The 53,808-nt window shown below is 53.6% G+C and overlaps 3 protein-coding genes across 3 annotated transcripts; 2 read left to right on the forward strand and 1 right to left on the reverse strand.

The window, feature by feature from the left end:
• Positions 1–17,408: 17,408 nt before the first annotated feature.
• TUBB4A (tubulin beta 4A class IVa) lies at positions 17,409–24,959 on the forward strand. Its single transcript, XM_030936402.1, has 4 exons — positions 17,409–17,693; positions 18,225–18,333; positions 18,451–18,561; positions 23,041–24,959. The coding sequence occupies exons 1-4, from the start codon at positions 17,637–17,639 to the stop codon at positions 24,096–24,098; spliced, it is 1,335 nt and encodes a 444-aa protein (XP_030792262.1). The 5' UTR covers positions 17,409–17,636; the 3' UTR covers positions 24,099–24,959.
• A 9,792-nt stretch (positions 24,960–34,751) lies between these two features.
• DENND1C (DENN domain containing 1C) lies at positions 34,752–50,655 on the forward strand. Its single transcript, XM_010367168.2, has 23 exons — positions 34,752–34,881; positions 36,412–36,476; positions 36,561–36,604; positions 36,746–36,795; positions 37,942–38,061; positions 38,149–38,218; positions 40,032–40,112; positions 40,207–40,272; positions 40,363–40,416; positions 40,530–40,640; positions 41,541–41,641; positions 41,727–41,772; positions 41,893–41,994; positions 42,079–42,204; positions 44,508–44,612; positions 45,996–46,086; positions 46,182–46,222; positions 47,128–47,199; positions 47,834–47,878; positions 48,911–49,018; positions 49,220–49,287; positions 49,425–49,632; positions 49,748–50,655. The coding sequence occupies exons 1-23, from the start codon at positions 34,865–34,867 to the stop codon at positions 50,360–50,362; spliced, it is 2,406 nt and encodes an 801-aa protein (XP_010365470.1). The 5' UTR covers positions 34,752–34,864; the 3' UTR covers positions 50,363–50,655.
• CRB3 (crumbs cell polarity complex component 3) lies at positions 50,646–53,606 on the reverse strand. The gene is made up of 5 exons (XM_010367167.2): positions 53,499–53,606; positions 53,079–53,254; positions 52,248–52,330; positions 51,255–51,398; positions 50,646–50,913 (listed from the first exon to the last, which is right to left on the reverse strand). Exons 2-5 carry the CDS (start codon positions 53,158–53,160, stop codon positions 50,842–50,844), a joined length of 381 nt encoding a protein of 126 aa, XP_010365469.1. The 5' UTR covers positions 53,161–53,254; positions 53,499–53,606; the 3' UTR covers positions 50,646–50,841.
• Between the last annotated feature and the right edge of the window lie 202 nt (positions 53,607–53,808).

Here is a 53,808-nt window from a genome sequence, read left to right on the forward strand (position 1 = left end):
CAGGAACATATGGTGCAAAATTGTTGAGGATGGAAATAACTGCAATGGTCATCAGAAGGAAAACTGCCAGACTATTACTCACAGATTCAGTTAAAAATTAAGCGGTAAACATGTCTGAGTCATCTCTTGATAGAGATCTCCAAGGGCTAAGAGAACAAGTCACTCAGATTTGGCCTCCTCTACGCTTTCAAAGATTAAGGTTTTTAGTGTGAAATGGGCCTTAACCATCAGGCTGAGTCTCTGTCCTGTTTGAACTTTAGGTTGAACATTTGGCTTGATTATTTTATGTAATTGCTTTTTTGGGCAGATCGTTTACAAAACCTTTAAAGGAGCCTGGGCAGCCGGGCACGGTGGTTCACACGTGTAATCCCAGCATTTTGGGAGGCCAAGCTGGGCAGATCACGAAGTCAACAGATCGAGACCATCCTGGCCAACGTAATGAAACCCCATCTCCACTAAAAATACAAAAATTAGCTAGGCGTGGTGTCGGGCGCCTGTAGTCCCAGCTACTCAGGAGGTTGCGGCAGGAGAATCGCTTGGACCTGAGAGGCGGAGGTTGCAGTGAGCCGAGATCATGCCACTGCCCTCAAGCCTGATAACAGAGTGAGACTCCATCGCAAAAAAAAAAAAAAAGAGGCTGGGCACGGTGGCTCATACCTGTAATCCCTGCACTTTGGGAAGTTGAGGCAGGTGGATCACTTGAGGTCAGGAGTTCGAGACTCGCCTGGTCAACATGGGGAAACCCCATCTCTACTAAAAATACAAAAATTAGCCAGGCATGGTGGTGCATGCATGTAATCCCAGCTACTCGGGAGGCTGAGGCAGGAGAATCACTTGAACCCAGGAGGTGGAGGTTGCAGTGAGCCGAGATCATCGTGCCACTGCACTCCAGCCTAGGTGAAAGAGTGAGACTCTGTCTCAGAAACAAAACAAAACAAAACAAAACAAACTTTAAAAGAATAAATAAGTGAGGAAAAAAAAAGAAACGAAAGCAAGGTGCAGGCTGCTATGTACCGAATGCATGCTTTGGGTTTCAGAGCAGAAATAGGTTGGTATAAAACATTTCGGCCAGGTGCAGTGGCTCACGCCTGTAATCCCAGCACTTTGGGAGGCCAAGGCAGGTAGATCATGAGGTCAGGAGATCGATACCATGCTGGCTAACATGGTGAAACCCCGTATCTACTAAAAATACAAAAAATTAGCTGGGCGTGGTGGCGGGTGCCTGTAGTCCCAGCTACTCGGGAGGCTGAGGCAGGAGAATGGTGTGAACCGGGGAGGCGGAGCTTGCAGTGAACCAAGATTGTGCCACTGCACTCCAGCCTGGGCGACAGAGCGAGACTCCATCTCAAAAAAAAAAAAAATTTTTTTCAGAAAGATATGCAAAAATTGAGGGTATTAGGGGTGAGAAGATGTGGACGTTTCATGGTATACGATTTTGCATGCTTGCATTTTCCATGGGGTAGTTTTGTTTGCTTTGTTTTATTCTTTTTGTTTTAACTTTAAGCACAGAATCGTGGCCAGCTTTCACACACGCAGAAAGAAACCAGTGGCCAGAGCCATTTGGAGGAAGGAAACTTTTAGCACTTAGTGACATCAAAGGCAGGAAATGGTGTTTCCCTGCTAAGGGCAGTGGAAGGGGGAGTCAGGGATGGGGAAGACCCAGGCAGACTTGGGGCAGACCCAAGGACCCCTTCAAAGAGTGTGAAGAGGCAGCTCACCGTGCTGGGAAGTCAACCAACTTCAGAAAGGGAATCCCAGCAGGGTAACCACCTGGAAAGGACTTTCCAACTCCCCTCCGGGAGGGGCACAATTAAACACACACAGACACCGAAACACAAAGGGCACCCCCATTCTGGACATATTCAATCACACAAACCAAGACAGACACACAGACACACCATGCAGACGTACACAAAATCACACACACACACACACACCTGGACACACAATCATAGATACACAACAACCATCAAAGCTAGCCACAGACCAGGTGCAGTGGCTCACACCTGTAATCCCAGCACCTTGGGATGACAAGGCAGGCAGATTACTTGAGGTCAGGAGTCTGAGACCAACCTGGGCAACATGGTGAAACCCCGTCTCCACTAAAAATACAAAAAAAAAAAAAAAAAAAGAAAAGAAAATTAGCCGGGCGTGGTGGTGAGCGCCTGTAGTCCCAGCTACTAAGGAGGCTGAGATGGGAGAATCACTTGAACCCGTGAGGTAGAGGTTGCAATGAGCCAAGATCGTGCCGCTGCACTCCAGCCTGGATGACAGAGTAAAGATACATATATTCGGGGCATATAACCAAACACAGCAAGACTAGAACACACCAACACAGACACACCATCACATGCATATCAAAACAGACATGAAGAAATACAACACACACATATACACAGTTACACACTGAGACAGACACCCAAAGACACAATCACAGATACACATGGCAGGCACCATGGCTAGCCATAGACATAACGCAAGAACACACGTTATGGGCATATACAATCACACACACAGAGGTCCAGGTCCAACCCTAAGACCATCCAAGGTCTGCCCCTCCTCCCAGAGGAGTCCCCAGGGACTACTCCTCAGAACACCCAAGCTCCACCCTCTACCCACAGAGGACCACCCAAGATCCACCTCCGCCAGGGAACCCAGGACTCACCCCTCAGATCACCTAAGATCCATCCTCCCAGAGGAAACTCGGGCCCTTCCGTCTGGGGGCCTCCCCCTCCCTCCCCTGAGGAACCACTCTGGGCCCCTTTTCTCCGCAGCGATACCCAGCTTGGGCGGCGGGCGCCCCCTGGTGGACCTGGAGCCCCAGTCCACGGCTGCACGGAGCCGGGACCCAAGAGCCAAAGAGCGCGGGGGGTTTCGGACTGGGTGTATTCACTGCAGAGCCTGGGAAGGAAAGAGCGTGGAGAAGCGGGAGCGGGGAGAGGGGCGGCCGGAACTGGATCGGGCAGGGCATTGAGCGCGGGAACAGAACTTCGGAAGCAGGAATGGGTTGGAGGCCGTGGAACCGAAGACCTCTCACACCCGCACCCCAGCCAGACCCTGCAGGTGCGGCTCCCGGACCGCGGAAGACCCCGGAGGCGCATTCCCAACTAGGCACAGCGAGGGCAGGGTCGGGGCGGCTGGAGTGCTGAGGGTGAGAGGTCTTCAGTCCCACGGCCGTCTCCTAGTCATGGCTCTCAGCCTGGAAGTGACCGTCAAGAAATCGCCCGAGACCGGGAATGCTCAGCGCTCAGCCTGGATGATCACCAGCACCAACGTGGCTTTGGCTCGCGGGTCCAAGAGAAAGATGTGCCCGCCCCTTCCACGACTGACCCCTGTCAGTTTCCCGAAACCCCACTCCGCTGTCATCCTCCTCCCACCTCCCTAGCTTCTCCCTAGACCCCGCCCGTGTACCCATCCTTTTGCCTCTCAGGCTCTGCCCACTCCTCAGTCCTTCCCACTTTCCTGTCATTCTCTCGAGGACCGCCCACTTCCCCAGCAATCAGACTCCCAGGCCCAGCCCACCCCTCACTTCCTCTACCCTACTGTCATTCTCCCTAGACTCCGCCCACTTCATCTGTCATTTGCCTCCCAGCCCTTGCTAACTCCTTAGTCCCCCCAACTTCCCTGTCATTCTCCCCAGGCCTCGCCCACTTCCCCTGCCGTCCGCTCCAGGCCCTCCCCACGCCACAGTTTCTCCCAACATTATCTCCAGGCCCCGCCCACTTCCCCTGTCATCAGCCTCCTAGGCCCTGCCCACTCCTCAGTCCCTCACACCTCCCTGTCATTCTCCCAGGCCCCGCCCATTTCCCCAATCATTAGTGGCCTGGGAATAGGGCCTGGAGACTCTTCTTGCCCCATTCCGTTTCCTGCTTTTTTGTTTGTTTGTTTGTTTTTTGGAGATGGAGTTTCGCTCTTGTCGTCCAGGCTGCAGTGCAATGGCGCGATCTCGGGTCACTGCAACCTCTGACTCCCGGTTCAAGTGATTCTCCTGCCTCAGCCTCTCGAATTGCTGGAATTACAGGCATGTGCCACCACGCCCATCTAATTTTTTTTGTATTATTAGTAAGTAGAGAGGGGTTTCACCATGTTGGTCAGGCTGGTCTCGAACTCCTGACCTCAGGTGATTCACTCACCTCGGCCTCCTAAAATTCTGGGATTACAGGCATGAGCCACCGCGCCTGGCACTTTTCTGCTTTTCTTAGTCCATACCACCCTCTCCTCAGGCTCGGCCCCTCTACCCCTTTGAGAGTCTGTTCCATCTCAAACCCTCGCCCCTTTTCTGGGTACCGCCTTTCCGGAGCCCTGCACCCTCTTCCCACTCCAGGTTTTCAAGCCATGCTCATCCCTCGCCAATTTCGCTGGGACTTGCAGCCGCCTGCGGGTCTCTGCCCCTTAATTCCTTTAGGCCTCACCCCTTACGTTCTGCCCTCCAAACATGCAGGCTCTGCCCTCACGCATAATCCCCATGTACATCCACCAAGACCCCACCCCAGACCTGCCACGCCCCTGGTGTGGGGTGGGAGCTGTGTCCTAAATCACTAACAGGAGCTATGGAGACCTCGGTTTCTCCACCCCACCCTTCCTCCATGAGGCCTAGTCTGAGTGGGCGAACCCATCCCAACGCCCTCTGCTCCCCCGAAGTGGATAAGGTCACCACATGGGGTCATGGGCCCACCCCAGCAGGAATCCTTTCTCAGCACCTGTGACCTGGGGACTCGAACAGGACGCCCCCCCAGCCACTCCACTGGAGCTCCTGCACCACCAAGATGTTGGATGCGGCTGGACACAGTGGCTCACGCCTGTAATCCCAGCACTTTGGGAGTCCGAGGAGGGTAGATCACCTGAGGTCAGGAGTTCCAGATCAGCCTGGCTAATGTGGTGAAACCTGTCTCTACTAAAATTACAAAAAGTTAGCTGGGCATGGTGGCACATGCCTGTAATCCCAGCTACTCAGGAGGCTGAGGCAGAAGGATCGCTTGAACCAGGGAGGCAGAGGATGCAGTGAGCGAAGATCGCGCCATTGCACTCCAGCCTGGGCAACAAAAGTGAAGCTCCATCTCAAAAAAAAAAAAAAAAAAAGGGCTGGGCGCAGTGGCTCACACCTGTAATCCCAGCATTTTGGGAGGCCGAGGCAGGCGGATCACCTGAGGTCAGGAGTTCAAGACTAGCCTGGCCAACATGGTGAAACCCCGTCGCTACTAAAAATGTAAAAAAACTAGCCAGACATGCCGGCCAGCACCTGTCATCCCAACTACTCTGGAGGCAGGCGAATTGCTTGAACCCAGGAAGTGGAGCTTGCAGTGAGCCAAGATGGTGCCACTGCATTCCAGCCTGGGCAACAGAGCAAGACTCTTGTCTCAAAAAAAAAAAAAAAGATGCTGGATGAGGGCACTTCTGACTTTTCTGTCTGATGCTTTGGGGAAGGCAGTCTTCCCTGGCTTGTGGACTGCTGTCGTGTGTATGTCCGTCCGTGTGTGTCCCTCTGTGGGGGGCGTCTGGGTCAATGTGTATTTGAGTGAATGACAGAAAAAACTCCCTACAGTGTGGCTTTTGTGTCCAAAGCACCCCTGTGTGTTGCGAGCTCCCTGGGTCTGTGTGCTGGCTCTTTTTTTTTTTTTTTTTTTTTTGAATTGTATATCCATGTCTGTCTGTAGGACTGTGCGGGTGCATTGCATATCTCTGTGTTATGTTTGATTGCATGTTTGTAGTATGTGCATACCCGAGTCTGTACTGTGTTTTTTGTTTTTTGGGGTTTTTTATGGAGACAGTCTTGCTCTGTCGCCCAGGCTGGAGTGCAACGGCACAATCTTGGCTCACTACAACCTCCGCTTCCTGGGTTTAAGTGATTCTCCTGCCTCAGTCTCCCAAGTAGCTGGGATTACAGGTGCACACCACCACCCCCGGCTAATTTTTGCATTTTTAGTAGAGACAGGGTTTCACCATGATGGCCAGGCAGGTCTTGAACTAACCTCAGGTGATCCATTCACCTCAGCCTCCCAAAGTGCTGGGATTACAGTCGTGAGCCACCGCGCCTGTCGTGTATTGTGTTTATAACCATGTATAATAGTCTGGCTATGTCTGTCCTGGGATCTGATTCTAGGGCTATGTATCTGTGTGTATCTCATTGTTTGTGTGTGTGTGTGTGTGTGTGTGTGTGTGTGTGTGTGTCTTTTTTTTTTTTGAGATGGAGTCTCGCTCTATCACCCAGGCTGGAGTGCAGTGGTGCAATCTCAGCTCACTGCAACCTCTGCCTACCGGGTTCAAGCAATTCTAGTGCCTCAGCCTCCCAAGTAGCTGGCATTACAGGCGCTCGCCACCACGCCTGGCTCAGTGTTTTGTATTATTAGTAGAGATGGAGTTTCACCTTGTTGGCCAGGCTGGTCTTGAACTCTTTTTTTTTTTTTTTTTTTTTTTTTTTTTTTTGAGACGGAGTCTCACTCTGTCGCCCAGGCTGGAGTGCAGTGGCCGGATCTCAGCTCACTGCAAGCTCCGCCTCCCGGGTTTATGCCATTCTCCTGCCTCAGCCTCCCGAGTAGCTGGGACTACAGGCGCCCGCCACCTTGCCCGGCTAGTTTTTTGTATTTTTTTTAGTAGAGACGGGGTTTCACGGTGTTAGCCAGGATGGTCTCGATCTCCCGACCTCGTGATCCGCCCGTCTCGGCCTCCCAAAGTGCTGGGATTACAGGCTTGGGCCACCGCGCCCGGCCTTGGTCTTGAACTCTTGAGCTCAAGTGATTCACCTGCCTCGGCCTCCCAAAGTGCTGGGATTACAGGCATAAGCCACTGCACCCAGTTGCTCTCTCTTAAAAAAAAAAAAAATTTTTTTTTAATGGAGTCTCGTTCAGGCTGGAGTGCAGTGGCACAATCTCGGCTCGCTGCAACCTCCGCCTCCTGAGTTTGAGTGATTCTCATGCCCCAGCCTCCAGAGTAGCGAGACCACAGACATGAGGCATGCACACTATCTAGGAGACTGAGGTGGGAGGATCACTTGAGCCGGGGAGTTGGAGTCTGCAGTCACCTATAATCCTGCCACTGCACTCCAGCCTGGGCAACAGAGCAAGAACTTAACTCAAGATAGATAGATAGGCCGGGCGCGGTGGCTCAAGCCTGTAATCCCAGCACTTTGGGAGGCCGAGGTGGGCGGATCACGAGGTCAGGAGATCGAGACCATCCTGGCTAACATGGTGAAACCCCGTCTCTACTAAAAAAAATACAAAAAACTAGCCGGGCGAGGTGGCGGGCGCCTGTAGTCCCAGCTACTCGGGAGGCTGAGACAGGAGAATGGCGTAAACCCGGGAGGCGGAGCTTGCAGTGAGCTGAGATCCGGCCACTGCGCTCCAGCCCGGGAGACAGAGCAAGACTCTGTCTCAAAAAAAAAAAAGAAAGATAGATAGATAAATACATTAATTAATTAATTCAAATAAAACTCCAGCCTGTTCATCCAGCTCGGCATGAATTAAACTCTTGTTGCAATGCTCCTGTCTTGATACATTCGTTCTATCTAGGCAGGGGGCAAAGTGAACCCACTGGGCAGTTAGAGAACCGCTGCACATCAGCCTAGGAGAGATGATTCATGTCCGTGTGAACCCCAAATATCAGAGACAGGTCTCAGTTAATTTAGTTTTTTATTTTTCCTTTTTTTTTTTTTTTTTTTTTTTTGAGACAGAGTCTCACTCTGTTGCCCAGGCTGGAGTGCAGTGATGCTATCTCAGCTCACTGCAACCTCCGCCTCTTGGATTCAAGCGATTCTCCTGCCTCAGCCTCCGGAGTAGCTGGGATTACAGGCACGTGCCACCACGCCCAGCTAATTTTTGTATTTTTAGTAGAGATGAGGTTTCGCCATGTTGGCCAGGATGGTCTCAAACTGCTGGCCTCAGGTGATCCACCCGCCTCGGGCTCCCAAAGTGCTGGGATTACAGGCGTGAGCCACCATGTCTGGCCCTTGTTTTTTGTTTTTTGAGATGGACTTTCCCTCTTATCGGCCAGGCTGGAGTGCAATGGTGTGATCTTCTCACTGCAACCTCCACCTGCCTCAAGTGATTCTCCTGCCTCAGCCTCCCAAGTTGCTGAGATTACAGGCATGTGCCACCAGGCCTGGCTAATTATCTATATTTTTAGTAGAGACAGACTTTCATCATGTTAGCCATGCTGGTCTTGAACTCTTGACCTCAGATGATTCAGCAGCCTCAGCCTCCCAAAATGCTGGGATTACAGGCATGAGCCACCGCGCCCAGCCAGAGGGGTGACTGAATAGAATGGGAGGCAGGTTTGCCCTAAGCAGTTCCCAGCTTGACTTTTTCCTTTAGTGATTTGGGAGCCCCAATATTGATTTTTCTTTCACAACCAGAACCTGCAGCCGAGCTTGCCGGCTTTCAAGGGCAAAACCTACATGATCATGGTTTAAGAGCAGCTGGGCACCTTCATCTCTGGTGACATGGCCAGCTCTCCCTGACCAGAATCTCCAAGATGACCCTGGAGAGCCTGCAGCCCCACTTTCTGACCATGTGCCTGCCAGATCCGGCCTCCTTAAACTGTGAGAGCAGCTGCACGCCAGCAACGGGCGCCCCAGACGAGGTCCTCACTGCCAGGCAACAGGGTGGGTAGGGAGAAGGAGTTCAGTAAGTGTCCCCTCCCCATCCCAGCCCCAGTCCTAGCTGATCTCAACCCTCCTCCCTCCCCATCTCCCAGGAAATCCTTCTATTTCTTTTTTTTCTTTTTTTTTTTTTTTTTTTCCTTTTGAGATGGAGTCTTGCTCTGTCTCTCAGGCTGGAGTGCAGTGGCGCAATCTTGGCTCACTGCAACTTCCCCTGCCTGGGTTCAGACTATTCTCCCACCTCAGCCTCCTGAGTAGCTGGGACTACAGGTGCCTGCCACCATGCCCAGCTAATTTTTTGCATTTTTAGTAGAGACGGGGGTTTCACTGTGTTGGCCAAGCTGGTCTCGAACTCCTGACCTCAGATGATCCACTCACCTCGCCCTCCCAAAGTGCTGGGATTACAGACATGAGCCACCACGCCTGGCTCAGGAAATCCTTCTGATTTACTTATTTAATTATTTTAAATTAGAGACAGAGTCTAACTTTGTTGCCCAGGCTGGTCTTGAACTCCTGGCCTCAAGCGATCTTCCCTGCTTGGCCTCTTAAAGTGCTGGGATTACCAGCGTGAGCCACTAGGAAATCCTTATATTCTGAACACGCCTTCTTCGGGATGTACTGCATTGTGTATCTGGTGGCGGGAGGCCCAGCAAGGCCGGAGAATGCTCCATTGTCCCCCTCCCCACCCCTTCTACCACCCCTACCCCTTCCACCACCCCCCACCCTATAACTGGTCCCAAGAGTGCCAGGCACGGCTTTCACAGAGCTTGTATGTGCCCCTGGAGTTGGGAGGGCTTCTCTTAAGACTCATTCAGCATCCCTGTCTCAGAACAGTAACCGCTCCAACCCTCTGTCTTCCGCTGCCTCTAGCTGGAGAGGGTCCATGCTGGCTGTGTCTATGCCCAGGGCTGGGCTCCACCCGGGCAGAGGAAAAGGAAATCAGACTCTACCATCTGGGTGGGGAGGTGAAAGGACGGGCCGGGTAGAGGGGGCAGCAAGGACCTTGGGAAAAGGGCCAGTGACCCACAGGCCAAGTACACAAAGACAGCATAGATTCCGATGCTGGAAGCTGACAGCACACATCGGAGCCAGCCGGGAACACCGGGCACCGTGGTGGGCAGACACATGACACGGAGAGGCCCAGGCCACGGAGCACGTGACAGTCACACGGCTGCCTCAACACCAGCAACATTTTCCTCCTGAAAGACAACTCACTGGACTGCCAGTCTTTTTTTTTGACACAGGGTCTCGCTCTGACACCCAGACTGGAGTGCAGTGGTGCAATCTCAGCTCACTGCAACCTCCGCCTCACAGGTTCAAGCAATTGTCCTGCCTCAGCCTTCCTAGTAGCTGGGATTACAGGCACCTGCCACCACACCCAGCTAATTCTTGTATTTTTAGTACAGACGGGATTTCACCATGTTGGTGAGGCTGGTCTCAAACTCCTGAGCTCAAACAATCCGCCTACCTTGGCCTCCCAAAGTGCTTGGATTACAGGCATAAGCCACTGTACCCCGCCTCTATATATATATTTTTTTTAATCAAATAACAGGCCAGGCACGGTGGCTCATGCCTGTAATCCCAGTAATTTGGGAGGCCAAGGTGGGTGGATCTCCTGAGGTCAGGAGTTTGAGACCAGCCTAGCCAACATGGCGAAACCCCGTCTCTACTAAAAATACAAAAATGAGCTGGATGTGGTAGTGTGCGCCTGTAATCCCAGCTACTTGGGAGGCTGAGGCAGGAGAATCACTTGAACCCAGAGGCAAAGGTTGCAGTGAGCCGAGATTGCACCACTGCACTCCAGCCTGGGCCAAAGAGCAAGACCCTACATCCAAAAAAAAAAAAAAAAATCAAATAACAAAGTAACTCTAACAGCCTGTGGCAATAAAGAGCAGGGTCGGCCGGGCGCGGTGGCTCAGGCCTGTAATCCCAGCACTTTGGGAGGCCGAGGCGGGCAGATCATGAGGTCAGGAGATCGAGACCATCCTGGCTAACACAGTGAAACCCCAACTCTACTAAAAACACAAAAAACTTAGCCAGGCATGGCAGCGGGCGCTTGTAGTCCCAGCTACTCAGGAGGCTGAGGTAGGAGAATGGCGTGAACCCAGAAGGCAGAGCTTTCAGTGAGCTGAGATTGCACCACTGCACTCCGGCCTGGGCGACAGAGCGAGACTCCGTCTCAAATAAATAAATAAATAAATAAATAAATAAATAAATAAATAAATAAATAAAAGCAGGGTCTTTGGACCTGGAATGCGGGGCTTTTTTGACTCTATTCCCAGCCTCAACAGTATGAGACACTCGGATGAGATACTCAACTTCCTTGGGCCTCCATTTTCTCATCTGTAGAATGGGCACACAAACAGCAACTACCTCCCTAGGTTGTGGTTTCATCAGCTAAAAATATAAACAAGCTGGCTGGGTGCCACGGCTCATGCTTGTAATCCCAGCACATTGGGAGACCAGCCTGGCCAACATGGCGAAGCCCCCTCTCTATTAAAAATACAAAAATTAGCGGGGTGTGGTGGGTCCTGGTAGTTCCAGCTACTCAGGAGGCTGAGGCAGGAGAACCACTTGAACCCGGGAGGTGGAGGTTGTGAGGAGCCGAGATCAGGCCACTGCACTCCAGCCTGGGTGACACAGTGAGACTCTGTCTCAAAAAGTTAATAAATAAGTAAAATATAAACAAGGCCAGGTGCAATGGCTCATGCCTGTAATCCCAGCACAGGGAGGCCGAGGCGGAGGTTGCGATGAGCTGAGATCAGTCCACTGCACTGCAGCCCGGGAGACAGAGTGAGACTCTACCTAAAAAAAAATTATACATACGCACACACATACACACACACACAAGCTGATACACAGCAAGCACTTGAAAACAAGATCTGGCCATAGATCTAGTCTGCACAGCACTATTATTATTAATAATAGGCAGAGTGGGCTCTCTCTGTCCCCTCAGGGTGTATGAGGAGCTGGGGTGTATGTCAACAATGTCTCGATGCACGCAGAGAGGATGGAAACTTTCCCCCAGCCCCAGATGACAGGCAGATCACACCAACTAGGAAGCAGGCCTTTTCCTGGTTTTGTGGACCTCAGAAAGAGAGATCAATGCTTTTTTTTTCTTTTTAGAGAGAGGGTCTCTCTGTCACCCAGGCTGGAGTGCAGTGGTGCAATCTTGGCTCACTGTAACCTCTGCCTTCTGGGTTCAAGTGATTCTCGTGCCTCAGCCTCCTGAGTAGCTGGGACTACAAGTGTGCGCACCATCACGCCCAGCTAATTTTTGTATTTTTAGTAAAGACAGGAGTTTCGCCATGTGGGCCAGGGCAGCCTTAAACTCCTGGTCTTCAGTGATCCACCCGCCTCAGTCTCCCAAAGTGCTGGGATTACAGGCATGAGCCACCACACCCAGCCCACATCACTGCTTTTAAAGCTGGAAGAATCTTCAAACTTTCAGATATTCATGAGCAAGATAAGAAGCATAGGGGCCGCAGCCGAGCGCGGTGGCTCACACTTGTAATCTCAGCACTTTGGGAGGCCGAGGCTAGTGGATCACCTGAGGTTGGGAGTTCGAAACCACCCCGACCAACATGGAGAAACCCCGTCTCTACTAAAAATACAAAATTAGCCAGGTGTGGTGGCACAAGCCTATAATCCCAGCTACTCAGGAAGGCTGAGGCAGGAGAATCGCTTGAACCCGTGAGGCAGAGGTTGCAGTGAGCTGGAGATCGCACCATTGCACTCCAGCCTGGGCAACAAGAGCGAAACTCCGTCTCAAAAAAATAAAAAATAAAAAAATTAAGTAGCATAGGGGCCGGGCGCGGTGGCTCACGCCTGTAATCCCAACACTTTGGGAGGCCGAGGCGAGTGGATCACCTGAGGTCAGGAGCTTGAGATCAGCCTGGCCAACATGGTGAAACCCTGTCCCTATTAATCATACAAAAACTTGCCGAGGTCCATGGCGCACACCTGTAATCTCAGCTATTCGGGAGGCTGAGGCAGGAGAATCGCTTGAACCCAGGAGGCAGAGGTTCCTGTGAGCTGAGATCATGCCACTGCACTCCAGCCTGGGCGACAAGAGCAAAACTCCATCTCGAAAAACAAGAAGTATAGATGGGGAGGGGTTTTGGAAGGTTTTTTAAAGGCACTGTTAGGTGTGGGTCAGTGAAACCTTAGGATGCCTTCAAGATTGTACTGGAGTTGTAAAGAGTGCTAAACCAAATTACTTTCCTATTGGAGCTATAATATGCAAGTAAACAAAAAATCATTTGCTGGTCAGGCGCAGTGGCTCACACCTATAATCCCAGCACTTTGGAAGCCAAGGCAGTGTCTCACGTGACCGTGTGAAAAGACCACCAAACAGGGTTTGTGTGAGCAACAAAGCTATTAATTTCACCTGGGTGCAGGCAGGCTGAGTCCGAAAAAGGAGTCAGCAAGGGCGGTGGATTATCATTGGTTCTTTTAGGTTTGGGATAGGTGGTGGAGTTAAGAGCAATGTTTTTGGGGCAGGGGGTGGATCTCACAAAGTACATTCTCAAGGGTGGGGGGATTTACAAAGAACCTTCTTAAGGGTGGGGGAGATGACAAAGTACAGGGATCAGTTAGGATGGGGCAGAAACAAATCACAGTGGTGGAATGTCATCAGTTAAGGCTATTTTCACTTTTTTTGTGGATCTTCAGTTACTTCAGGCCATCTCGATGGATACGTGCAGGTCCCTGTGGATATGATGGCTTAGCTCGGACTCAGAGGCCTGACAGGCAGGAGGATCACTTGAGCCCAGGAGTTTGAGACCAGCCTGGGCAACTCAGCAAGACCCCATCTCTAAAAAAAATGCAAAAATGGCCGGGCGCGGTGGCTCAAGCCTGTAATCCCAGCACTTTGGGAGGCCGAGACGGGCGGATCACGAGGTCAGGCGATCGAGACCATCCTGGCTAACACGGTGAAACCCTGTCTCTACTCAAAATACAAAAAACTAGCCGGGCGAGGTGGCGGGCGCCTGTAGTCCCAGCTACTCGAGAGGCTGAGGCAGGAGAATGGCGTAAACCCGGGAGGCGGAGCTTGCAGTGAGCTGAGATCCGGCCACTGCACTCCAGCCTGGGCGACAGAGCAAGACTCCGTCTCAAAAAAAAAAAAAAAAAAAATGCAAAAATTAGCCAGGCATGGTGGTGCCCACCTGTAGTCCCAGCTACTCGGGAGGCTGAGGTGGGAGGATCACCAGAGCCTGGGAGGTCAAGGCTGCAGTGAGATATGATCACACCACTGTACTCCAGCCTGTGCAACAGGGTGAAACTGTCTCAAAAAAAAAAAAAAAAAAAAAAGAATGGTGACCGAGTGCAGTGGCTCACGCCTGTAATCTCAGCACTTTGGGAGACAGAGGCAGGGGGATCACCTGAGGTCGGGAGTTCAAGACCAGCCTGACCAACATGGAGAAACCCTATCTCTACTAAAAATACAAAATTAGCCGGGCATGGTGATGCATGCCTGTAATCCCAGCTACTCGGAAGGCTGAGGCAGGAGAATTGCTTGAACCCAGGAGGCGAAGTTTGCGGTGAGCAGAGATCGCACCACTGCACTCCAGCCTGGGCAACAAGAGCGAAACTCCATCTCAAAAAACAAAAAAAAAATGGCCTTGCTAAAGAAATAAAAACAGGCCGGGCGCGGTGGCTCAAGCCTGTAATCCCAGCACTTTGGGAGGCCGAGACGGGCGGATCATGAGGTCAGGAGATCGAGACCATCCTGGCTAATACGGTGAAACCCCGTCTCTACTAAAAAATACAAAAAACTAGCCGGGCGACGAGGCGGGCGCCTGTAGTCCCAGCTGCTCGGGAGGCTGAGACAGGAGAATGGCGTGAACCCGGGAGGTGGAGCTTGCAGTGAGCCGAGAGCCGGCCACTGCACTCCAGCCTGGGCAGCAGAGCAAGACTCCGTCTCAAAAAAAAAAAAAAAAAAAAAGAAATAAAAACATAGATACACACACACTAACTGAGTTGGGGGAGACAGAGTATGTAAGTCACAGAAGCTAAGGGATCACCCCATCAAACCCACATAAGGTCTAGCCCCCCTGGAATTTATTCTGGCATCTAGTGTGAGCAAAGGGACTAACACAAATTTCCCCCGAAATCATTAACACAGGATTTCTCAGCCTCAACGCTGTTGACATTGGCCCCGCATCATTCTCTGGGGTGGGGCCGTCCTGTGCACTGAAGGGCTTTCAGCAGCACCTCTGGCCTCCACCCACTAGATGCCAGTAGTGCACACAGTCTCACACACACACACCCGCCCCCATCTGGGTATGACAACCAAAAACATCTTCAGATATTGCCAAGTGTCCCCTGGGAGGGCAACATCACCGCCCCCCGTGCCTCCCTGCCTCTACACATGCACACACACACACTGTTGAGAACCACTAGTCAAATTTAGTGGTCATTGGGCAGGGCACAATGGCTTACACGTGTAACCCCAGCACTTTGGGAGGCTGAGGTGGGAGGATCACTTGAGCTCAGGCGTTGGAGACCAGCCTGGGCAACACAGCAAGACACCATCTCTACAAAAAAATACAAAAATTAGCCAAGCATGGTGGTGCATGCCTGTAGTCCCAGCTACTTGGGAGGCTGAGGTGGGAGAACCACTTGAGCCCAGGAGTTTGAGGCTGCAGTGAGCCATGACCATGCCACTGCACTCCAGCCTGGATGACAGGGCAAGACCCTGTCTCAGAAAAAAAAAAAAAAAAATTTGCCAGGTGCAGTGGCTCACGCCTGTAATCCCAGCACTTTGGGAGGCCAAGGCGGGCAGATCACGAGGTCAGGAGTTGGAGACCAGCCTGGCCAACATGGTGAAACCCCGTCTCTACTAAAAATACAAAAATTAGCTGGGCATGGTGGTGCATGCCTGTAATCCCAGCTACTGGGGCAGCTGAGCCAGGAGAATGGCTTGAACCCAGGAGGCTGAGGTTGCAGTGAGCCGAGATGGCACCACTGCACTCCAGCTTGGTGACAGAACAAGACTCTGTCTCAAAAAAAAAAAAAAAAAAATTAGTGGCCATGGCAAATGTGAGGTCCCAACCACATGGCCAAGATGGCTTACCCCACCCCCCAGCAATACACCAAAGTCCTTGAGTGGGGAAGTCAAGGATGGGAGGTGAGGAGGAGACTTCCTGGGAGGGTGGGACTGGAGGCTGTCCAAGGAACCAGCCCCAGGAGGCCTGACCTTCACAGGAGAGGCAGCACAGGAAGTCCAGTCCAGCCTCTGATAATAGTTAGACTCGTGAAAGATACAATTTATTGTTGACTCTGCGGGAGGGGAGACTAGCACTATGTTCTTAACTGGGTCTTGCATCATCAGACCCTGGAGGGTGGGCCTTCTTCACCACCCCAACTTGCAAATGTGAAATTCAGACACAGAGAGGAGCACCAGGGCAAGGTCATATACCTAACGTTACAGGAAATGCAGAGGCAAGGCGTATGGTGTGTAATAGATTATAACACTGAACACTGGAATAAAATATAATTCCAGTCTTACGCCTGGAATCCCAGCACTTTGGGAGGCCGAGGTGGGAGGATCCCTTGAGCTCAGGAGTCGGAGACCAGCCTGGACAACATAGCGAGACCCCATCTCTACAAAAAATCTTGAAAATTAGCCAGGCGTGATGGCGTGCACCTGCAGTCCCAGCTATTTGGGAGGCTGAGGCGAGGGGATTGCTTGAGTCCAGGACATCGAGGCTGCAGTGAGCTCTAAGCATGCCACTGCACCACAGCCTAGGGGACAGAGCAAGACCCTGTCTCAAAATATATATGTATACACATATAGGCCAGCCACAGTGGCTCACGCCTGTAATCCCAGCACTTTGGGAGGCAGAGGTGGGCAGATGGCCTGAGGTCAGGAGTTTGAGATCAGCCTGACCAACATGGAGAAACCTTGTCTCTACTAAAAATACAAAAAAATTAGCCGGGCGTGGTGGCACATGCCTGTAATCCCAGCTACTCGGGAGGCTGAGGCAGGAGAATCGCTTAAACCTGGGAGGCAGAGGTTGCAGAGAGCCAAGATCGTGCCATTGCACTCCAGCCTGGGCACTAAGAGTGAAACTCCATCTCAAAGAAAAAAAAAACAGAAAAAGGATATAGATATAGATATAGATATAGATATAGATATAGATATAGATATAGATATAGATACAGATATAGATACAGATAGAGATATATTATAATACTGGAGAGGAGTGGTGTTATTTTGGGAGAGCGAGGCAGCCCTGACGACTCACTATCCCCTCCCAATATGTAACCCAGCTGTCTTACTCCTCCACTCTCCTCCTTAGGCCAGGCTGGGGGTGACCCACCTGTGAGGAGCTCAATGCCCAGTAGAGGTGTACCGGGGAGCCCACCAGCATCTGCACCCAGTCATGGGAGGAAATCGTGGTTTTACTATGCAGCTTCGGGACAAGCCCTCCGGGAACCAACCTGCAAACCATATCGCCGCCCCGGAGCCCCCAGCCCAGCCCCACTGGGAGGGCTCGCGGTTAATGCAAGGATTCTGGCGAATGCGGTCTAAATAGAATGAGAAGAGGGACTGCGGACCGAGAAACTGAGGCAAGGCCTGGGGCAGGAAGGTGGAGGCTAAGGGGGAGGGGCAGGACTTCTCAGATGCCTGTTTACCAGGCGCTCCCCTCCCTTCCTCCGCCCAATTTCTGCGGGTGGTCAAGCCTGGCTGGGGGCTGGGAAGGTGGAGACGGCACTGGTGGCGCCCTAAGGGGCCTCACCCACAAGGCAGGGGTCGGAGCACGTGGGGTCCCGGACGTCTCGAGGGGGGCCGCTGGGGAGCGAGGTCCCTGCACCACCTCCCCCCACCCCAGCCCCCTCTATCATCCCGGGGCGGGACCAAGGGGCGGAGCGGGAGGGTGACCGGCCGTGACGCGTGCCCCGCCCGCTCATATAGCTGCTCCCGGGGGCGCAGGGACCGTGCTCCGCCGTCTCCGCCGCATCTTCCACCCGCGCCGCCGCCGCAGCTCCCCGCGCTCGCGCCACCGCCGCCGCGTCCACCCTCAGCGCCACCGCCATGCGGGAGATCGTGCACCTGCAGGCCGGCCAGTGCGGCAACCAGATCGGGGCCAAGGTGCGCGGGGGACGGGGCCCGGGAAGGAGGCAGCGACCCCGGGGAGCGGCGCGGGGTCGGTCCCCGGAGCACCCCCCAACCTGGGAGCCTTTGAAGAGGAATGAGGTCCCCAGGAGGCCAGCGCGCCCCAGGGGCCGTGGGGGAAGGGTCGCGGGGTGGGGGTGGCAGGGCCAGGCTGGGAACAAAGAGGCTGCGGAGAGTGGGAGCCAGCCTTCTGTCCGCCTGTCACAGCTGGGCCCACAGCTGGGCCACTGTCCCCTCCTCACGCACAAAGAACCCCCATGCCTCCCCCGGGCTGCAGCCTGGGTGCGCTGGCACCAGCCGGCCCCGCTGGGTGCTGACTCGGCTGCACCCCGCCCCCACCGCTCCTTCTTGCTGCCTCATCCTCGCCCCGACACCATGCCTCTAAGTCCCCCGTTCACCTTGCTGGGGGAGAGGTGGCAGCTAGGGAGGTAGTTGGGGGCTGGCGGTACTCTTCCGCCTGGCCACCGGCTTCCCCTCTCTCAACTCTTCGACCACCTCTCTCTCTAGTTTTGGGAGGTTATCAGTGACGAACATGGCATCGACCCCACAGGCACATACCATGGGGACAGTGACCTGCAACTGGAGAGGATCAATGTGTACTACAACGAGGCCACAGGTAGGGCGAAGGAGGCACCTTCCAGGTGGGGAGGGGCAGCTGGGAGGGAACAGGATGCTACCGGGCGCCTGTGGTTCCTGGCATGCACCAAACTGCCCTCCATCTGTTTCCCTGCAGGAGGGAATTATGTCCCCAGAGCGGTGCTGGTGGACCTGGAACCAGGCACCATGGACTCCGTCCGTTCCGGCCCCTTCGGTCAGATCTTTCGGCCGGACAACTTCGTGTTTGGTGAGTCCCCCAGCAGGGAGCAGAGGCTGGAAAACCTCCTTATTCCTGCTAACACCACTGAGTCAACAGCCACCACCGGAGCCCACAGACCAGAGAGGGGTTGGACAGGGCACCAATCACCAGCCCTGCACAGGGCTGTGATGGGGGACGCTTGGGCCACTGTGAGAGCCCTGGAGAGGGTGGATACAGAGAGGGGTTCAGGGAAGGCTTCCTGGAGGAGGTGGCATTTTAATTCAACAGTCTGAACCGGAACCAGACTGCCTGGGTGCACATCCCAATTCTGCCACTTCATGCATTCAACAAATGGTGAGCACTTACTGCATACCAGGCCCTGTTCTAGAAGTTGGAGATACAGGGAAGAATCAAATAGACAGAGCTCCCTCTCTGCCCCAGTGCAGCTCACATTCTGGTGGAAGGTGATAGGCCACAAAGGAGATAAGTAAGTAAAGCTCGGTCAGGGGTTGATTCAGATGGATAACTTAGGATGGGCTCCTCAGCCTTTCTGGGCCTCAAAATCCTCTTTTTTTTTTTTTTTTTTTTTTTTTTCAGACAAAGTCTGTCTGTCCTGCTGTCACCCAGGCTAGAGTGCAGTGGCATGATCGCGGCTCACTGTCGCCTCCACCTCAGTCTCCCAAGTAGTGGCATGATCGCGGCTCACCTGGTCCTCTTGCCTCAGTCTCCCAAGTAACTGGGACTACAGCGCACCACCACATCCAGCTAATTTTTTAGTCTTTGTAGAGAGGTGGGTCTCTGTGTTGCCCAGGCTAGTCTCAAACTCCTGGACTCAAACGATCCACCCAACTCATTTGTGCTGGGATTACAAGCATGAGCCACTTTGCCCGGCCTCCTCGTCTTTAAAACAGGGATTTCACTGGGCATGGTGGCTCATGCCTGTAAACCCAGGACTTTGGGCTAAGTCAGGAGGAGAGCTTGAGGCCAGGAGTTCGAGGCCAGCCTGGGCACCATGGTGAGACCCCCGTCTCTACAAAAAGAAAAAAATTCTAATTAGCTGAGTGAGGTGGTATGCACCTGCAGCCACAGCTACTCGTGAGGCTAAGGTAGGAGGAGCACTTGAGCCTGGGAGGTCGAGGCTGCCGTGACCTATGATGGTGCCACTGCACTCCAGCCTGAACGATGGCATGAGACCCCACCTCTAAAAAAGATCAAATAAAACAGGGATTCTAAAATGCTAACTATTAGAATAGTAAGGCTTAGGGTGGGCACAGTGGCTCACACCTATAATCCCAGCACTTTGGGAGGCCGAGGTGGGTGGATCACCTGAGGTCGGGAGTTTGAGACCAGCCTGACCAACATGGAGAAACCCCGTCTCTACTAAAAATAAAAAATTAGCCAGGCATGGTGGCGGATGCCTGTAATCCCAGCTACTTGGGAGGCTGAGGCAGGAGAATTGCTTGAACCCAGGAGGCGGAGGTTGTGGTGAGCCAAGATCAGGACACTGCACTCCAGCCTGGGCGAGAGCGAAACTCCCTCTCCAAAAAAAAAAAAGTGAGGCCTAAAGCCTAAAAGAATTTAGAACAATGCCTGACACAGAGAAAGAGGTAAATAAGCATTTGTCATTGTTTTCATTACTATCTGCAGTCTAGAATGTGGGTAGGATTTGGACTAGCCAAAGGGCATTGAAGGGAGAAAAGATGTTGAAGACAGAGGGAACAGCATATGTGAAGACAGTGAGGCGTCCACACCCTGGGACAATCCTTCCAGGGAAGCTTTCATGGCTCCAGCTGGCTGCATGTCCCTACCCTGGCCTCAGGCCCTGGCTCCACCCGCCTCCAATACTCCCAGCATCTAAGATGTGCTAAATGCAGGACCTGTCCTACCTCTCTGAATCTTTTCCTCAACTTCACCTCTTGCTTCCATTTTACAGGTGAGAAAACAGGCACAGAGACAATAGGTCACATGCAGAAAGTCACACCGCAAGCCAGTGAGGCTGCCAGGAGCCAGAGGGTCTGACTACTAGGTCCACATTTTGTTTTGTTTTGTTTTTTGAGACGGAGTCTCCGTTGCCCAGGCTGGAGTGGGCAGTGGGAGTGCAGTGACGCAACCTCCACCTTCCCGATTCAAGCGATTCTCCTGCCTCCTGAGTAGCTGGGACTACAGGCATGTGCCACCACACCTAGCTAATTTTTTGTATTTTTAATAGAGACGGGGTTTCACCATGTTGGCCAGGCTAGTCTCGAACACCTGACCTCAGGTGATCCGCCTGCCTCTGCTTACCAAAGTGCTGGGATTACAGGCGTGAGCAATCGCGCCTGGTCTGAGTCCACACTTTTAATGCTCCTCCCACCCCCTGGCCACCCAGAGACCACAGATTCTCTTGGCCCAACTGCAAGCCCTCTGTGGTCCTCCTGAAATCACTCACACCCTTTGGCCAATCTCATTTCATCTTGATTTCACCCGGCCATTTCCCAAGGACCTCTTATGGATCACGGTCACAGAACTGCATCATTATGTTTTGAAATCTTCCAACAGATCAGGGAGCGGAAGTCACTCGTCCAAGGTCACACAGTTTGTCTTGTCAGTCCCGAGAAGCTGGAGTCCAAACCACCAGACTGGGGAGGAGGAGGGTGGGGGTGACCAGAGGTGGCTTCTCTGAGGATGTGGCATTGAGCTGAGACCTGAAGGAGGTGAGGAAAAAGTCATGTGAATACCTGGTGGGAAAGCCTAGGCAGCTGGAGCGACTAGTGCAAAGGCCCCAGGGCAGGACCACACCTGGAAAGTTGGAGAAACAACTGCGGCTGAAGCAGAGTGAGGGAGGGGATGGGACAGGTCCAGCAGGGCCTTGTGGCCTGCAGGGAGGATTTGGGCTTTGACCCCAAGGCAGGTGGGAGCCCTCGAGGGCTGTATGCAGAGGAGGGACAGGACTTAACTCAGGTGCTCTCAGGTGTCGTCTTGTGGGTACTGTGGAAAGGACAGACTGGGGGATGAGGATAGGAGCCAGGGGACCAGGACAGAGGGAACTGAACTTATCCAGGAGGGCAATGCTGGAGCTGAACCAAGGTGGAGACAGACAAGGGGTGAAAGAAAATGTTAGCTGTTCACAGTAATACTGGCCAACTTTCTTTTTTTTTCTTTCGAGACAGAGTCTCGCTCTGTCGCCCAGGCTGGAGTGCAATGGCGCTATCTCGGCTCACTGCAAGCTCCACCTTCCAGGTTCACGCCATTCTCCTGCCTCAGCCTCCTGAGTAGCTGGGACTACAGGCGCCCACCACCACATCTGGCTAATTTCTTTCTGTTGTTAGTAGAGACGCGGTTTCACGTGTTAGCCAGGATGGTCTTGATCTCCTGACCTCATGATCTGCCAGCCTCAGCCTCCCAAAGTGCTGGGATTACAGGCGTGAGCCACCACGCCTGGCCAATATTCTAATACTGATTCTTTTCCTCATGGAGCTTGCATTCCACAGTGAGCTTATAGACAACACGATTAACAAGAAAACACAGGCCAAGTATGGTGGCTCACGCCTGTGATTCCAGCACTTTGGGAGGCCATGGCAGGTGGATTGCTCCAGCTCAGGAGTTCAAGACCAGCCTGGGCAACATGACGAAACCCCACCTCTACAAAAAAATAAAAATAAAAAAATTAGCCAGATCTGGTAGCATAAGCCTGTAGTCCCAGCTACTCAGAAGATTGAGGCAGGAGATCACTTGAACCTGGGAGGTCAAGGCTGCCGTGAGTCATGATTGCACCACTGTACTCCAGCCTGGGCAACATACCAAGACCTTGCCTGGAAATGATAATAATAATGTTAATTATTAATCTTTTTATTCTTGTTTGTTTATTTTAGAGACAGGGTCTTCCTCTGGCTCCCAGGCTGGAGTGCAGTGGTGTGATCATAGCTCACTGCAGCCTCCAACTCCTGGGCTCAAGCAATCTCCCACCTCAGCCTCCCTAGTAACTGGTACTATAGGCGTGCCACCACCATGACTGGCTAATTTGTGTATATATATATATTTTTTTAGAGACAGGGTCTCACTATGTTGCCCAGGCTGGTCTTGAACTGCTGAACTCAAGCAAAGCAATCCTCCCACCTCGGCCTCCCAAAGTGTTGGGATTATAGGCTTGAGCCACCATTACCAGTCTTGGTTTTTTGGGGTTTTTTTTGTTGGTGGTGGCGGGGGGGGGGGGGGGCAGGAGGGTGTTTTGTGTGTGTGTGTTTTTGAGATGGAGTCTCACTCCGTCGCCCATACTGGAGTGAAGTGGCTCGATCTCGGCTCACTGCAGCCTCCTCCCAGGTTCAAGCGTTTCTCTTGCCTCAGCCTCCCGAGTAGCTGGGACTACAGGCCCCTGCCACAACACCTGGCTAATTGTTATTATTTTTGATAGCTACTAGTATTCAACTGCTAGAATACTAGTAGTAGGAATACAACTACTAGTATTCCTCCAGGTGGTGGAGAGACAGGGTGGAGGGTGGGGGCTCCCCATAACTGCCTGCGCTTTGTCCCCTCCCCTTCCCTCTCCAGGCCAATCCGGAGCCGGCAACAACTGGGCAAAGGGGCACTACACGGAGGGCGCGGAGCTGGTGGACGCTGTCCTGGATGTAGTCCGGAAGGAGGCCGAGAGCTGCGACTGCCTTCAGGGCTTCCAGCTGACCCACTCGCTGGGAGGTGGCACGGGGTCTGGGATGGGCACGCTGCTCATCAGTAAGATCCGCGAGGAGTTCCCAGACCGCATCATGAACACCTTCAGTGTGGTGCCCTCGCCCAAAGTGTCGGACACGGTGGTGGAGCCCTACAACGCCACGCTGTCCGTGCACCAGCTGGTGGAGAATACGGATGAGACCTACTGCATCGATAACGAGGCGCTCTACGACATCTGCTTCCGCACCCTCAAGCTGACCACCCCCACCTACGGGGACCTCAACCACCTGGTGTCGGCCACCATGAGCGGGGTCACCACCTGCCTGCGCTTCCCGGGCCAGCTGAACGCCGACCTGCGCAAGCTGGCCGTCAACATGGTCCCCTTTCCTCGCCTGCACTTCTTCATGCCCGGCTTCGCGCCCCTGACCAGCCGGGGCAGCCAGCAGTACCGGGCCCTGACGGTGCCTGAGCTCACCCAGCAGATGTTCGATGCCAAGAACATGATGGCCGCGTGCGATCCGCGCCACGGCCGCTACCTGACCGTGGCCGCCGTGTTCCGGGGCCGCATGTCCATGAAGGAGGTGGACGAGCAGATGCTGAGCGTGCAGAGCAAGAACAGCAGCTACTTCGTGGAGTGGATCCCCAACAACGTGAAGACGGCCGTGTGCGACATCCCGCCCCGCGGCCTGAAGATGGCCGCGACCTTCATCGGCAACAGCACGGCCATCCAGGAGCTGTTCAAGCGCATCTCCGAGCAGTTCACGGCCATGTTCCGGCGCAAGGCCTTCCTGCACTGGTACACGGGCGAGGGCATGGACGAGATGGAGTTCACCGAGGCCGAGAGCAACATGAATGACCTGGTATCTGAGTACCAGCAGTACCAGGATGCCACGGCCGAGGAGGGCGAGTTCGAGGAGGAGGCGGAGGAGGAGGTGGCCTAGGCTGCTCCCCTGGCTTCCCATCTTTCCCCTTGAGGCTTCTGACCTTTGAACCCCCAGACCCCCCACCTCTGACCCCTGGAGCCCCACTTTCCCTCCAAGCCTGACTCCCCCCGACCCTAAGACTTGGCCCTGACCCTAACAATCCCTTTGGAGCTCGCTTTACTTCTGGCCACTTCATCTCCAACCCTGGCTCCCCTTTGACCCTTAGCCCTAATTGATCTTTGACCTTCTTGAGCTCTTCCAACCTTGACATTCCCAGGAGGAGCCCCGCTTCACCCTTCTGACTCTGGGAACGCGCCTTTAACTTTGCGGGTCCTCCTTCACCCCGACCTCTGCTTCACCTTTGACCCCTGCCCCCCATGAATCCCATTTTACCTGTAGACTTAGAAGTTCTGGTTTATGTTTGACCCCTCCCTCTGAGCTGCACTTCACCTCTGACCTTGCCTCACCTTTAACCCCGTCACCTGAGCCCCAGCTCCTACCTCTGACCTCAACTTCTCTTTGACCTCTGAATCCCCTCTGACCCCAGCTTCTCTTTCACCCCCATGAGTCCCATTTTACCTCTACACCTGTAAGTCCTGGTTTGCACTGGACCCCTTCCTCCGAGCTGCAGTTCACCTTTGAACTTGCCTCACCTTTCACTCCCCACAGCCCCAGCTCCTACCTCTGACCCCAGCTTCTCCTGGCTCCCACCGGCCCCATATGCATCCTCCCTGCCTCACTCCCCTTAGCCCCTGCCGACCTTAGCTTATCTGGGAGAGAAACAAGGCCCGGTGCCTGTGAAGAAGAGAGGTTGCCCCTGCCCTCCCATCCCGCTTCCCTGCCTTGCCCTCAATAAATGTAATTGATTGTTGTCCTGGATGTTTCTGCCGAATTCCTCTTGCCTCTCTTACAGCAAATGCCGGCTTTTCTCTACAGGATGGAGGAGGGTACCGATGACATCTCATCTCTGGGTGGGGAGGGATCAGACAGGCCAGGCTAGGCCACCCACTAATGCTGAGGTGTTGACTAAGCCATTTGCCCTCTCTGAGCCTCAGTCTTCCCACCTGTAAAATGGGATCATGCATTTTTCCCCCAGGATCCTCTCACAGCTGTTACAGGAATAGGGTCCCGATCCAGACCCCAAGAGAGGGTTCTTGGACCTTACACAAGAAATAATTCAGGGCAAGTCCATAACGTAAAAGCACGTTTATTAAGAAAGTAAAGGAGCCGGGCACAGTGGCTCACACCTGTAATCCAACACTTTGGGAGGCCGAAGCAGGTGGATCACCTGAGGACAGGGGAGACCAACCTGATCAACACGGCAAAACCCCATCTCTACTAAAAATTAAAAAATTCGCCAAGTGGTGGGCGCTTGTAGTCTCAGGTACTCCAGAGACTGAGGCAGGAGAATCGCTTGAACCTGGGAGGCAGAGGGGTTGCAGTGAGCCAAGATCACGCCAGTGCACTCCTGCCTGGCAACAGAGTGACACTCCATCTCAAAAATAATAAAGGAGCCAGGTGTGGTGGCTCACACCTGTAACCCCAACACTTTGGAAGGCTGAGGTGGGCGGATCACCTGAGGCCAGGAGAGACCAGCCTGACCAACATGGTGAAACTCCATCTCTACTAAAAATACAAAAATTAGCTGGGCGTGGTGGCGGGCACCTGTAGTTCCAGCTACTTGGGAGGCTGAAGCAGGAAAATCACTTGAACCTGGGGGGCAGAGGTTGCAGTGAGCCAAGATCACACCACTGCACTCCAGCCTGGGGGACAGAGCAAGACTCTTTCAAAAAAAAAAAATCAATAGCTACTCCATAGACAGAGCAGCCCCGAGAGCTGCTGGTTGCCCATTTTTATGGTTATTTCTTGATGATATGCTAAACGAGGGGTGGATTATTCATGTCTCCCTTTTTAGACCATAGAGGGCGTTGCCATGGCATCTGTAAACTGTCCTGGCACTGGTGGGAGTGCAGCACTGAGGACAACCAGAGGTCACTCTCGCGGCCATCTTGGTTTTGGTGGGTTTTGGCCGACTTCTTTATTGCAACCTGTTTTATCAGCAAGGTCTTGATGACCTGTATCTTATGCCGATCTCATGCTGTGACTTAGAATGCCTTAACAATCTGGGAATGCAGCCCAGTAGGTCTCAGGTCTCAGCCTCATTTTACCAAGCTCCTATTCAAGATGGAGTTGTTCTGGTTCACACGTCTCTGACACACCCACCCTGGAATTGTTCGTGAGGATTTGAGGAGATCTCAGGAGCAAAGAGTGGGTGCTTGGTGGCAGAGGTACTGCTGTTCTCTGTGCAGCACCTTGCAAATATGGAAGGCAGGAAGGGGAATCTCTAGGGAAGGGTGCCAGGAAGATGGCAGCCTCAGCGGGCACCCAAGTGGCAATCCTGCCAGAGTAACAACACAGCTCACCCACATGAAGCTCTTCCGTGCGCCTGACTCATGCCTCATTTCATGCAAGCCTCACACCAACCCTGGAAGGCCAGAGCTTCTATCCCTTCCAAGCTAAGGTGTAGAGAGAGAAAAGCGTATCAGTTAGCTTTTGCTGTGTAACAAACAATCCCCCCAAAACTTAGTGGCTTAAGATAAAAACAGGTATTTATTTTGCTCCCAAATCTGTAATTTGAGCAAGGATTGGTGAGGCAGTTCATTTAGGCTCCCCATGACATCAGCCAGAGCATCTTAGCTGGAGGTAGAGGGATCTATTTCCAAGGTGACACACAACTGACTGGCCAGGTGGTGCCAATTATCAGCTGGGGGCTCAGCAGGAGTAAGGAGAACAAAGGCCTTAGTGTCTCTCCATGTAGGTCTCTCCATAGTCTGCTTGAGCTTCCTCACAACATGGCCACTGGGTTCCCCCACAGCAAACATCCCAAGAGAGCAGGACAGAAGTAAATGCAAAAGAAAAATGGATTGCATCTTTATGACCTAGCTTCAGAAGTCATACAGTGTCACTTATTCAGGACTCATCATCAAGGGAAGTCACTAAACCTTGTTCATATTCAAGGGGATGAGGTACAGACTCCAACTCTTTTCTTTTTGAGACAGGATCTCACTCTGTCACCCAGGCTAGAGTGCAGTGGTGTGATCACGGCTCATTGACACCTCAAACTCCCGGGCTCAAGCGATCCTCCCTCCTCAGCCTCCAGAGTAGCTAGGACTACAGACATGTGCCCACCACATCTGGCTTTTTCTTATTGTTAGTAGAGATTAGAGATAGGGTCTTACTATGTGGCCCAGGCTAGTCTCCTGCCTCAGCCTCCCAAAGTGCTGGGATTACAGACATGAGCCACCACACCTGGCCCATACTCCAGCTGTTTTATTTTGTTAGAGTTTCACCCTTGTCACCCAGGCTGGAGTGCAATGGCGCAATCTTGGTTCACTGCAACCTCCGCCTCCTGTGCTCAAGCAATTATCTAGCCTCAGCCTCCTGAGTAGCTGGGATTACAGGCACCCGCCACCACACCCAGCTAATTTTTGTGTTTTTAGTAGAGATGGGGTTTCACCATGTTGACCAGGCTGGTCTCAAACTCCTGACCTCAGGTGATCCACCCGCCTTGGCCTCCCAAAGTGCTGGGATTACAGGCATGTTCCACCATGCCCGGCCCACACTCCAGCTCTTGATGGTAGAGTGGCAAGATTCTAGAAGAGCGTGTAGGGAGAGCAATAGAACCATGGCCATCTTTAGAAATTACAAATTTTTGGCCAGGTGTGGTGACTCACTCCTGTAATCCCAAAATTTGGGGTGGCCAAGGCAGGCAGATTACTTGAGTCCAGGAGTTTGAGTCCAGTTTGGGCAACATGGCAAAACCCTATCTCTACAAAAAATACAAAATAATAATAACAACTGGCTATGGTGGTGCACACCTGTAGCCCCAGCTACTCAGCAGGCCAAGGTGGGAGAATCACTCAGGCCCAGGAGGTCAAGGCTGCAGTGGCTGAGCTGTAATTGCACCACTGCACTATAGCCTGGGTGACAGAGAGAGACACTGTGGGAGAAAAGGGAAGGGAAGAGAAGGGGGCTGGGCGTGGTGGCTCATGCCTATAATCCCAACACTTTGGGAGGCTGAGGCGGGCAGATCACAAGTTTAGGAGTTCAAGACCAGCCTGGCCAACATGGTAAAACCCTATCTCTACTACAGGTATAAAAAATTAGCTGAGCATGGTGGCACACACCTGTAATCCCAGCTACTCGGGAGGCTGAAGCAGGAGAATCGCTTGAACCTGGGAGGTGGAGGTTGCAGTGAGCTGAGATTGCACCATTGCACTCCAGCCTGGGTAACAGAGTGACACTCTGTCTTAAGAAAAAGAAAAGAAGGAACGAAAGAAAAGAAAGGAGGGAAGGAAAGAAAGAAGGAAGGAAATAAGAAGGCAGGAAGACAGGAAAGCAAGATGGAAAGAAGGAAGGAAGGAAGGAGGAAGGGAGGGAAGGAGGAAGGGAGGAAGGGAAGAAGGAAGGAAAAAAGGAAGGTAGGAATAAATTACAATTTGCCACACAAAGTCACTTGCCCATGGTCACATGGCTATTAAACAGCGAGCTGGAATTCAAACCCTACTAGTTGAACTCTAGAACCCTGACACGAGCAGCCGGAGTTCCTTGTGGGGACCATTCTAGGTATATTAAGCAGAAAAGAACTTAATACAAGAATTGATGGTGCTTGCGAAATCACTGGAAGACGCTGAGAGAGTGGGCCATAGGCTTCTCAAATTTTACTGTGCAAAAGAATCGGTAGAACAACTTGCTAAAGCACAGCTTCTTCAGTCCCACCCCCTCACAGTTTCAGATTCAGTAAGTAGGTCCGGGGTGGGGCCCAAGACCCCGCATTTTTAACCAGCTCTCAGGAGATGCTAAAGATGTGTGAATAAGACCACAGATCGAGCAGCCCCGGAGTAGGTAGGACCCTTGTGACACCACGAAAATGGGTCACCAAGGAGCAGCTCCCCTGTATAGGGAGAAAGGTGGAGAACAGAGAGGCAGTTACCAGAACTACGACCTCGAAATGGGTCCAACAAAGCACACAAATTCATGAAAATAAAATGTATAGCTCCACAATCCTGCTTCTCAGCAAGACATATGCACACGCCCACACTGCCTCGCTTCCACTTTCTAAATCTCTCATGAACATTTCTCATTGGTAGAACCAATTCTGCATCCAAAAACGGAGCTGCAAAGGCATCTGGGAAATGTAGGGTTTGGAGGAGTTTTTTGCAGCCTGTGCATTAGGAAGACAAGCCAGGGGCAAGGGTAGGCGAGTGGGGACACGTGGAGAGCCAAGCAGTAATGTCCACCACTCTATGCTGGACCACCAGACCCAGGCTGGAGCCCCAGTCTTCTTGATAGGCCCTGCAGCCAGGAGTAAGGAGAGGCATGAGGCAAGCAGCATGGACATCAGCCCACAGCAACTTCAGCAGGCCCAGCACAGCACAGCACTGGGTGGTAGACCAGCAATACAAAGGACTTAGGTAGCAGCATAGTGAATAGATCTGGGTTGGATTCCTCCTCCTTCTTTGCACAAGGCACTTAACTACTCAGAAGTATATAGACTTTTTATTTGCTTTTTTTTTCTTTAATTTTTTATTTATTTATTTATTTTTGAGACAGAGTTTCACCCTTGTTGCCCAGGCTGGAGTGCAGTGGTGCGATCTCGGCTCACTGCAATCTCCGCCTCCCAGGTTCAAACGATTCTCCTGCCTCAGCCTCCCAAGTGGCTGGGATTACAGGCACCCACCGCCACACCTGGCTAATTTTTCTGTATTTTTGGTAGAGACGGGATTTCACCATGTTGGCCAGGGGCTGGTCTCGAACTCCTGACCTCAGATGATCAGCCCGCCTTAGCCTCCCAAAGTGCTGAGATTAGGTGTGAACCACCGCACCCAGCCTGGTTTTTTGTTTGTTTGTTTGTTTTGTTGTTTTAAATACTATTTCCCCAAACTTTGATGAGGCAGTTGCTTTCGGGGGGGGTTCAATTTTTTTTTTTTTTTTTTTTTTTTTTTGAGTCTCCTTCTGTTAGCTAAGCTGGAGCGCAGTGGCACAATCATGGCTCACTGCAGCCTCGACCTCCTGGACTCAAGTGATCCTCCCACCTCAGCCTCCCAAGTAGCTGGGACCACAGGCATGTGTCACCATGCCAGCTAGTGTTTCTGTAGAGATGGTATTTCACCATGATGCCCAGGCTGGTCTCCAGAGGCTGAGGTGGGAGGATCCCTTGAGCTCAAGCAATCCACCCGCCGCGGCCTCCCAAAGTGACGGGATTACAAGAGCAAGCAACCACGTCCAGCCAAGTGTAAGTTTTTGTCTGTCTGTTTTTGAGACAGTCTCACTCTATTGCCAGGAGAGCAGTGGCATGATCACAATTCAGTTGCAGCCTTGACCTTCTGGACTCAAGTAGTCCTCCCACCTCAGCCTCCTGAGTAGTTGGAACTACAGGCATGCACCACCACACCCAGCTAATTTTTTAATTTTTTTTTTTTTTTTTTTGAGATGGAGTCTGACTGTATCGCCCAGGCTGGAGTGCCATGGCAGGATCTCGGCTCACTGCAACCTCCACCTCCCAGGTTCAAGCGATTCTCCTGCCTCAACCTCCCGAGTAGCTGTGATTATAGGCATGCGCCACCACATCTGGCTAATTTCTGTATTTTTAGTAGAGACGGGGTTTCACTATGTTGGCCAGACTGGTCTTGAACTGCTGGCCTCAGGTGATCCACCCACCTCAGCCTTCCAAAGTGTTGGGATTACAGGCATGAGCCGCCGCACCTGGCCTGCACCCAATTTTTTAGATTTTTTTTTTTTTTTTTTTTTTTTTTTGAGACGGAGTCTCGCTCTGTCACCCAGGCTAGAGTGCAGTGACCGGATCTCAGCTCACTGCAAGCTCCGCCTCCCAGGTTTACGCCATTCTCCTGCCTCAGCCTCCCGAGTAGCTGGGACTACAGGCGCCCGCCACCTCGCCCGGCTAGTTTTTTGTATTTTTTAGTAGAGACGGGGTTTCACCGTGTTAGCCAGGATGGTCTCGATCTCCTGACCTCGTCATCCACCCGTCTCGGCCTCCCAAAGTGCTGGGATTACAGGATTGAGCCACCGCGCCCGGCCTAGATTTTTTTGTAGAGACGGGATCTTGATATATTGCCCAGGCCGGTCTTGAACTTCTGACCTCAAGCCTCAGCCTCGCTAAGTGCCGGGATTACAGGCGTGAGCCACCATGCCAGGAAAAGTAAAGGATTTTAAGATAAGAGGATTATGGCAAATTATTTGGGTGAGTCCAATATAATCACAAGGGTCTTTATAAGAGGGAGACAGAGGATCAGAGTCAGAGAAGAGGTGAGGACAAAAGCAGGAGTCCCAGCAAGTGAGAGAGATTTGAAGATTAATGCTACTGACTCGGCCAGGTACTGTAGCTCACACCTGAAATCCCAGGACTTTGGGAGGCTGAAGCATGAAGATCACTTGAAGCCAGGAGTTTGAGACCACCCTAGGCAACATAGCAAGACACTGTCTCTATGAAAATTGTTCTAAGAAGTTAGCTGGGTGTGGTGGCACATTGCTGTAGTCCTAGCTCCTTAGGAGGCTGGGATGGGAGGATAACACAAGCCCAGGAGTTCCAGACTACAGTGAGCTATGATCGCACCACTGCACTCCAGTCAGGACAACAGACGGAGACCCTGTCTCTAAAAAAAAAATAAAAAATAAAAATAAAAAAGCTAGGCACCATGGCTCACACCTATAATCCCAGCACTTCGGGAGGCTGAGGTGGGTGGACCACCTGAGATCAGGAGTTCCAGACCAGCCTGGCCACATGGTGAAACTCTGTCTCTACTAAAAATACAAAAATAAGCCAGGCATGTGATGGGTGCCTATAATCTCAGCTACTAGGGAGGCTGAGGCAGGAGAATCGCTTGAACCAGGGAGGCGGAGGTTGCAGTGAGCCAAGATCATGCCATTGCACTGCAGCCTGGGCAACAAGAGCGAAATTCCGTCTCAAAAAAACAACAAAATTAACCATGTGTGGCGGCTGTGTCTATAATCCTAGTTGCTCAAGAGGCTGAGGTGGGAGGCTCACTTGAGCTAAGGAGTTAGAGGTTGCATTGAGCTATAACGGTACCACTGCTCTCCAGTCTAGGAGACAGAGAGAGGGAGACCCTATCTCTTAAAATAATAATTAAAAATAAAGATAAAAACAGACTGGGCACAGTAGCTCACACTTGTAATCCCATTCACTTTGGAAGACCGAGGCCAGGGGATTGCTGGAGGCCAGAAGTTCAAGACCAGACCAGGCAATAAAGCAAAACCCCATCTCTACAAAAAAAAATTTTTTTTCTTTTGAGGTAGAGTCTCACTCTGTCACCCAGGCTGGAGTGCAGTGGCACAATTTCGGCTCACTGCAAGCTCCACCTCCCGGGTTCACGCCATTCTCCTAACTCAGCCTCCAGAGCAGCTGGGACTACAGGCGCCCGCCACCTCACCCGGCTAATTTTTTGTGTTTTTAGTAGAGACAGGGGTTTCACCGTGTTAGCCAGGATGGTGTCACTCTCCTGACCTGAGGTGATCCGCCCGCCTCGGCCTCCCAAAGTGCTGGGATTACAGGTGTGAGCCACCGCGCCCGGCCCACAAAAATATTTTTTTAAATTAGCTGAGCTGGCCAGGCACGGTGGCTCACGCCTGTAGTCCCAGCACTTTGGGAGGCCGAGGCGGGCATATCACTTGAGGTCAGGAGTTCAAGACCAGCCTGACCAACATGGTGAAACCCCATCTCTACTAAAAACACACACAAAAATTAGCCAAACGTGGTGGCGGGCACCTGTAATCCCAGCTATTCGGGAAGCTGAGGCAGGAGAATTGCTTGAACCCAGGAGGCAGAGGTTGCAATGATTGTGCCACTGCACTCCAGCCAGCCTGGGTGACAGAGCAAGGCTCCACCCCCTCCCCCCCCCAAAAAAAAGGCTGGGCTCCGTGGCTCATGTCTGTAATCCCAGCACTTTTGGAGGCCAATGCAGGTGGATCAGTGGATCACGAGGTCAGGAGTCCAAGACCAGCTTGGCCAAGATGGTGAAACCCCAACTCTCCATCTCTACTAAAAATACAAAAATTAGCCGGGTGTGGTGGCAGGCACCTATAATCCCAGCTACTTGGGAGGTTGAGGCAGGAGAATCACTTGAATCCAGGAGGCGGAGATTGCAGTGAGCGGAGGTTGCAGCAAGCCGAGATCGTGTCTCTGCACTCCAGCCTGGGCGACAGGGTGAAACTCCGTCTCAAAAAAAAAAAAAAATTGTTTGTACAGTAGCACACAACTGTAGTCCCAGCTACTCAGGAGGCTGAGGTGGGAGGATCACTTGAGCCCAGGAGGTCGAGGCTACAGTGAGCTATGACGGTGCCACTGCACTTTGGCCTGGGTGACAGAGTACGACCCCATCTCTCTTTTTTGGGGGGTGGGGGGATTGAGTTTTGCTCTTATCACCCAGGCTGGAGTACAATAGCACGATCTTGGCTCACTACAACCTTTGCCTCCCAGGTTCAAGCGATTCTCCTGCCTCAGCCTCCCAAGTAGCTAGCTACATAGCTGGGCATGGTGGCGCACACCTGTAGTCCCAGCTACTCGGGAGGTTGAGGCAGGAAAATCGCTTGAACCTGGGAGGCAGAGGTTGCAGATATTTTTGTCATAGCAGCCTTAATTTTTTTTTTTTTAAACAGAGTCTTGCTCTGTCACCCAGGCTGGAATGCAGTGGTGCAATCAAAGCTCACTATAGCCTTGAACTTAGAGACGGGGTTTTACCATGTTGGCCAGGCTGGTCGCAAACTCCTGACCTCAAGTGATCCATCTGCCTTGTCTTTCTGTGCACAATGGGTGTGTATCTGTGACTAAGTTCTTTTTTTCTTTTGAGACAGGATCTCACTTTGTTGCCCAGGCTGGAGTACAGTAGTGCAATCTTGGTTCACTACGGCCTCAAACTCCCTAGGCTCAGGCGATCCTCCTGGCTCAGCCTCCTGAGTAAGCTGGGACTACAGGTGCGTGCCACCACACCCAGCTATAATTTTTGTAGCTTTTGGTTGACACGGAGTTTCGCCATGTTTCCCAGTCTGGTCTCGAACTCCTGAGCTCAAGTGATCCTCCCACCTCGGCCTCTCAAAGTGCTGGGATTATAGACATGAGCCACTGTGCCCGGCCTGGGACTATGATCCGGCTGTAGGACTCCCTATCTCTCCATGTCTGCCGTCTCTGGCTGTTCTGGACTCGGTCTGTCTGTGCTGGTGACTTCCTGAGTGTGTAACTGTCCGTGTCTGTCTGTCTGTCCCTGTGCCTGTACTTTGTGCTCTTTGTCCCCGTCCCTGGCACCCCCACCATCCACTTTACAGGTGGCTCCCTCTGGTGGTCCACCAGTGACCATCCAGGCCAAATGGACCAAGGGAAAGAAGAGTTAAGAGACGGTGAGGCATTTTATTAATAGACAGACTGTGAATCTTGGCTGCTGCGGAGCTGGGAAGGAGAGACGAGGGCCCAGGCACAATATCGGGGACCAGACACAGTCCAGCCTGGCAGGGACGGACCTGGGGGTCTGCCTTCCCAGGCTGACCACTTATTGCCCACCCATCCCCAACATAATTAGCAGGCAGGATGCCTGGGTTTCTCACAGGGGGTGGGGGCAGGGCCTCTGTCCTGGGACGTCACCCGTTAGACTTCCTCTCTCAGCCACACAGGAAGCTGAGCCGGCTTGGGGCCCAGCAAACACAGGCCCCCAGGACCCCTGGGGAGAGGGCCCCGCTGGGCTGGCCCTGCAGGGACCATGGAATCCAGAGCTGAGTAAGAGTCTCCCCATCCCTCATTCTCTGGTACAAGATTCCCAGGCCAGGCCCGAGCCGGGGCAGAGGGGAGCTGGGGCTGGAGCAGGCCCGGGAGGTGCAGTGACCTGCAGGGGCAGGTGGTTGGAATCAGATACTCCACGGGCCTCCGCTATGACCTCCACTCTGGGACAGGCCACTCTCGGTCCCCTCCTGTCTCTCTCTCTATATTCAGCTCCTGTGATTATGTCTGTAGCTCTGTGGATGCATGTACCCCTCTGAGCTTTGTCCTCAGTATGTCTGACTGATGGCTTCAGGGGGGCACGGGGGGGCGATCAGGGCAGAGGGGAGGCTGGGTGTTCATATGAGTGGGTGATCGTGTGTGACTTGTGTCAGTGTGAGGGTGAAGTGCTGGGGTGCCCCATGGCAGAGACTGTGTGTGCAACTGGGCAGGACAGTGTGTCTGCAGCTGATCTCCCTCTAGATCTCCCTGTCTCTCTCCTTGAGCCCAAGGCTGCATCTTCTGCTTGATATGGGGGCAGGGGAGGAAAGCAGAGATCACAGGGCTTACAGTAAGTACCTAGGTATCCTGCCCTCCTTCCTCTGATGAGACATGTGGGATCAGCCACCAGGGTTCTATGGGGTCTGACACACAGAGACACATAGACAGCCCACGAGGATCCCACGCAGTTACCCAGCGACACTCATAGCTGTACAGGAAAATACAGACGTCATTCACTTGCTCGGGCACACACACTCACATCTATACAAGAAAATACAGATGTCATGGCTAGATGCAGTGGCTCATGCCTGTAATCCCAGCACTTTGGGAGGTCAAGGTGGGCAGATCGCCTGAGGTCAGGAGTTCGAGACCAGCCTGGCCAATATGGTGAAACCCTGTCTCTACTAAAAACACAAAAATTAACTTGGCATAATGGTAGGCACCTGTAATCTCAGCTACAGGGAGGCTGAGGCAGGAGAATCACTTGAATCTCCTGGGTGGGGCGGAGGTTGCAGTGAGCCAAGATTGTGTCACTGCACCCCAGCCTGGGTGATAAGAGCAAAACTCCATCCCAAAAAAATTACATAGATAGACAGATAGATACATAGATAGATACATAGATACATAGATACATAGATACATAGATAGATGTCATTCACTTAGCTTTAGACTGCACAGGCTGTCCTTTATATCCATGCAGTCCCACCCCACAGATATAGGGGACAGTCTGGTCTTTTCAGGCAGACAGCAGACAGGATCACACACACACTGCCTGCTCACACAAGCCACGCACTCAGCCACACACAATCACACACAGCCACACACACACGGTCACACTTTCTCACTCCATCCTGTACTTGTGTTCACCATTAACACTGCTGCACACACAGCCTCACACAACCACACACTCACAGCCACAAAGCCCCAGAGTCATGCACATGCCGATGCACCTTGTGGCACAGGCACACACAACCACGCTTGTGTGCAAAGTGGCAGACATAACCACACAGGCCTAGAAGCAAGTCTCTGGACCACTTCTGCATCCCACAGAGGGGGCGCCCCTGCCGTGTTTGATTGGTTCTTCGAAGCGGCCTGCCCCACCTCCCTGAAGGAGGGTGAGTTGGGAGCCTGGGAGTGAGGGAGTGGGAGGGGAGGGTGGGCCTGGGTCACTGAACTTAGAGGCCTGCTCTCTTCTATAGATCCCCCCATCCTGCGGCAGTTCCCTCCAGACTTCAGGGACCAGGTATTCAAGCTGGCTCCTTGCTCCCCCAGGGCCAGGGCTGGTCCCCCAGGGGGGAGGGGACTCTGTTTCTTGGACCTGGAGCCTAGGGAGGCGGTGCCCAATGTCAGTGGCCAAGCAGTCTGCGCTTTTCTTCACCTCCAGGAAGCTATGCAGATGGTGCCTAAATTCTGCTTCCCTTTTGATGTGGAAAGGTACGGAAGGGCGGGGAGATCCAAGGACTCAGGGACTCAGATCTCTCAGGGGCCCCAAGGACTCAACACCTAGACACTCAGACATCTGGAAGCCCATACCCTCGAGGACCCTGAGACTCAAAGACTCCAGCGCTCAGTAGCCCTGAGAACTAGGGACCTATATGTATTAGTATCCGGGGATTCAGACACTCAGGGACCCAGAGATCCAGCGACTCAGGAACCCAGGGACCCAGGGACTCAAGAACCTAGGAACCCAGGGACCCAGGAGCTCAGGGACCCAGGGACTCAGGGACTCAGGGACTCAGGAACACAGAGATTCAGGGACTCAGGAATCCAGGGACTCAGCGACTCAGGGACTCAGGGACCCAGGGACTCAGACACATAGAGATTCAGGGACTCAGGGACTCAGGGACTCAGGGACCCAGGGACCCAGGGACTCAGGGACTCGGGGACTCAAGGATTCAGGGACTCAGGGACTCAGGGACTCAAGGATTCAGGGACTCAGGGACACAGGGATCCAGGGACTCAGGGATTAAGGGATCCAAGACTCAGGAACCCAAAGACTCAGAAACTCAGGGACCCAGGGACTTACGAACCCAGGGACCCAGGGACTCAGGGACACAGGGACACAGAGACTCAGGGACACAGGGACCCAAGGACCCAGAGACTCAGGGATTCAGGGACACAAGGATTCAGGGACTTAGGAACCCAAAGACTCAGAAACTCAGGGACCCAGGGACTCAGGAACCCAGGGACCCAGGGACGCAGGGACTCAGGGACCCAAGGACCCAGGGACCCAGGGACCCAGGGACTCAGGGATCCAGGGATCCAGGGACCCAGAGATCCAGAAACCCAGAGATCCAGGGACTCAGGGACTCAGGAACCCAGGGACCTAGGGACTCAAGGACCCAGGGACTCAGGGACCCAGAGATCCAGGGACCCAGAGATTCAGGGACTCAGGGACCCAGAGATCCAGGGACTTAGGGACTCAGAGATCCAGGGACCCAGAGATTCAGGGACCCAGGCTTGCAGGGATCCTGACTAGAGACCCATACACTCAAGATCCCAGGAACTTTGTTGGGCAGGGGGGAACATCCTCAGACAGCTGGGATGTCCAGGTCTCTCTAACAGCCCTTCCCACTCCAGGGAGCCCCCCAGCCCCGTCGTGCAGCATTTCACCTTCGCCCTCACAGACCTTGCCGGCAACCGCAGATTTGGTTTCTGCCGCCTGCGGGCGGGTACCCAGAGCTGTCTCTGCATCCTCAGGTGCGGGATATGGGGGTTGGATGCGGGGGGGATGGGAAAGGCCGAGGCCTGGGGACACTTCGTGGAACCTGTCTCCTCTCTCCACAGCCACTTGCCCTGGTTCGAGGTGTTTTACAAGCTACTGAACACAGTGGGAGACCTCCTAGCTCAGGACCAGGTGAGACCAGCCCCTCTCTCACTCCTGTGGGAGTCCCAGCCCCCACCCCCCAACCTCCCAACCCCTCCCTTTCAGATCTCCCAGGCCTGGCAGGGCACACTGTGTCACACCTGTAGTCCCAGCATTTTGGGAGGCTGAGGTGGGAGAATCGCTTGAGCCCGGGAGTTTGAGACCAGCTGGGCAACATAGTGAGAACCCTGCCTCTACAAAATCTTTTAAAAAATTCGCTGAGTTCAGTGGCTCACACCTGTAATCCCAGCACTTTGGGAGGAAGAGGCGAGCAGATCACCTGAGGTCAGGAGTTCGAGACCAGCCTGACCAAGATGGTGAAACCCCGTCTCTACAAAAATACCAAAAAAAAAAATTAGCCGGGTGTGGTGGCACATGCCCGTAATCCCAGCTGCTCATAGACTGAGGCAGGAGAATCGCTTGAACCCGGGAGGCAGAAGTTGCAGTGAGCCGAGATCATGCCATTGCACTCCAGCTTGGGCAACAAGAGCGAAACTCTGTCTCAAAAAAAAAAAAAAAAGAGGCCGGGCGTGGTGGCTCAAGCCTGTAATCCCAGCACTTTGGGAGGCCAAGACGGGCGGATCACGAGGTCAGGAGATCGAGACCATCCTGGCTAATACGGTGAAACCCTGTCTCTACTAAAAAGTACAAAACAAAAACTAGCCAGGCGAGGTGGCGGGTGCCTGTAGTCCCAGCTACTCGGGAGGCTGAGGCAGGAGAATGGCGTAAACCCAGGCAGCGGAGCTTGCAGTGAGCTGAGATCTGGCCACTGCACTCCAGCCTGGGCGACAGAGCAAGACTCCGTCTCAAAAAAAAAAAAAAAAGAAAAGAAAAATAAAAGAAAAATTAGCCAGACGTGGTGGCGCACACCTGTGGTCCCAGCTACTCAGGAGAGCAAGGTGGGAGGATCACCTGAGCCCAGGAGTTCGAAGCTATGGTGAGCTATGATCACAGCACTGCACTCCAGCCTGGGACACAGAGCAAGACCCTGGCCCACCAGCCAGGCTAATTCTTTTTTTGTACTTTATAACAGAGACGTGGTTTCACCATGTTGGCCAGGCTGGTCACGGGCTCCTGGCCTCGGGTGATCCGCATGCCTCAGCCTCCCAAAGGGTTGGGATTACAGGCGTGAGCCACCGCGCCCGGCCTACAAGAAAACATTTAAATTAAAAAATTTTAGGGGCCGGGCGCGGTGGCTCAAACCTGTAATCCCAGCACTTTGGGAGGCCGAGACGGGCGGATCACGAGGTCAGGAGATCGAGACCATCCTGGCTAATACGGTGAAACCCTGTCTCTACTTAAAAATACAAAAAACTAGACGGGCGACGAGGCGGGCGCCTGTAGTCCCAGCTACTCGGGAGGCTGAGGCAGGAGAATGGCATAAACCCGGGAGGCAGAGCTTGCAGTGAGCTGAGATCCGGCCACTGCACTCCAGCCTGGGTGGCAGAGCAAGACTCCATCTCAAAAAAAAAAAAAAAAAAAAAAAAAAAAATTTTAAAAGCCGGACGCGGTGGCTCACGCCTGTAATTGTAGCCATTTGAGAGGCCGAAGCAGGAGGATCCCTTGAGCCCAGGACTTCAAGACCAGCCTGGGCGGGTCTCTATTAGAGACCTCTCTAATAGATACCTTGTCTCTATTACTATTATTGTTAAATTTCTTTTAAAGAAAGAAAAAAAAAAAAAACCTCCCAGGCCTGACCTGAGCCCTTGGCCCCTCCCAGACCACTCAAGCTTACTCAGAGCCCTCGGAATCCCCAATCCCCACATCTGGCTCAGCCACCCCCGCCCCTCCACATCCCACCCAGGTCTCCGAAGCAGAGGAACTTCTTCAAAATCTGTTTCAGCAGTCCCTGTCTGGGCCCCAGGCCTCAGTGGGGCTGGAGCTGGTGAGTAGCTCCCATTCCCTGGACGCTGGACCTTAGGTGGATGGGAAGGCTGCGCCCCAGCCCTGATAACCACAGAATCGTGCCTCTTCCCCAGGGCAGCGGAGTGACCGTCTCCAGCGGGCAGGGTATCCCGCCCCCTACCCCGGGAAATAGCAAACCGGTGAGCGGGGCTCGGGGACCCTGGAAGGTCGGGGGTCCAGATGAGGCCAGCCTCCTGACTGATTGATCCCCCTGACAATACCCCCACCAGCTGTCCTGCTTCGTGGCCCCGGACTCCGGCCGCCTGCCATCCATCCCTGAGAACGTGAGTGGGGACCCGGGAGGGGTCTCTGGGGATGGGAACAGGTCCCGAAACCCGGACCTGGGATGCAAGATCCAGAGGCCAGTCCACGCCCAGCGCACCTCTCTGATCCTCAGAGGAACCTAACGGAGCTGGTGGTGGCCGTGACTGACGAGAACATCGTGGCGCTGTTCGCGGCGCTCCTGGCGGAGAGAAGAGTCCTGCTCACCGCCAGCAAACTCAGCACAGTGAGGCGGGGCCCGCCGGGCCGGGGTGGGAGCAGGGTCTGGCTCCGCCCCTGGGGGCGGGACAACGGGGCTGATTCCTGGCTCTAACCCGACTGCGCGAGACCTGAGGGCGAAGCCCTGGCCCCGCCCCTTCGAAGGTCTCGGAGAGTTGAATTCTGGCCCCGCCCTCGTGGGAGGGGGCTGCGTTCAGCTCCTCCTTTTTGGGAGTACTGTGCTCAGGCTGCACCTACTATGGGCCATAACAGGTCTGGCTCCACCCCTCCGGACCCTCAGGCACACTGAGAACTAGGGACCTATACACATGGGGACACAGGGACCCAGGGACTCAGGGACTCAGAGATCCAGGGACCCAGGGACCCGAATACCGAGGGACCTAGGAACACAGGGACTCAGATAACAACTAGAAACCCATACTCCCAGGGACCCCGAGACCCAGGGTCGAAGGCAGAGGTGGAGACTGGCTCCACCCCTAGGGGCGGGGCCACATGATTGCATTCCAGCTCCACCTCTTTGGGTGGGGTTAGGTCGTGGCTCCACCCCTAGGGGCGGGACAAGGGCGGGCTACATCATAGCTCCACCTATTTCGGGGTGGAGCGCGTGGAGGCTCAGTCCTTGCTCCACCTGTATGCGGGAAGACTCAGGGGTGTTGCCTATTAACTGCGCCCCTTAGAGAGAGGGATCAGCACAGGATGAGTCCTGGCTTCACCTGCTTAAAGCACTGTTAAGTAGCCAAATTCGTGGTCTCCACATGATTTCTAAAGGGGTTCGAGTTGTTACTTATTACCCAGCAGTGGATGGGAAGGGGGAACAGGAGACTGGGGACGTGGGAAATGCAGCTGAAAAAGACCCCCGCGCTAGAGGGTCCGGGCTATGATTTCACGCCCCGCCATCGCCCCCCAGCTGACCTCGTGCGTCCACGCGTCCTGCGCGCTCCTGTACCCCATGCGCTGGGAGCACGTGCTGATCCCCACGCTGCCCCCACACCTGCTGGACTACTGCTGGTGAGCGAGGGAAGCTGGGAGGGGCAGGGCCTGGGGGCAGGCCCTGGAGGCGGTGCCTGCATGACCCCGTCCCCTCGGTCCGCAGCGCGCCCATGCCCTACCTCATTGGAGTGCACGCCAGTCTCGCCGAGGTGAGCGCGTATCCACCCAGACGGCGGGGATGTGAGGGTTCCCCCTCCCTCTACATCCCCAGATGCCCTCCTCTGCCAAGGACTCTCGGACTCTGAGCGGCCGGCCCCGCTTTTCCGCAGAGAGTACGAGAAAAAGCTCTGGAGGACGTCGTGGTGCTGAACGTCGACGCCAATACCTTGGAGACAACATTTAACGATGTGCAGGCGCTGCCTCCAGACGTGGTCAGTGTCGCCCCTCCCACCTTCCTGCCCCGGGAGGCGAGGGCCCCACACCTGCCCACTCAGGGCCACTCCCTTGTGCTTCAGGTGTCCCTGCTGAGGCTCCGACTCAGGAAGGTCGCCCTGGCCCCCGGGGAAGGGGTGTCCCGTCTCTTCCTCAAAGCCCAGGCCCTGCTCTTCGGGGGCTACCGCGATGCACTCGTCTGCAGCCCGGTGAGCAGCGGGGTCGTTGCGGGAGCGGTCTCTGGGTTCCTGAATGAATCATAATATAATGATAGGTACGGTAGGTGGCCTGACGCAGTGGCTCACGCCTGTAATCCCAACACTTGGCCGAGATGGGAGAATTGCTTGAGCCCAGAAGTTCAAGACCAGCCTGAGCAACACAGTGAGACCCCCCCCCCATCTGTTGTTGTTTGTTTGTTTGTTTTTGAGACAGAGTTTCACTCTGTCGCCCAGGCTGGAGAGCAGTGGCCTGATCTCGGCTGACTGCAACCTCCACCTCTGGGGTTCAAGCGATTCTCCCGCCTCAGACTCCCGAATAACTGGGACTACAGGTGCGCACCACCACGCCCAGCTAATTTTTGTAGTTTTAGTAAAAATGGGGTTTCTCCATGTTGGCCAGGCTGGTCTCGAACTCCTGACCTCAGGCGATCTGCCCACATTGGGCTCCCAAAGTTCTGGAATTACAGGTGTGAGCCACCATGCCCGGCCACCGTCTCTATTTTTTTAATTAAAAAAATAATGATAGGTAGCATTAATGGAGTGCTTACTTTGTGCCTCTGTTTGCCCCTCTGTAAAATGGGACCCTGATAGTGACACCCAAAAGGATATTAGAATCAGTGAATCAGCATCTTCCCAGCACTTTGAATCATACTTGGCATACAGCAAGCACTCAATAAATGCTAGCTCCTACTGCTGCTATTATCTCATTTAATGCTCATGACATTTTGAGATGGATACTGCAATAGTCCCATTTTCCATATGAGGAAACCAAGGCTTTGGAGAAGTCCCACAGTGGGTGAATGTTGAAGCCAGGGCCTTGATCTCTGAAGCGCCCTCCCCTGTTTTTCACAACCAAGCTATAAAATCGTTGGGGCAGGGGATCCCAGTATCACTTGAGCATCTGACGTTCTTGTCATCTCTGCATCCCAAATCTGCACACAGACCACCCACTTCCTCTGTCTCCGCCCTGGTCTGGACCCTGTCGTTGTTTGCCTAAATTTAATGCACTGATCTCTCCCCTGGGACTCCTCCGCAAGCAGCTTTCTTCTTTCTTTTTTTTTTTTTTTTTTTTTTGAGACAGAGTCTTGCTGTCTTGCCCAGTCTGGAGTGCAGTGGCACAATCTCAGCTCACTGCAACCTCCGCCTCCCAGGTTCAAGCAATTCTCCTGCCTCAGCCTCCCGAATAGCTGAGATTACAGGCATGCGCCACCACACTGGCTAATTTTTGTATTTTTAGTACAGATGGGGTTTCACCATGTTGGCCAGGCTGGTCTCAAACTCCAGACCTCAGGTGACCCACCCACCTCGTCCTCCCAGAGTGCTGGAATTACAGGTGTGATCCACCGCACCTGGCCCCCTGCAAGCAGGTTTCTGCTTTATCTCCCAGAGTCTGTCCTCCCCGCAGTGACCAGAGGTCACCTGTGAACACCTGAGTCAGATCATTTCCCTCCCCTGCCCACAGCCCTGCAGGTCTTCCATCTTACTCAAGATAAACACTTAAATCAGCCGGGTGGGTGACTCACTCTGTAATCCCTGCACTTTGAGAGGCCAAGGTGGGTGGATTGCTTGAGCCCAAGAGTTCGGACCAGCATGGGAAACATAGTGAGACCCCGTCTCTACAAAAACTGCAAAAATTAGCCGGGCATAGTGGCGTGCACCTGTAGTCCCAGCGACTTAAGAGGCTGAGGTGGGAGGATCGCTTGAGCTCAGGAGGTAGAGGTTGCAGTGAACCAAGATCACACCACTGCACTCCAGCATGGGTGACAGAGTGAGACCCTAACTCAAAAAAATAAATGAAAAAAAAAAAAAAAAAAAAAAAAAAAACAGGGCCGGGCACGGTGGCTCACACCTGTAATCCCAGCACTTTGGGAGGCTGAGGCAGTTGGATCACGAGGTCTAGAGATCGAGACCATCCTGGCCAACATGGTGAAACCCTGTCTCGACTAAAAATACAAAAATTAGCCGGGAGTGGTGGCGCGTGCCTGTAGTCCCAGCTCCTCAGGAGGCTGAGGCAGGAGAATCACTTGAACCCTGGAGGCGGAGGTTGCAGTGAGCTGAGATTGCACCACTGCATCCCAGCCAGGCGACAGAGTGAGACTCTGTCTCAAAAAACAAAACAAACAAAAAAACAAACAACAACAAAACAGCTTAAGTCCTCCCTGCCATCCATGAGGCCCCACACAGGGTCAGACACACAGCAAGTGCCTAATCAATGTTTGCTACATAAATATATAGTAGAATGAGGGAGGGCCAGGAACACCCCAGGGAGCTCAGAACTCCAACGCTTCTTCCAGGGCCAGCCAGTGACCTTCAATGAGGAAGCCTTCTTGGCCCAGAAGCCTGGGGCACCTCTGCAGGCCTTCCACCAGCGGGCTGTGCACCTGCAGCTGTTCAAACAGGTATGCCAGAGCCCTGAGGGTCCAGCTGGGGCTGGAGGTGGACTGCTGAGACCCCAAGGGCTTGTCTGAACTGGCAGGGTTGAGGGCAGACTCCTGGGTCCCTGAGGGTATGGCTGTAGACAGTCCAGCAGGATTCCTTACTCCAGGGTTCCCAAGTGGGGAAGGACTGAACTCCTGGATTCCTAAAGATGGGAGCCCCCGGCTGTCACGGTGGCTCATGCCTGTAATCCCAGCACTTTGGGAGGCCGAGGCAGGCGGATCACAAGGTCAGGAGTTCAAGACCAGCCTGACCAACATGGTGAAACCCGATCTCTACTAAAAATAAAAAGAATTAGCTGGGTGTGATGGGTTGCGCCTGTAATTCCAGCTCAGGAGGCTGAGGCAGGAGAATCACATGAACCCGGGAGGCAGAGGTTGCAGTGAGCCGAGATCATGCCACTGCACTCCAGCCTGGATGACAGAGCAAGACTCTGTCTCTAAGAAAACAAAACAAAACAAAAACATGGGAGCCCCTAACTCCTGGGTTCCTGGAGGACAAGACCTACTCCTAGGTCCCTGAGAGAAATCAGAGTGGAACCAAATTCCCAGGTCCCTAAGCAGGTATCTTTCGGGACTGGGGTGGTGGCCCGAGCTGGACTCCAGAGGGGACGGGTCCTGACTGTGAAATCCCAGGATTTCCTGAGTCCTAGGGATATGGGGGGAGGGGTGGCAGGTGGGGCTGGACTGCTAGGCCCCTGGGAGAAGGTAGTTTGGACCACAAGATCCCTAAAGATGGGTCAACCTACTCTTGGCTCACTGAGAGCGGGTGGGTAGGTCTAGAGGAGGCAGAAATCAATTTCTGGGTCCCTGAAAGGGGCGGGGCTTGGTCCCTGGGGACAGGTCCTGACTTGGGGAGAGAGAAGAAGGTGGGATCTCAGGTTCCTAAAGTGGGCTCTGGTCTAGGGGCAGTGGCTCACGCCTATAATCTCAGCACTTTGGGAGCCCAAGGCAGGCAGATTACCTGAGATCAGGAGTTCAAAACCAGCCTGGCCAACACAGGGAAACCCTGTCTCTACAAACAATATAAAAGTTAGCTGGGCACGGTAGTGCACCCCTGTAATCCCAGTTATTTGGGAGGTTGAGGCAGGAGAATCACTTAAACCAGGGAGGCAGAGCTTGCAGTGAGCTGAGATCTTGCCACTGCACTCCAGCCTGGGTGACAGAGTGAGACTTCATCTCAAAAAAAAAAATAAAAAATAAAGTGGGCTCCAGTTTCCCAGGTGCTTGGGGGTGGGCAGGTTGGAGGCCAGAGATGGCTCCTACATCTTGATAGCAGGCAGGCTGCGAAGTGCTGGCATTCAGATGTGTCTCCTGCTGCTTCTGATTTCCTGTCCCCCACTCCAGTTCATCGAAGCCCGACTGGAGAAGCTCAACAATGGGGAGGGCTTCTCAGATCAATTCGAGCAGGAGATCACCAGCTGCGGTGCCTCCTCAGGTGAGCCCTGAGTCCAGCCCCTGGGGCCCCCCCACCCACCAGCACCCCCAGCCTCAGCCAGCCTTTGGTGACCACCACATTTCTCCTTACCCCAGGGACCGTTCGATCCTATCAGCTCTGGGCAGACAATCTAAAGGTAAGACCATCAAAACAATAGGCCTTGGCTTAGGCCTAACACATTGGGAGGTGGAGACAGGATTGCTGAGACCAGAAGTTTGAGATCAGCCAGGGCAACATGGCGAAACCCTATCTCTACTAAATTAAAAAAAAAAAAAAAAAAAAAAAAAGCAAAAATTCGCTAGGTGTGGCTGTAGTCCCAGCTACTCGGGAGGCTAACGTGGAAGGATGGCTTGAGCCCCAGGAGGTGGAGGTTGTAGTGAGCTGAGATCATGCCACTGCACTCCAGCCTGGGTGACAGAGCAAGACCCTGTTTCAAAAACCGCTTTTTGGCTGGGCACGGTGGCTCGCGCCTTAATCCCAGCACTTTGGGAGGCCGAGGGAGGCGAATTGCCTGGGATCAGGAGTTTGAGGCTGAGGCGGGCAGATCACAAGGTCAGGAGATCAAGACCATCCTGGGCAACATGATGAAATGCTATCTCTACTAAAAATACAAAAATTAGTCGGGCGTGGTGGCAGGCAACTGTAGTCCCAGCTACTCGGGAAGTGGAGGCAGGAGAATCGCTTGAACCCAGGACGCGGAGGTTGCAGTGAGCCAAGATGGCACCACTGCACTCCAGCCTGGGTGACAGAGTGAGACTGCATTTCAGCAAAAACAAACAAACAAAAAAAACCTCTGTTCTTTGAGACTCCATCTCAAGAAACAAAAACAAACAAACAAAAAACACTTAAGTGTGTCTCACTGGCTTAATTTAATTCCACAACAGTCAGCAGGTAGGGTCATGACTACGATCATGTTCATTTATAGAGGTAAAAAAATGGAGATTCAGAGAGGGAAAGGGGCTTGATCAGCATCACACAACCTGGGATGGGGAGGTGGGATCTGGCCCTAGCCCCTCCCCCTTGGTGTCTCCTCTCCTGCAGAAAGGTGGTGGTGCCCTCCTGCACTCAGTCAAGGCCAAGACCCAACCAGCAGTCAAGAACATGTACCGCTCGGTGAGGATGAGCTGGACAGGCCACTCTTGCTGGGGTGATGAGGGAGAGGGGACAGAGGACACTTTGTCCTCCCAAGGATGGAGTATTTTGACCCTGGCAGACACTTTAAACACAAATGATTTAATCAGAACTGAATTAGCAGTTAAACCCTTAACAACTCTTCCCCCTTTTATTTTTTTATTTATTATCCTCATTTTTGTTGGAATCCTACCCCCCAACCCCCCTGTAAAATTGACAGCCAAGATTCACTGGCAAACATTCTTTGTCCTTGGATGCCACAATTCCAGGTTCTGCCATTTTTCTCCCAAGCTCAGAAGTTTCCTGGGGCCAGTTTTTGCAGCTCAAAATTGTCCATGCGATTTTATTCTTCACCGCTTTGAGACAGGAACACCTTGCCCTGTTGTTTTGCCATTCCCCATTTTATTTGGGGATGACTTCCTCCAGGAATACTAATTTTATATTAGTCAAAGGGGTGATAGTTTGCATTGACTTCTTAGGTGGTGTATGGCGGGTGGTGAACATATTTGAGACATGCAGATGGCAAAATAAAGCTGTCTTAGGGGACAGAAGGCTGAGCTCTCAAATGCCCAGGATCCCACCACCCTCGGGTAATTCTCTCTCCACTGCTTTATAGGCCAAGAGTGGCTTGAAGGGGGTGCAGAGCCTTCTAATGTATAAGGTAAGACCAACCAGCCGGGTGCAGTGGCTCACCCCTGTAATCCTGGCACTTTGGGAGGCCGAGGCAGGAGGACCACTTGAGTCCAGGAGTTTGAGACCAGCTTGGGTAATATAGAGGTATAAATTTTAAATTTTAAAATTTTAAATTTATTTTAAATTTTAAATTTTAAAATTTTAAATTTATTTTAAATTTTAAGTTTTTTTTAAATTTAAAAAAATTTTTAAATTAGCTGAGTATGGATTGCTTGAGTCCAGAAGGTGGAGGTTGCAGTAAGCTGAGATAGCACCACTGCACACCAGAGTGGGTGACAGAGAAAGACCCTGTTTCAAAAAAAAGAAGACTGTGGCTGGGCGCAGTGGCACACTCCTGTAACCCTAGCACTTTGGGAGGCCAAGGAGGGCCGATGGCTTGAGGTCAGGAGTTTGAGACCAGCCTGCCCAACATAGAGAAATCCTGTCTCTACTAAAAAAAATACAAAAATTAGCCAGCCGTGGTGGTGGGCACCTGTAATCCTAGCTACTCGGGAGGCTGAGGCATGAGTATTGCTGGAACCCAGGAGGTAGAGGGCAGTGAACCGGGATCGTGCCACTGCACTCCAGCCTGGGTGATAGAGGGAAACTCTGTCTCAAAAAAAAAAAAGAAGAAGAAGAAGACTGGCTGGGTGCGGTGGCTCACGCCTGTAATCCCAGCACTTTGGGAGGCCGAGGCAGGTGGATCACTTGAGATCAGCAGTTTGACACCAGCCTGACCAACATGGTGAAACCCCATCTCTACTAAAAATACAGAATTAGCTGGGCATGGTAGTGTATGCCTGTAATTCCAGCTACTTGGGAAGCTGAGGCACGAGAATCGCTTGAACCCAGGAGGCAGAGGTTACAGTGAGCCAAGATTGCACCACGCACTCCACCCTGGGCAACATGAGTAAAGCTTCATTTAAAAAAAAAAAAAAAAAAGACTAACTAAAGACCAATGGTAGGGGGTGATGGGGAGACTTCATGGCAGAGGTTCCCAGTTCATGCATTCTCTTCCTAGGATGGGGACTCTATCCTGCAGAGGGGGGGCTCTCTGAGGGCCCCAGCCCTCACCAGCCGCTCAGACCGCCTGCAGCAACGCCTCCCAATCACTCGGCACTTTGGACAGGTGAGAGCGCTCCCTTCCCCCATGCACACACCTGGAATTATCACTGAATCCTCCATCCATCCCAGTCCCCATCCAGACATCTCACCTCCTTCTTCAACTTCCCTAATATGTGGCACCCACTTCACACTCACCCTCCTTCAGCAAGCCTCAGCCCCCTGATTCTGCAGTCTCCTGAGGTCCTATCACCCCCACCCTTTGCAGAACCGGCCCCTTCGCCCCAGCAGGAGACGCCGGCTGGAAGAGGGACCTTCCGAGCCCCCAGGGGTGGGGTAAGGCTAAAAGGGAACAGCAGTGTTGCAAGTGGGAGGCCAGGACTGATGGGGAAGAGGGTCCCCAAACTCCAGAGCAGCCTGACCAGGGCTGGGGGGTCTCGGGCAAATATCTGAGTCTGCCCATCCTCACCCAGGACACCCCCTCTGAGTCCTGAGGATGAGGGGTGCCCATGGGCAGAAGAAGCTCTGGACAGCAGCTTCTTAGGGTCTGGAGAAGAACTGGATTTGCTGAGCGAGATTCTGGACAGTCTTAGCGTGGGAGCCAAGAGTGCAGGCAGCCTGAGACCGAGCCAGAGTTTAGACTGCTGTCACAGAGGAGACCTGGACAGCTGCTTCAGCCTGGTGAGAGCCTCGCCCACTCCCCCAACCCTGCCCCAAGTCTTCCCCTAATGGTCCATCCAACTTGCCAGCCCCTCTGCCATCTAAAAGCCACAACTTCCCTATCCATCCCATCTAGCCTAACATACCAAGATGGCAACCAGACGATAAGAAACTACCAGAGCCAGAGCCCCAGCCCCTGTCCCTGCCATCCCTGCAAAACACCTCATCTTTGGATGCCACCAGCTCTTCAAAGGACCCCAGGTCCCAGTTAATACCCTCAGAGTCCGACCAAGAAGTCATCTCTCCATCCCAGTCCTCAACAGCTTCTGCAGACCCAAGCAGCCGAGGGGACCCCGAACCCTCTCCTCTCACAGAGCCCCTAATTCTTCATCTCGCCCCTTCCCACAAGGCAGCTGAAGATTCTAGAACCCAGGAAAACCCCGCTTCCTGGCTCTCCACTGCACCCACTGAGCCCAGCCCTCCAGAAAGCCCCCAAATTCTGGCCCCCACAAAGCCCAACTTTGATATAGCCTGGACGTCCCAGCCCCTTGATCCTTCCTCAGACCCCAGTTCTCTGGAGGACCCCAAAGCCCCGTCTCCCAAGGCCCTGCCAGCAGAGCACACTCACCTCCAGCCACTCGAGGAACCAGGAGCCCCGAATTCCCCTGCTACACCCACCAGCAACTGGCAAAACCTCCAGCCCAGCAGCCGGCCCAGAGTCGCTGATCTTAAGAAGTGCTTTGAGGGTTAAGAATCAGGGGTCCAGGAGAGACCCCAGTCCCTCAGTAAAGCCACAAGAGTCCAAAGCTGGCTTTTTCCTGGTGAATTTCTCTGGTGCCCTCATTCTGCTCAGAAATCCATCCCACCCACCTCTGTCCCTCCAAGGGCAGCCTCTCTAACTGACTCATAGCGGGGAATTCCAGGAAGCCTCCTGGTCCTCTAGAATCCCGGCAACCTTACAGTTCCTCTCGGCATTCATCACTTCCATCTCAGCTAATGCTCCCACCAGCTCAAACACACCAATAAAGCTTTTATTACATCTTACTACTAATTTTATATACATATATAAACGTGAACAGCCCCATCCTCTCCTGACCTCAGGGGCAGAGTCTTGAAGTACCTTCTTCCCTGCTATTCTTAAGCACTGGGTGGATCTGACTGCCCAGAGAGGGCACTGCCTTTCCCCAAGGTCATACAGCAATGAAGGGAGACAGATGCAGGAGAGGGGACCTAGATGGGCAGGCAGCCCCGCACCGTCTCCTTGGAGTCCTGAGGGGCCCGGGCCTCAGCTGCATGGGAGAACTGAAAGAAAGGAGAGGGGGCTGTGGAGCCTGCAGGACACACAGAGAAAAGTTGGTTCCGCAAGCGGGGAGGTGGGTCCCGAGCCCCAGCACCCTGAGCTGCAGGCACAGCCAAGCAGAGGCAACATGCTGCACAGAGCCCACCAGGTGGGTGCCCCCAGCCTCTCCCCACAAGTCCTCCTGAGCCATCAGAGGCTGGTGTCTTGGTGGCAGCTGCAGTGTACAAGCCAGCACCCCACAGTCCTGGGCAGTGTTGGTGACTGCAGCAGGCCCCAGCGTTCAGATGAGCCGCTCTTCCGGCGGCAACTTGAGGTTGGGGGTCGGTGGCACACGGGCACCCACCTGCTCCTCGCTGCTGGGCCGGTAGGTGCCCTCCGTCTGCCGCTTCTCCCGAAGCTTCCACACCAACAGTGCCAGCCCCACAGCCAGGAGCAAGATGGCCAGGATGGAGAAGACCACAATGATAGCAGTGATGGCCCCCTGAGACTTCAGAGAGGGGACAGGTGTGAATCACCTGAGCCTGGGTAGCCTGTCCACCTCCACCTGAATTGCACCCCCCTCATCACCCCCCAACCCACAACACACACATATATCTGCCACTTTTGGTGATCTGAGCCCCACACTGGGTCTTCCTGGATCCCTACCTACCTTATCTGGGGTGCTAAGGCTCCCCCTCACCTGCCATGTCTGGGACACCCCTCACAAGCACCTGCCATGTCTGGGACTTGGGCTATTTTTTTTTTTTTTTTTTTTTGAGACAGAGTCTTGCTCTGTCACCCAGGCTGGAGTGCAGTGTCACGATCTCAGCTCTCTGCAACCTCCACCTCCTGGGCTCAAGTGATTATCCCTGCCTCAGCCTCCCGAGTAGCTGGGATTACACACATGTGCCACCCTGCCTGGCTAATTTTTTGTATTTTTAGTAGAGATGGGGTTTCACCATGTTGGCCAGGCTGGTCTCAAACTCCTGACCTCATGATCTGCCTGCCTCGGCCTCCCAAGGTGCTAGGATTACATGTGTGAACCACCGCGCCCAGCCGGGACTCCTGCTTTCATCATATCTACCAAGTCTGAGCTCCTTGCTTCCCCACCCACCTGAGAGGCATATGGAGTTCCTGAGCCCCCACATCTGACAGCTACAGTATTCCTGCCCACTCCCTCTAGGGTCTCCTAGTCTTCCTGGTCTAAGACTTCAGGTCTCTCCTACTTAGAGCTCTCCAAAGCCACCCTGACCTGCCACCTCTGGGGGAGGGGGTGTCCAGTCCTTTCTACATGCTATATGTGTGGCCCCTGGATAACATCCTTGCTGCCATCTTCCCACATATACCTCCAACTCACCAAGTTGCCATTGGAGCTGGAGCTGGTGGGTGAAGGCACAACAGTGTTATTGTCATTTGCAGAAGGGGTCAATACTGTGGAGGCTGAAGGCAGAGAATAAATCAGTCTCCATCTTTCTCTCCCATCCCCACCCATGGGCACCTGCTTTGGACATTCCCCTTCACCTCCCCCCAGCAAGTCCCAGTTCAAACTCTGCCTTTCATTTGCACAGAGACAGTGGGCGCCTTGCAGGCAGGACCTGTTTCTCGGGTGTTTGCTCCTCCGGACACCCCCCAACCCAGCCCAGCAGAGCCCAGTAGGGTGTCCGGAAGTCCAACCCTCCCCCACTCACCACCCGGCCCTGGGCCCTTAAGGATCTGGGCGGGCCTAGCTTTTCCCTGGAGTGTCTGACTCACACCTCCCCCCAGGCTCCCAAAACAAAACTAAGATTGAATGGCTGGGGTCTACACCTTCAGCCAACCGGGTCGACCGGGCTTGGCAGGCCTCCTCCCAGCTCCCAGTTCACCCAAAACACCTGCACTATGCCAGGACTCAGGTACACAGCCCTTACCTCCCACCAAGTCCTACTTAGGAGCCTCCACTACAACACACAATTCCACCTCGCTCAGGAACTCAGGTCTCCTAGACCAACTCCCAGGGTCCAAGGAAGAAACTAGAAATCTTAATCTCCCTGAGCCCTGACCCTGTAGACCCCTCCCCAAGGTATTTCTTGCCCGCTTCCCAATTCTTGACCCTCTCTGTGCCCCAGATACCCAGCGCTTCTAAGCCACGTCCTCAGTAGAGATCCAGGAATCCGGACCCCTCCCCGCAGAGCTCTCAGCTGGTACCTACTTTGCCCCCAGACTCGGCCCCAGCGGGCCAGCAGGAACGGCAGGCCCAGCACCAGGAGCAGCCCCAACCCGGGGTTCGCCATGGGCTGGGTGGCGGGTTGGCAGCGCCGAGGAAGGGGCTTCTCGCCCACGCCCCTCCTACCGCATCTCCGGCCAGGGGCACCTGCGACGGGGCACCTGGGGGCAGGAGAAGGAGAGAGGCCTGGGCATTGGGATCGGGGTCTGGACCCGGGCGCAGGCCCACAGGAGAAACAACTGGCGCCAGGGCACCCATGAGTCCCGCCCCGCCCCAGCCGCCAGAGGTCAGCGATTAAAGATTAACTCCCGGGAGCGCGTTCCTGGGCTGGGGAAAGGAAGGGGACCGGACGGGTAAGGTGGACGGGCGAGGGCGCAGGCCTAGCGGTGCGTCCTGCTTTCCTACCTGGCCCGGGCGTCTTTGACCTAGCTCAGGTTCCTGGTCCGTGCCCCTCCCTCAAACCCTCGGTCCGTCGGTCGGTCTTTGGGTCCGATCCCACCGGCTCCGCCCGCTCACGTGACCCGGAAAGTTTAGTCACTCACCTGGGAGGAGAGCGCACTTCCGGCTTGTGCACCTGAGCCTCGATAAGAGGGCGGAGCCAAGAAGGGGGCGGGGCCGCGCTGCGGGCGCACCTGTAACGGGACCCCAGTCCCTTAATGGGGATGTGGGGAGGGAGACCGCGGAAGCACGCAGGTGTGAGGGGAACCTCACACCT

Source organism: Rhinopithecus roxellana, chromosome 8 (assembly GCF_007565055.1).
Source record: "Rhinopithecus roxellana isolate Shanxi Qingling chromosome 8, ASM756505v1, whole genome shotgun sequence".
NCBI classification, from domain to species: Eukaryota; Metazoa; Chordata; class Mammalia; order Primates; family Cercopithecidae; genus Rhinopithecus; species Rhinopithecus roxellana.

What these genes read in the sequence shown, in the direction of transcription:
- DENND1C (XM_010367168.2), top strand. An exon ending in TGCCATCCATCCCTGAGAAC is followed by an intron (nt 40,417 to 40,529) that starts GTGAGTGGGGAC and finishes TCTGATCCTCAG; the next exon opens with AGGAACCTAACGGAGCTGGT. An exon ending in CAGCTGCGGTGCCTCCTCAG is followed by an intron (nt 46,087 to 46,181) that starts GTGAGCCCTGAG and finishes TCCTTACCCCAG; the next exon opens with GGACCGTTCGATCCTATCAG.
- CRB3 (XM_010367167.2), bottom strand. Translation starts at nt 53,160, where the DNA reads ATGGCGAACCCCGGGTTGGGGCTGCTCCTGGTGCTGGGCCTGCCGTTC. An exon ending in GGGCCGAGTCTGGGGGCAAA is followed by an intron (nt 52,331 to 53,078) that starts GTAGGTACCAGC and finishes CTCTGCCTTCAG; the next exon opens with CCTCCACAGTATTGACCCCT. An exon ending in CCAGCTCCAATGGCAACTTG is followed by an intron (nt 51,399 to 52,247) that starts GTGAGTTGGAGG and finishes CCCTCTCTGAAG; the next exon opens with TCTCAGGGGGCCATCACTGC.
- TUBB4A (XM_030936402.1), top strand. Translation starts at nt 17,637, where the DNA reads ATGCGGGAGATCGTGCACCTGCAGGCCGGCCAGTGCGGCAACCAGATC. An exon ending in GCAACCAGATCGGGGCCAAG is followed by an intron (nt 17,694 to 18,224) that starts GTGCGCGGGGGA and finishes CTCTCTCTCTAG; the next exon opens with TTTTGGGAGGTTATCAGTGA. An exon ending in GTACTACAACGAGGCCACAG is followed by an intron (nt 18,334 to 18,450) that starts GTAGGGCGAAGG and finishes GTTTCCCTGCAG; the next exon opens with GAGGGAATTATGTCCCCAGA.